Raw genomic sequence first — 72,089 nt, forward strand, 5'->3', positions numbered from 1 at the left:
ACTTCCAGTGTGAGGGCATCTGCTCACTACTGCTGTCCTCTTTGGGCCATAGAGTCCTGAGTGGGAACCTCCACAGGGCACATAGGCAGAGGTTGTGCTCCCTTTGATGGGAAAGAGGAAGATATTGTATTTTGTTGTTTGGAAGCTTCCAGATTAAAGGTTTGATACATTCATTGTTTTTTTTTATAAAATGTTTCCTGCAATTATGGTTTTCCTTCCATTTCTGTATAATATCAGTGAAATTTTGCCACCTTGTGGTATAATATGAGCATTACTGAAAATGTATTCTGTTCAGTATTTGTTGAGTATCTCCCTTTAAATACCAATAATGCTAATAACAATAATTAAAAAATAAGAAAACTTTATCTTAGTTTTGTTTTAGAGCAGGAAATGTAGTAGAAATTAACAAATTGATTGATGGATATGGTCAAATTTAAACTATTTTGAATTGGGGTGAATTAGCTATTTTACACATTGCAGAAGACTGCATAATCCACAGATAATCACTTGACCTCAGGTGGGTTTCACCGTAATGAAATGCAGCTATCACATCACATGATGTAGCATAGCCAATCAGGAGAGACTATCGTAGCCGGTATAAAAGCCGAGGCAGGCAATTCAGCAGCCGTTTTATGGCGAATCTGGATAGTGAGATGATAGATAGTGACAGCACACCAGTGAAGAAGATTTAGTGTGTGAGGAAAAGAGAATAGTGTCTTACAAGCTTTTTAACGGAAATTGGAAACTTCGGAGTGCATTCGATCAATTTGCCAAAAGTCGAATTTCCTAGGAAAATGAGACGAATCTGGCAAATTGAATTTCAAAAGATTCACTCATCTCTAAAATACTTTTGTCATGAGTTCTCATAATTGGTTGCTCATTGAGCCTGATTAACGGAGCATTAATCAATCCTACAAAGACTGGCATTGTTCTTCTTTTCTATCTAAAACTGAATGTCTTTGTAGATCTGCAGTAAGTGCCATATTAAATGGTTTGTTCCACACATATATATGGGGTAAGTGATAAACATTTGATCGCTGGGGCCCTAAAGATACGCCCTTCCTCAATCAAGAGACCAGGGGTCCCCTACCCCTCTGTTGAACGGAGCATGTGCTCTAATTAAAGTCTGCGGGACTGACGGACATAGCAAAGTGCTTATGCAACACTTACTTTTCCATTTAAAGAGTTCTCCCGACACATCTGTTCTGCAAATACTTACATCCCCCTATAATATAACAATTTTAGAAACCATTAAAACTCACCTTTGTTCTGTCCCTCTGTTCTTTCTCCTGGAAATGTATGAATAAATTGACAATGAAGTGTCACCATTCTCGCTGTCAAATGGGTTTATCCCTATACACACTGACACTATCCAGTAAGAGGACACAGTGTCTGACTATAGTACTGCGCACATTATTGTCAAGAGAATGGTCACGCCCAGTTGTCAATGTATTCAGAAATTTCCAGGAGGGATAATAGAGGTATGCCGCAACGCATAGCTGAAACACCAGCTTCACGTAGTCTTGTAGGTGTGCACCGCATAGGAGTCAGATACAGATGCTTCTTATGACATGGCTAATACTTTATTTTGTACAGTTTTCTTCATTTTTTTGTTTTTCTGTGAAGGTTTTGAAGGCCAAAGAGTCAAAATACCCCTAGACATTAGCTTAGTATCCGGGAGGAATTCCTTTTAATATAAAGTCACTATTGTAAAATGTCTCTTGAATTTCAGTTCAGATATTAATCAGCAGCGGCTGCTCTTCGTCGTCCAGGTCTCCACTTGGAGGGATGTCATAAATGACAAACAGCGAAGAGTAGAAACAGCCAACAAATGACATGAGGCTGGAAAAGTACATGACACCGTTGGCACTGCCAACCATTGACGTCAAAGGTCCCATCACAATGGACACAAGGATCTGTGCGAGGAAGTATTGGCAGCTGAGCAGAGAGATATCGACCCCCATACCACGCTTGCTTCCGTCTGAGCTCGAGGATACAAACTGGAGAAAAAAAATCAGGTTAAAAAAGGGGTTTCTATTACTTTCAGAGAGAGACTGGGCAATATGATTTTCTAGTACCCGACCCTCCTTAATGTTCAGCAATGCCATACCTATGTAAACTGTATGAGACAAATGCGTAGTGACAGCAGAACTAATGAATATATGGCTAGGAGTTGCTAATGCCCGAGGTACTGCTAATAAAGGTGAGAGTTTTGAGCTGTGACCCTTAATTTTGCATGCACTTAGTTTGTGGTCAGATGGCATTATCGGGTCAGTGCGTATCATCCAGAGAGAATAGAAGCTACCAGTAGTCACATACACAGATGGTACAGACAGGCAGAGGAGTAACAGCTATGCAGCAAAGAGAAGCGCTTGCATTAAGGCTAGCTACAAAGTGGGAGTGAGTAACACAAAGCTATGCAGCAGAGAGAAGCACTTGCATTAAGGCTAGCTACAAAGTGGGAGTAACACAAAGCTATGCAGCAGAGAGAAACGCTTGCATTACGTCTAGCTACAAAGTGGGAGTGAGTAACACCAAGCTACGCAGCAGAGAGAAGCGCTTACATTAAGGCTAGCTACAAAGTGGGAATGAGTAACACCAAGCTATGCAGCAGAGAGAAGCGCTTGCATTAAGACTAGCTACAAAGTGGGAGTGAGTAACACATGCTATTAAGTTGTGCTGTTCCTGGTCTTGGTGAATGCCACAAAGGAGCATTTAAAGTGATACAGTGTGAGCTGCAGTCAGAATTGTTTTTCCCTAAAGGAGAACATAATGGCTAATTACTAACACCTACATGAGGAGCTAGCTGCCCAGGAGGGGAGAGAAGAAACCATAGCGGAGGAGTTTGTAAGCTTATGCCTGACTGTGAAGAAGAGTGCCATAAGACAGATGATTATGAGACTGGTGTACGTGTGTAAGGGACTGCTAATGTACAATAACTATTGGGATGTACTCAGAAAGGCCAATCTGAGCCCATTAATGAGCACCGATTGATTAGTGGATTGGTGCCCATTTACTGTCCTGTTTTCCCAGGCCAAAGAGTAGTGATGGGAACAAAGTAATTTCCAATTGACAGTACATCCCCTATTTACACAGAGCCATACGCTGCAGGCCCCTTAAATGCCTTCACAGGGGACATTAAGCATTACATAATTTCTATTACAATGAGTGGGATGTCCATGAAATGTAAGGAGATGTGCATGAGTAGAAGGTTCTGTACAAAGGATATCTCGCTATCGATTCAGAATGTTCATTTTTTCTTTAAACCAGACGACAGGTTTATATATTCTCCCGAATATTCTAGTCTGTAAGGTGGGTGATCTGCTGAAGATATCTGAAGTATTGGGGGAGACTTATCATAACTAGTACTGGTTGTGTATGGTACGGCAGCTCCGCTTTTTACGCTGCCATAGATCTGGGCTGTAACACCCGGCGCCACCTATGAGACCATACGGGGCTATTTCTGGAATAGGAAGCCATGTTTTTCACTTTCCTATGACATTTTATTTAGCATTTTACTTGTCACTTGTCATTACAGAGAATGCTCCGTCTTTGTTCTCTTTCCAAAATAAGGCTCACATAATGAAATATCTACCGCTCACCTTCTTATTCTGGTAGTAATCACAAAGAAGGGAATATGGCAGGATGCAAAGTGTGGAGAAGAGGATCCCATGTGTGATACATAGAGACAGGATGATGTACAGATTACTAGACAATGTCGCCAGACCAGTGCCCAGTCCAAATGTGAGATAAGCGATAAAGTACAGGGTGCGGATACTAAAATGTTCTTCCAATTTTTCCAGTATAGCTGATTAAAAAAAGCAAAAACAATAATTATTAAAGTTTGCAAGCAACATCTAAGTATCTATCTATCTATCTATCTATCTATCTATCTATCTATCTATTACCTATCTATCTATCCATCCATCTATCCATCCATCCATCCATCTATCTATCTATCTACAGTATCTATCTATCTATCTATCTATCTATCTATCTATCTATCTATCTATCTATCTATCTATCTATCTACAGTATCTATCTATCTATCTATCTATCTATCTATCTATCTATCTATCTATCTATCTATCTATCTACAGTATCTATCTATCTATCTATCTATCTATCTATCTATCTATCTATCTATCTATCTATCTATCCATCCATCCATCCATCCATCCATCCATCCATCCATCCATCCATCCATCCATCTATCTATCTATCTATCTACAGTATCTATCTATCTATCTATCTATCTATCTATCTATCTATCTATCTATTTAACATCTATCTATAATATCTATCTATCATCTATCTATTATCTATCTATCATCTATCTATCTACATTATCCATCTATTATCTATCTATATATTATCTATCTATTATCTATCATCTATCTATCTAAAAGCAAAACTGACCAGCACCTCCTAAAAGAATAAAGCAAGTCTGAACAGGTGCCAACTATTATCTTGTTTGAGAAAGGCTCATTGTAGCCGAAACGTCGCCACGCCACCAGGGCATTAAATCCCTTTTGTATTTTTGAAAATACTGGAGTGCTGCCTCTTTTCTGAATTTCTATCTATCATCTATAATCTATCTCTCTCTCTCTAGGTTTACATATATTATATGCACATAATAAGTGTGTTATACGAATGCTTAGATACCTGAGTAAAACGCAGCACTGAAGGCATATATGCACATTCCCCAGCATCCCATTGTGACACCCGCATTATATCTTTGATATTCTTCAGAATTGTGTGCTGCCTTAGGATCTCCTTGAAAAATCACTTCTCCCATGAAGTCGGTATAAAAAAGCAGCATACCTTCAAAGGATAACCACCCTGCAAAGTAAGAGACACATGTGAGACAGTTCCTTCTGTTGATAAAATATAGATCGTGTGTTATAAAAGGTTGTAAAAAGGAGGAGAGAGTTACTTTCCATATGGGCTTGTTCACATCATACATTTTTGTTGTGGAAAAAAACATCATTCTACAGTACTAGAAAAGTGAATGAGATTTCTGAAAACGCCTGCACACGATGCTTTTTTTTCCATGCAGATTTGAACCTTCAAACCTTTTCCCCCCCCAAATCTGCAGCATGTCAATTCTTTCAGCATTTTGCAACGTTTTTCTGCTTTCTGCCACCTTCCCATTGTGGAGCACCCTTTATGGGATTTCCTAGTATATACTGTACATGCTACTCTCATATTTTGGACCTCACAACGAGACTGATGGGGACTCAGCATACCAGATACTTGGTAAGTCTCTATTCGTCGAGAAGATTGGTTGGGATTCAGGGTGGAGAGTGAGTTGGTTTTTTTTCTAGGTTTTTCCAGGTATAATCTTGGAAACTTAATAAAAAAATATCTGATTAAAAAAATGTGAACCCAGCCTTACCCTTTCTCTACCTCACTGCCCTCATCCTTCATTTAAAATGATGTGATCTGACACCTCTGACCTAATATATTCACTATGGTTTTTGTTGTAATTTATTATATAAATGTCAAGTAAAAATTATAGCTAAACATCCACAATTGCTGCAAAGTTACCAAGTGTTAGAGGAGTTCAACAATAGACAAAAATCTGGCCTTTCTCGAGCCTAAAAACACAGATTTTAGGCTTCAGAAAGGCCATTTCTGGCCAAAATATTGCCTGCTTTCTTCCTGTTTTAACTAATATGGAATAAAGATCAAGTTTTTATCAATAACCCGCAGTTTTGGTAAATTTGAATTTTCAATGTTGGTTTTGGACCTGGTTGGAGGCCCCACCGAGCTAAGCACAAGTTTGGTCAATGGTGGACTAATGGACTACTAATGGACTGAGGAGTACAACTTTAGAAAGGGAACCCCATAGCAAAGGGTCATAATAGTGGAGCCCCCCATTCAGTACCAGCCTTAGACAGTATCTACCTTGCCGAACAAAAGGGAAGGGTCTCACTGAGTAGAGGTGTCATTGGGAGCATAGTCTAAGTTGCAGTGAAAAAAAGTGAACCAAAATTTTGGTGCAAATTTCAGGCACAAAATAAGCTAATAGGTGGTGTAAACTTAGACTGGATAGTTTAAAAATATACCAGATTTAATCAGAATGAATGATAAATCTGGAGTGTGGGGGGTGTTATCAAGTTTAATATGCCTCATAAATCTGGCATATATTTGGGCACCAAAAAAGAAAATGTACACTAGCTGTGAGCAGGTGCAAATTTCAACTACAAAACTGGCACACATCATAGTAAATTTGTTAGCCAAACCAAGTCGCTAAGCTCTGCTCACTTTCTATAAAACCGATATGAGCAGTGGAAAAGGTGAAAATGCCAAAAATCATAAGGGCTGTCCCACACGTCCAGATAATTCCGGTACCGGAATAAATCGGTACCGGAGTTATCCGTGTCCGTGTGCCTGGGAACTCACGTAGGCCATACGTGCGGCACACGTGTGCCGCCCGTATGGCGAGTGGGTACCACACGGAGCGTGTGGTACCCACTCTGCATCATGCTGAAGCCGCGATTCATATCCTCTCTGCAGTAGCGTTTGCTGCAGAGAAAATATGAATAATAGTGTTTAAAATAAAGATCTATGTGTCCGCCGCCCTCCCACCCCCTGTGCGCCCCCCGCTGGTCAGAAAATACTTACCCGGGTCCCCCGTCGGCTGTCGCTCCTTCCTGGTCTGGCCGCGGCTTCTAGTGTATGCGGTCACGTGGGCCCGATCATTTACAGTCATGAATATGTGGCTCCACCTCCCATAGGGGCGGAGCCGACTATTCATGATTGTAAATGATCGGCCCCACGTGACCGCATACTGTAAGCCGCGGCCAGACCAGGAAGGAGCGACAGCCGACGGGGGACCCGGGTAAGTATTTTCTGACCAGCGGGGGGGCGCACAGGGGGTGGGAGGGCGGCGGACACATAGATCTTTATTTTAAACACTATTCTTCATATTTTCTCTACAGCAAACGCTGCTGCAGAGAGGATATGAATACCGGCTTCAGCACCATGTGGGGGGGACAGCGCTTACTGTAGCGCTGTCTCCTGCACGCACACGGACCCCAGACGGAGAATGTCCGTGTGAGGTCCGTGTTTTACGCGGACCCATTGACTCTATTGGGTCCGTGTAAAACGTGCGCTCCCACGAACACTGACATGTCTCCGTGTTTGGCACACGGAGACACGGTCCGCAAAAAATTAATGACATCTGAACAGATGCATTGATTTTTATGGGTCTACGTGTGTCAGTGTCTCCGGTATGTGAGGAAACTGTCACCTCACGTACCGGAATCACTGACGTGTGAAACCGGCCTAAGGAGAGGATATGAATCGCAGCTTCAGCACCATGCAGAGTGGGTACCACACGCTCCGTGTGGTACCCACTCGCCATACGGGCGGCACACGTGTGCCGCACGTATGGCCTCCGTGAGTTCCCAGGCACACGGACACGGATAACTCCGGTACCGATTTATTCCGGTACCGGAATTATCTGGACGTGTGGGACAGCCCTAATATAGCATGGTCTATAATTTGTGACCTTTTTTGTTCTGAAAACTGGCATGTGGCAGGTGATAAGTTCACCCCATTGTCTAAGTTTGCACTATGTAAGTAATAGATAAAATTGATAAGAATGCCCCATAGTATATGAAAAAATGCAGATCTATAACAAAGCTTTACCCAGGAAATCCTACAAACAAGTCCTTTAATCTTCCCAGTTTGCATAATTTACCTAGGAAGTGATTGATGCACAGGTTACGCAGAGCCTTAGGCATGTGGCAGATGGATGAACACAGGAGTTTCATTGAAAGAGGTCGATTGGAAAGCTCAGTTGATCCATTAAGTTCACTTTCATACTTTACTCCATTCAGCAATATGTTAGCCACCTGCACCATAAGAACTCCATATCAGCATACAATACAGTGAGAAACACCTAGAAATCAAACCATGTAACATTAAGTCATGCACAAGTGTCAACCAAAACTGAACAGAAATATTCCCTGCCAAAAAGCTAGAAAAAAAAATGTCCCGCAGGAACATTAAGAAGGATTGCAAAATGGCTTAATTTTGGATTTTTTATTCTAGATGTCCGGTCATCAAGTCATAAATGTCTAGCTCTTATTTTATTCCTATTTCTCCCCTGAATATTCAGTTTTGTTTTTTTTCTAAATCAACCATGATTCCGCAAATATGGGCCTTGTTATTTAGTGCTACTTTTTAATGGTCTTTACTAAGGGGGCGGGGCTCACAGGGTAATTATGCAGAGAAGCCTAAAGACACACCCCGGAGGATCTGTGATCTATGCCCCTTCGGTAGGGGTCATAAAAAGTAGCACTAACTAAAAAGGGCCATATATCTGGATCTGTATGGTGGATTTTAAAAAGATTAAAAAAATTGAATACTCAGGGGAGAAGCGGGAATAACATAAGAGCAAAAACTGGACACATGACCTGGTGACAGGTCTTCTTTAAATGGGTTGCCCAGTCTTAAGCTACATGTCTGCAATCACTCTATGCGACTGCAGACTTGTGAATCTTCACATTGTGCACAGTTCACACCGTCAGGATTCTCTGGTGCTGGTGTCAGTGGTTATGAGACTGCAAATATTTGATAAGCATACTCCCGGCCACATTTCAACTGGATAAGCGCTGCTTATACAAGTATGCACGATGTGCGTATTCACAAGTCTGCAGTGCATAGAGTGACTGTAGACTTGTAGCTTGAGCCTGGACAACCCCTTTAAGGAACCTTCAAAAAATTATAAAGCCTTGGAGAATAAAAGAAAATCCAGCCATAGACAGTAGATTTGTCAGTGTTCCCTCCTGACTAGGTACTATCTATGGAACCAGACATTCATCAGGGGAAACAAGGATCAGATTACTACTTGTTCGATCTTGATTGTCATGCGATAATTACAAATACATATTGGACAGATTTTGTGGGATTGTTCCCTGCAGAATTGCACATGAATAAAATTACTATGTAGTACAGTAGCAAGCAATATCATTTATACATTGCAGAAATTTTGTCTAGGGGGCATCATATGGGCGCTGCAGGCAATCAGTGGCCACAGACTGGCTGCAGTACTCACGTGAACCCACCGCCGGGAAAGGAAGTAGCTCATAGTATGGAGGAGCAACACTGGTACACTGCCAGGTGTAATCTTATTATTTTTTTCAGTTTTTTTCATGGACAGCTCTCTGACCGAAAGTGCAGTCGTGTGGTCAAAGCCAAACAGTGACTTATCTGCTGTGAGACTTGTGTATCAGCCATTTTCCCAAATATTTAGCAAGTCTTTATTTAACCATTTGCCCTCTGCATGTCAGTTTATTAAAGTGAATGTGACTTGATACTTAGCCACAACATATAAAACAAAAAATAGTCACTCCTCCAACTTATGTCAATAAATTATCTAAGATTTCAATTGGACATTGTCTAAAATAACCCATGTTTTAATTAACTAAATCCACTACGGTAATTTACATAATTTTGCCACTGGCATAAACAATTGTGCAGGATTGGATAAAACATGGCTGCTCTCTTCCAAAAATGCATTACACCTGTCTTTGGGTTCTATCTGGCATTGCACCACAGCTAAGGGAATGAGGTTAGGCTGCATTACCATATGCAACCTGTGGTCTGGTGTGGCGCTGTTTTTGACAGTAAGCAGATATGTTTTTCTAATCTGGACACATCCTCTATAAAACATTTTAGCAGAAGAATGAATAATACAGTCATGTTCTTATCCATTTTACCTGTTGACTAAATGTTACGTTTCGCCTCCGGCTGCTCTCGGGGCACGTCCCGGTTACTATGTCTGGAATAGCTAATGACTGCGGTCTTTTAAGGATTCCTGATGATCTAGCCTTTGGTGCATCAAGGGATCCAACTCTCAGACTATTTCTGTCTGCGCCAGGACTAGTCAAGCTGTCGGCAGAACCCAGACTTCTGTTTCCACCGTAGTAAAGACTTTCAGGTACTCGGGGAAGACTACTGGCTTGTCTTGGTAAACTTCCGGAGGTTGAGGAGAAGCCCTCATGTCCTCCAGTGAAGCAGTCAATGAGAACACTGTCAATGTTGGTGGTGCCAAAGGAGGAAGCAAATTCATTGATCCCCGTTAAGGAATTGTCCCGGCTGATCAGGCTGCCATACTTCGGCGTGAGAGGACTGAGGGGTGAGATTGGGCTGGTGAAGCTGGCATACAAATTGTTGGAATTTTGTGAAGGGATGGATTGATTTTCCTGTTCTTCAAAAAACACGGGTGGTGAAGGGGGAAGAGGGAGGCTCGGGCTTTTCATCACCTTCTTTTTGCTGAAGGATGGAAGAGGTCTCTCAGGAATACTGATCAACGTCAAGACGGTGGTGATCGCCAGAGTTATAGACGTGAAGGTATAGATGACTCGTAACTGTCCTCCCATTGCGTTCCCAAATTTTGTCTTGTTCCAGTTAATGCCACCAACCACATAACCAAATCCACCGCCAAGACCTACAAGAATAAAACATTAATGACAAACCAAGTAATATAATCCTCGATTTGTTCTCTTTCACCAAGTTTTTAAGAGAAAATTTAGGTTTTCATAATGAAAAATAAACTCTGCAAAAAGTCTGGATTATAAATCTTCAATACAAACCCAAGGATCTTCATAGTTACAGATTACAAAAAAGCCAATATACGGTAGTCAGATTTTGCTGTCACATCCATTCCCGAATTCTTAGAAGTTGTCATTTGGGGCATTCACCAATTTGGTGCACTTATATTTTTCATTATAAATGCTTTAGAACACTAAAACGTTTGGTTGCAAAGTTGGACATTAATGACATGTGCACACGTGTTGGGAAAAACCAACTCAAGTCCAGTGGTGGATTTAGTCTTAAATTTGCAGCAAAATCCGTTTATAAAGACTTTGCTGTGGATTTTACCGCTGTATATTGAAAGGGGTGAAGTTCAGAGTGAAAATTTCCTAAAGGAATGGAAATGCTGTATAATTAAAACGCTGCAGGACTATTTTTTTTTACTATGGGCCTGAAAAAAACTAACAGGCAGGTATTTGCTAACAGAGGCAACTACCTGCCTGTTCTAGCTGTCTCAAAGTAGTCACCGACAGCTCCTGATGTTAAATCAGCTGATCCATATTAACAGAGCAGCTCTTCTTCTTCAGGCTACACTGTTGACGGGGCGTGACTGCCGATGTCACACTGATTGACAGCCGGCTCTCCGCTGCATAACTGTGGGGAGCCAGCTGTCAATTGATAAGACATCAGCAGTGAATGGAAGATAATCCACTGTTCTGTTGAGTTGATGTCAGAGGAAGCTGCTGAATCGCTGGCAGGAGCGATCAGTGACTTCCCTATGCCGGCAGAGATTGGTGTCAGGCACAACAGGCAGGTAGTTAACAACTGCTTGCTTGTTAGTTTTTAGGCCTGTAGTAAAAAAAATATATACAGATCTGACAAAAATTAAGAGACCAAAACATTAAAACCTTGTCATGGGCAGCCCAATCTCCAGACCTGAACCCGATTGAAAACCTCTGGAATGTAATCAAGAGGATGATGGATAGTCACAAGCCATCAAACAAAGAAGAACTGCTTACATTTTTGCGTCAGGAGCAGTGTGAAAGACTGGTGGAAAGCATGCCAAGACGCATGAAAGCTGTGGTTAACAATCATAGTTATTCCACAAAATATTGATTTCTGAACTCCTCCTGAGTTAAAACATTAGTATTGTTGTTTCTAAATGATTATGAACTTGTTTTCTTTGCATTATTTGAGGTCTGAAAGCACTGTTTGTTTGTTTGTTTTTACTTTGACCATTTTTCTTTGTCAGAAAAAAAATGCAAAATATATTGCTTGGAAATTCGGAGACATGTTGTCAGAAGTTTATAGACTAAAAGAACAATTTACATTTTACTGAAAAATATACCTATACAGAGAAAAATCAGACAAACTGAACATTTTGCAGTGGTCTCTTAATTTCTGCCAGAGCTGTATAGTACTGGATAACCTTTTTAAAATTCAGCACCAAAGGCAATATCCAAGCGAAAATATGTCTCAGCGGGTCCATGAAGCTTGGTCTGAGCACGGACCGCTGTGAATGGACTGTCCACAAGTCTCCCAACCTGAACTTGACTGTCTCATATATGCCTTTGTGGCTGTCAAATGGAGGTCAAAAGACCATTAGACAGCTCGGACTGAGTTTTACAGACTTCTGCATCAATCCTTAGGCGTGGACTACAAGGGAATACTTGTTTAAAGGTCTATGTCTGGGATCACTCTTGACCCACACTCAACTGCACCATGAGGCTGTTCAGTTTAGGCTGGGAGACCTTCATCAGGGCAGCGCTCGGACTGAGTTCCTCGGATATCTGCCTGAGCACTAGTTAGGCTGACAGTCACCATTCAGTTTGCAATTCACTATTCTACATGCTTAATTACGGATTTACGAGTGGAGTGGCTCTAAAGCTATCCAATTAATTTGGTGTCTAAGCTTTTAATTTATCTCTGCTTAATCAGCAGCATCAATAACAACTGGTTAATTGTCCACTTCATGTTATTGATGAGGATGTGCAAATTCCTTGTTGTGCCCTTTTCTTGTAATGTGAAGGTCGGGAATTCGTAGAAACTCAGTGGCAGCTGCGGTAGATTTTGCAAACCGTGACATGCAGAACTGGCCGATATTGCATCCTCCTTTAGGCCGGGGCTATACGGTGACACGCGTCGTGCAATATTAATTCTCAGACAAGTGACGCTGTCAAAAACATCTGTGCAACTGGCAGAGCGGCATTGAAATATATGGAAAGTGACTCCTGTGCAAAAGAGAATCCTACACAAATAGGCGAGTTGGTTAATGCTTGGGTGCCGTGCATGTAATTGTGGGAGGAAAGATGATAAAAGTATCTCAGTGGCAAGGAGAATACATTTTTAATGATTATCATCATCATCAAGAAACATTTCCTCTATAATTCCTGGCATAATCATAGTAAGAATGTCACTGCAGCAAGTCCTGCCAGGGGCCACCGCATCCAGATCTGTTCGGCTATTATCTAATGCTTTTGGCTGACATTTTTTAAAAGATTGATGACTAATTGTGATTTCCCTGGATAAAATATAATCACAATTATAAGATCACGTTACAGTATGACAAGGATAGGGCTAACAGAATCTTGTCAACCTAGTCATCAATTTCAAGGAGCAATAGCAGCAGAACAGCAAAGTCAGTGTCTATTTAAAGGGAATCCGTTACCAGGTTTTTGCTACCCCACCTGGGAGCAGTATGATGTAAGGGCAGGGACCCTGATTCCAGTGATGTGTCACTTACTGGGCTGCTTGCTGCATTTTTTTATAAAATCATAATTTTCTCTGCTGCAGATCTAGCAGTTCTCTGAATGTTGAGCACTGATTGGTATACACTGTGCATAGGCAGAAAGCTGCCAGTCAGTGCTGGAGGTGGGGATATACAGAGATCATGAACATGGAGGACTATATGGCAGCAGGTTTAGTAGTCCTCTGGTGACAGTTTATCTCTTAAACTGCAGCAAGCAGCCCAGTAAGTGATAAATTGATGGAATCAGGGTCTCAGCCTCTACATTATGCTGCTCTCAGATGGGTTGCAAAAAACTGGTGACAGATTCCCTTTACATCAATGGGCTGTCTCCACTGCAGGACAAGACAGATCCTCCAGTCTGACAGATGTTCTTTTTAACTGTGCTCAAAATAGAGAAACCCCCTTTTATTAACTCACAGTTCCCTCGTAGAGTAGAGGTTTTCTACTGGGTGACCCTTTTAAGGGGGATCGGTCAGGTGATACATGCTGCCCAAACCATGGCAAGCCCCTGCCTATAGGGAGAGGCTTGTCAGTCACTTCCAGGGGGCGGGAAGAAGCTGCAGGGGACCCGCCTGTATGACTAGTCAATAGGGCGGCTTGGTCTCCAGCGGCTATTAAAACTATGTTTTTCTCTGAAACGTCGCAGTGTTTCAGAGTAAAACATCAATGGCAGTGATCGCACAGCCATGGGCTGATACATGCTGCCCACGGTTTGCGCAGCATGTATCACCTGACGGGTTCCCTTTAAACAGACGGGAGTACTGACCGATCCATTTTAGGCATTTGGTTAGTAATTACCTCCTAGCAGAGCATGAATGTTCAGTCCCCGATCTTGATCTTCTGGGCTGCACACATCCATCATATAGGCATGACTAGGATTATCGGCAGAGTCGGCGCTGAAATCCATGAGGACCACCCCACAGATGGTCAAAATGAGGCCCCATTTATGATCGTTGCTTGTATCGGCCACAGACAACCCTATGTCTCTACCATTGAGGAGAAGTGTTAAACCAAATAAGGCGCCTGGGAACAAAGGAAACATCATGTAATCGACCAAAACCATAGAAGGAAGAGTCTCTAAGATCTAGGACCATAGACTGAAGAATAAAACACCAGTAACTAGCCAGTGATCAGGATCGGAGGAGTTGGAGGACATCTAATATGACCACTATTGTATCTCATTTGGCTTTTTGAGATTCAAGAATAACAATGTGGTAACACATTTACTAATTCCAGTCCCCCCAAAAAACTGGTAGTCTCTACCCAAATGACCACCATTTCCCAGAAGCAGATAGGAATAGTCACTGATCTCTAGTTACTGCTCTAAGTCTTCATCTGAAGATGTTCCTCAAGACATCGAAACCACAATGGTCGTGTTGTAGGAAACAAATGCTTTACATGTATTTTTTCTAGAAGTTTCAGGATTTTTCCACCTGTGGTTCTGTCCACCTTTGGGGCCATTTTTTTTAAACTTTATATTATGTTTGAAAAAAAAAGTTTTGCATTTGAGGGTTAGTAGTTATAAATGTTGGCTTTTACAGGTCCTTTGTTTCTCTGCACATTCAATTTTGTTGTGGTTTGTGGTCATAAATCAGCTGAAAGGAGTTCAGAAAAAGTTTCAAACGCTCCCATTGGACCATGAGAATAGGTTCACTGATAGATTCTCAGTTAACTCATTCTGCAGCCAGCAATAGATGGTGCAATGCAGAAACTACAGGAGGCAAACAGTGCAACAAGTTTAACGAAACTCAATCGCAAAAAATTATCTTCAGGATCAAATACATGCAGGAAGGAAAAAAAAGAAATCAAAACAATCCCACTGAGGGGGTAAGGTCCCAGGCGCTATGCATTTTTTTGCATGTGATTGTAAACAATGCAAACATTCACTGTTTATTAGGGGACTAGAGATTTAGCTTAGTGCCATATTAGTTCTTGTGTTCTTCCACTTATCTTACCTCAGTCTCTGCCTCAGTAAGATTTGAGGCGTATCGAATGCACGAACGGCAGTCACCACGCCTCCATGCCGCCCCGGCTCTGACAAAGTCAGAACACCATAAGTCACATATTTTAGCATCCTCCAGTTGTGCCCCAATTATGTGACTTCTCAAAGCTTTTTATGATAGAATACTGGCGTAACAGAGCTTTGATGAATCGGGCCTATAGTCTTGATAAAAAAGTGAGGAATACAAAAATGGTTGCAAAGCTGGACATTTTCTTTAAGATTTTCTCTTTAATTTCTTTTTTTTTCGTAAAGGATAATGGACACATAAAAAATGATAGCAAGAAATGATTTCTGAATTATTCATTTTGTGTGACATATGTATTTGCATATGCCAAAACAAATGTGTATATCATAAACGATATCTAAACACTCATCGCATAAAGAAAGATACTGTATGTATATTGCCAGAACAAGACCCTATAAGGTGCACACAGCGTCTTTTAGATGCCAGAGTGCCCATTGAGGTTTGATGCAGAAGACAGTTCATTCAGTCTATTTCCTGAAACATCTTCTTTGTCATCTTTTTGTTGTTTTTTGCTACGTCTTCTGCTGCTGGTTTCTTCATTTTTTTTAAAAAGAGATATATATATATATACATTGTAAGGCAACTACCGATACATAGTTGATGGGAGGTGTGTATCACAGAGGTGGTTGTCATCTGTGATATAATCCTGAAATATTGCTCTACTGCACATGGCACTAAGAGGATTGTTTGGTGCTTCTGGGCCATGTTTTACAGACTGCCCGAGAGATGGGCAGGTCTGGCTGCTCACATACCTCAACACTGATTGTGGTTAACATGTTAAAATGGAGTCTGTTGTTTGGCACGTGGTTGTGTGCAGAGGGAGAACACCTCCTGTGTGGTCCAGACCGAACCGCTGTACTGGACCCAATCCAGCCTGTGTGACCAGCACTGGGTTAGAAGAGACTTTAGAAATGGAACTGTTTTCTTTGTTTTGCCTGCACTGAAGGCTGTTTATTTTTCCTTTGCTTGTGGCATGGATTATGAAGCAGTAATAAACCAGCCTGGACATTAAAATGTAAATGCTTCAGGATTTGCCTCCACGCACCCAAGTAACATCCCTACAATATACAGTATATACAGTATATGGCCACCTGAAGAATGGTCAGGTCACGTCTTTTAACTTTTTAATTGCTTGGCGGCTTTTGAAGCCTTAAGGGGTTAAAGAAAGCTGAAAAAGCCTGATCTGCTGAATAAGAGTGCACATGTTCTGTTAATACCTCTCTTCCCTAAAAATAAAAGGATGGGGCATGTGGAAAAACAGCAGTCCCATCCATCTTACCCTGACATGTGTTGCTGGGGGAAAATCAGTACATGTACAAAGTTGGGACGCCTCCATAGAAATGAGATTGTCCTCTGGTCATGAACAAAATGAACAAGTTCATTTGGCGATAATTAAATTTGTATGGCCATTCTCGACATTTAATTTAAAAGGCTAGATAGATAGATTCTGGAGTGCTGCCTACTTTATTACTCTATATTACTCAGTGTCCAGAGGCTTGTACCCAATATATCACAAAGCGGCATTTGTTCTCTATTTTGTAAACATAGATATATTTTATCCCATTATAAACCACATGTTACCCTCTGTAAACAGGTCAAAAGTAGATAGGTTTTGCCCTTATACAGTATTATTCCCGCTGATCTCGTGAGTATGCCAAAGTTTTTCTTTTTTTTTAATTCCGCCATACAGTTCCAGAAATATGGGCCTTTTTATTTAGTGCTCCTTTTTAAGATATGCACAAGGGGCGTGGCTCACAGAGCAGCCCAAAGACACTCCCCTGAGGAATCTTGTGAGCCACACCCGCTTGACCATGATTAAAAACACTAAATAAAAATGCCCATATCTCTGGTACCATATGACGGAATTTAAAAACACAAAAAAACTCTATACTTAGGCAAGAAGCGAGAATAAAATAACAGGAAAACTGCCCACTTATGACCTGGTGATAGTTCCCCTTTAAGTATCAGGTACTTTGAGCACATACCTATTGCAAGGACAAGTATAAATGGCCGCCTCCTGCCAAATCTGGAAGTGCAGGTGTCACTCCATGCTCCCAGCAATGGCTGGAGCAGAAACCCTTAAGGAGAAGAAAAAAACATTTTACTCAATACAAACTTTGGAAGTAAATATAAGCTGCCTTATAACATATGTTTCACTGAACTGTTTTATTGCTTTCCAGGACTGTGCATTTTCCTTTTCTACACCATGTTATCGTAAAAAAGATTTTTAGTTCAATCAGGAGGCTGAGACATAATATACCTAACAAAGTATAATAAGAACCATAATACACCCTTTATAATCCATATATAAACTATATGAAATGTTCAGCTTTTTTAATTTACTGTATTTGTTAAAAATCCAAATGTTTGGGGATTTTGCACTACTGCTTTTTTCAGATTTAGGACACATACAGAGATAGTGATGCCCAAGAAGAGAAACAAACCATCACTGCCCATTGAATATATATACATTAAAGTCCAATGCACACTGCAGTATTATGGCTCAGTGCAGTTTCTAAGGACTACAGTGCTGTAATAAGGCACCCATAGCAGTCAGTGGGCTTAAACTGCTCTCTGCATATGTTTCATTTCATACAGGACTTTTCCTGTTGTCTGCTAAGGTGATAGACAAAGTGTACCATGCTTCTAGAGAAGACCTCGATGTAGCATATAGGCACAATACAGAGAAACCTAGCACCAAAATAGAGCCAGGGGCTACAAATCAGGATCTGTCCCGCCTTAGGGGGCTTTCACACTGCGTTCTCCCCGAACCTCACACAAAATGGGATTCGAGCCTATGTGGTGATGGGGCCATTGACTATAATGCTGAAGACGGAGTCACCATATGGTCTGTCGTGCATCATTTTCAGGTCTAAACACCTACTGGAGGTGGACACCCAGACGTAGTCCATCTCCAGTGGGAATAGACACCCAAAAATGATGTACGACAGACCACCCTGACTCCATCTGCAACATTACAGTCAATGGCCATACGCTGAATCCGATTTTGCGGGAGTGGTTCGGACTCAGGGCCGGTGTTAGCGGCAGGCAGACCAGGCAGCTGCCTAGAGCCCCCGCTCACCCAGGGGCCCCCAGCCAGTCACATCACGCAGCCGCTGTGGAGCCCGTGGGTCAGGGGACCCGCCTGCCGCCAGCGCCGACTTCCCCCGTCGCCGCATTGAACACTTCATAGCAATGATGGAGGACAGAGTGTCAGCTGACACTCCCTCTCCCATCATTCCCCTCTGCCTCTGACACTGCAGGTGCGCGATGACGTCACTTCATCGCGCACCCGCTGTGTGCTGGGCCCAGGCAGTGCAGCATCTGCACAGGTGATGGCGGCCAGCATATTGGCGGAGCCTGTGGCGAATGCTGGAACTGTGAACAGGCGGCTTTGGAGCTGGTGGGAGGGTGCATGGACCCAGCTGCCCAGGAGGGGGATGCCACAGTGGCTCAGCCATCTGGAGGATTTGGATATGAACATGGAGGTGTACGGGACCGGCGGTAGTGAGATGTGTCTGCTGCCCATGTGTCGCCGTTCTCGGCCCCCAGCGTCCCCGGCCCCCTGTGACACAGCCCCATTTCCTCCATGCTCTGCCCTTGCTTCCTGCTCTCCTGTGCCCCATGTCCTCGTAGGTTGCCAGGTTCAAGTCATTGTGCTCCTCCGGGCCCCCGTATGCGCCTTGTCCCTTCTCCCCTTGTCCCCCAATGCTCCCCATCTCCTATGCCCTGAGTCATCCTGCACCCCCCATGCGTTCCCTACCCCTTATCCCCGTGTGACCCGTCTGCCCTGCTCTCAAGTCTCCCCTGCATCCCCTTGTTACCCTGTCTCTCTTGTCCCCTTTCTAACCGTGTCCCCATCTAACCTGTCCTCGTAATCCCTCTGCCCCCTTCTTCCCTGCTCCTATGTCTCTCCCCCCATCTTCCCCTATCCCCTTGCAACCCCTTCTCCCTGTGCGTCCCTATCTACTCTGCCCTTGGAGTCCCCTTGTGTCCTCTTGTGCCTGTCTCCCTTGCCCCCTAGTCCCAGTGTGTCCCCGTGTGCCCTTCTCCCCTTCCTCCTAGTCCCCATGAGTCCCCTTGTGCTTGTGTCCCTTGTCCCCGTGTGTTACCTTGTCAGTCTCCCTTGCCCACTAGTCCCTATGTGTTCACTTGTGTCAGTCTCCCTTGCCCACTAGTCCACATGTGTGCCCTTGTGTCAGTCTCCCTTGCCCACTAGTCCCCGTGTGTCCTCTTGTGTCCCCTTTGTGTCAGTCTCCCTTGCCCACTAGTCCCCGTTTGTCCCCTTGTGTCAGTCTCCCTTGCCCACTAGTCCCAGTGTGTCCACTTGTGTTCTCTTGTATCAGTCTCCCTTGCCCACTAGTCCCCGTGTGTCCCCTTGTGTCAGTCTCCCTTGTCCCCTTGTATTACCTGTACACAGACACTGCATACTAAGTACAGATCTCCTGTGTATAATGGCACTGATGGTGATAGGATTGTGGGTTTTTTTTAATTACTGATCAGTATTGTAGTATTGAGTCACTATGTGGTGGTAATATGTGGTCTGGACATGGTGTTGTGGTATTTGTCCCTTGTATGTGCTATTTGGTCACTATGTGGTGGTAATATAGTGTCTGGTCATGGTGCGGTGGTATTTGTTCCTTGTATGTGATATTATTCGGTCATTGGTGGTAATATGTGGTCTGGTCATGGTGTTGTGGTATTTGTTCCTTGTATTTTATATTATTTGATCACTGTGGTGGTAATATGTGGTCTGGACATGGTGTAGCCGTATTTGTTCTTTGAATGTGATATTATTGGTCATTTTAAAAATTGAAAAATAAATAAAAAAATTGTATTGCATATTTTAACAAATATTTAATAGGTTACAGTAGAGTAGGGCCTGGCCAAAAGTGTCTACCGTGTTATGGTGGCAGCTTAAAAAATCACTTGGCTAAAACAAAAGCTGCCAGCTATATGTGTGATCTGGTGATGGGAATTATTAATGTGTGATAGGTGAGAAGTGGAGTTTTTCCAAGAGAGAGAACAGTGGGACTGTGGACAGTTCGAGGGGTGTAGCGTGGAGGCGGGGCTGGGGTGGAGCCTGGGCGGAGTCTCAAGGGGGCCCTGAAAATTTCTAGTGGCAGCCCTGCGGTACATTATACTATTTGTAGGACTATGAGGAGTGTATTATGCAATATGGAGCACTATGAAGAGTGTATTATACTACTGTATATGGAGGACTGAGCAGTGTATTTTAATATATGGAGGACTATGAGCAGTGTATTATACTTTATGGAGGACTGAGGAGTGTATTATACTATTATTATTATTATTATTTATTTATATAGCACCATTAATTCCATGGTGCTGTACATGAGAAAGGGGTTACATAAAGAGTTATAAATATCGTTTTCAGTAAACAAGTTTACAGTGACAGACTGGTACAGAGGGGAGAGGACCCTGTCCTTGCGGACTTACATTCTATGTGGAGGACTGAGCAGTGTATTATACTATATGGAAGACTGAGGAGTGTATTATGCTATATGGAGCACTATGAGGAGTGCATTATACTATATAGAGGACTGAGCAATGTATTTTAATATATGGAGGACTATGAGGGGTGCATTATACTATATGGAGCACTGCGAGGAGTGTATTATACTATATGGAGGACTGAGCAGTGTATTTTAATATATGGAGGACTGAGGAGTGTATTATGCTATATGGAGGACTTAGCAGTGTATTATACTATATGGAGGAGTGAGGAGTGTATTATGCTGTATGGAGCACTATGAGGAGTGTATTGTACTATATGGAAGACTGAGCAGTGTATTTTAATATATGGAGGACTATGAGGAGTGTATTATACTATATGGAGGACTGAGGAGTGTATTATACTATATGGAGGACTATGAGGGGTGCATTATATTATATGGAGCACTATGAGAAGTGAATTATACTATATGGAGGACTGAGCAGTGTACTTTAATACATGGAGGACTATGAGGAGCATATTATACTATATGGAGGACTATGAGGAGTGTATTATACTATATGGAGGACTGAGGAGTGTATAATACTATATGGAGGACTATGGGGAGTGTATTATACTATATAGAGGACTATGGGGAGTGTATTATACTATATGGAGGACTATGGGGAGTGTATAATACTATATGGAGGACTGAGGAGTGTATAATACTATATGGAGGACTATGGGGAGTGTACTATACTATATAGAGAACTATGGGGAGTGTATTATACTATATGGAGGTCTATGGGGCACATTATATTATGTGGAGGACTATGGGGTGTGCATGTTACAATATGGAGGACTGTGGTGCACATTATAATATATGTAGGACTATGGGGTGTATTATACTAAACAAGCAAAATGCTGCATATTCATCGAGTGATTGGACTGTTTATGCCTGAATAAAAATCCTTGTTCTCAGCAGCACATCGCCAGGTGTAAACTGTAGATGTGCTGCTGATAACATGATACTGTGTGGGGACAGATTAATCTAATAGTGATCGTTTTCTTCCCATCATTCTTTCTCAGTTGATGTAAAGAGGCCAGGAAACAACGACTTCAATATTGTCGATCACACTCGTTTAGCGGCCTGAACTCAGCCCACGTAAATACAACAAAAATGCTTCTGTGTGATGTGCAATATGTTAGCATTAAACCTTTGCCTAGGTCCTCATTCTGCCTAAAACCGGCCCTGTTCAGACTTAAGCCCCAACGGGACCACTGATCGTGTGAAAGTGCCCTTAGTATAATAATGATGCTGGACAGATACACTATTCTTAAATTTGGTGAAGGACTCTCTTAGAGTAGCCCAACATACCAGGAAAACCTTTAACAGGTTGCAATTCACATTACAACTACTGCATGGCCACACATAGACAAATATGCAGAAATATCTGGTGACATAGTATCATGAAATCATGTTGGGTTTTTTTAAGTTGGTATTTCCGTGACACTCACCTTGGGATATAATGAGGAAAGAGCAAAGGTAAGAAAGACAAATATTTGCACAGCTGAGGAAAAAATTGTACTGTCTTGATATGTTATTCCCTAGTTAAATGGCCATATATGAGCTGTGACTACATAGATAGCACATGAACAGCTCCAAATATAAAGATTAAGTACATAAAACTGTTGCCAAAGTAACACTCAGTCGGTGATATGTAAAATTCCCATGTACTATTTGCAAATTGTTAACAGCCTATAATATCAGTTGATAGAAACACTATATGGACAATAGTATTGGGACACACATCTTATTCTTAATCAATAAATTTAGGTTTTCAATCTGTCTCATTACCATAGCTAAAATCCGTCTCCTCGCCATGAGGTCTGTTTTTCCTAACATATGAGAAAAAATGGCTCGGCAATGTTTTGTTGACTCCGTAACTGCAGAGTCCAAACTTAGTCTAGAGTAAACATTGGCACAAAAACTATGTCAGAAACTTCATGGCCAGACAGCTGCATGCAGCCTTACATCACCAAGCACAATGTGAAACATCGGATGTGGTGGTGTAAAGCAGCCACCACCGGACTCTGTGCAGTGATGGATCACACTTCACTGTCTGACATCTTATGGACCAGTCTGGGTTTGGCGAATGCCATGAGAACATTACCACCTGACTGCATCGTACAAATTGTAATATTTGGTGGAGGAGGGTTAATGCTATGGGACTGTTTTTCAGGAGGTCGGCCTTTTAGTTAAAGTGAAGGAAAATCTTAATACTTTATCATACAAGATGTTTTGGACAATTGTAGCTTTCAACTTTTTGGGAATAGTTTGGGGAAGGCCCTTTTTCTGTTCCCGATGACTGTGCCCAGTGCACAAAGCAGGGTCCATAAAGGCATGGACGGGGGAGTTTGGTGGAAGAACAGGTCCGCCGCACAGAGTCCTGATCTCAACTCCATCCAACACCTTTGAAATGAACTAGACTGGAGATTGTGAGCTCGACCGCTCCCCAACATCAGTGCCTGACCTCACAAATGTTTATCTGAACGAAAGGGCAAAACCTCCCACAGATGCCTCCAAGATCTTGTAGAAAGCTTTCCCAGAAGAGTGGAAGCTGTGATAGCTGCAAGGTGAGGACCAACTCCATATTAATGTTTATGGATTTAGAATGGGAGGTCATCAATACTCCTGTATGTCCCAATATTGTTTTCCATATAGCGTACTATAATTGACTTCTTACACTTTACCAAGAAAGAAAGGTAGACGGAATTTCATTATAAATGGAATGGGCCACAAAGTGACAGATGATAAGCACATGCCCCAAATGTTACCAAAACGTCATATAAAATGCATTATTACCCAAGATGGGGCTGATAAACCACACCATACTATAGAACTCATCTGGAAGACCCATCTGAAGTAGAACCGGTGTGACATATGCTGTTTCCATTGCATAACAGAACTCGATTCCGAATAATATGCACCCATTAAACAAGAGTTCCATAAAAGATCTCCGAGGATGAAGGTCCACAAAATCAATCAAATCAAGTGGACATGGGGTGTTGGGGGGAGGAGGAGGTGAAGGCCGGACTAGCTTTCTTCTCTTTGGATGTCTTTTGAAATTGTTGGCTCGATGGCTGATATGACCCGTTACGGACGAAGAAAAGCCACACACCTGCGACCTCCAGAATTCTTGGGCAACCAAGTTTGGAAGCATGGTTTCAGCCGGCGGTGGCGTTACGGATGAAGACATGTTGGACTGGTTTGTTATTTCTGTAAAAGAGAAATTTGGTTACAGAAAAAACACCAAAAGAGTTATTATTATTATTATTATTTATTGTTATAGCGCCATTTATTCCATGGCACTTTACATGTGAGGAGGGGTATGCATAATAAAAACAAGTACAATATTCTTAAACAATACAAGTCATAACTGGTACAGGAGGAGAGAGGACCCTGCCCGTGAAGGCTCACAATCTACAAGGGATGGGTTAGAATACAGTAGGTGAGGATAGAGCTGGTCATGCAGCGGTTTGGTTGATCGGTGGTTACTGCAGGTTGTAGGCTTGTCGGAAGAGGTGGGTCTTCAGGCTCTTTTTGAAGGTTTCGATGGTAGGCGAGAGTCTGATGTGTTGTGGTAGAGGGTTCCAGAGTAGGGGTGATACGCGAGAGAAATCTTGTATACGATTGTGGGAAGAGGAGATAAGAGGGGAGTAGAGAAGGAGATGTTGTGAGGATCGGAGGTTGCGTGTAGGTAAGTACCGGGAGACGAGGTCACAGATGTATGGAGGAGACAGGTTGTGGATGGCTTTGTATGTCATGGTTAGGGTTTTGTACTGGAGTCTCTGGGCAATGGGGAGCCAGTGAAGGGATTGACAGAGGGGAGAGGCCGGGGAATAGCAGGGGGACAGGTGGATTAGTCGGGCAGCAGAGTTTAGAATAGATTGGAGGGGTGCGAGAGTGTTAGAGGGGAGGCCACAGAGCAGGTGGTTGCAGTAGTCAAGGCGAGAGATGATGAGGGCATGGACTAGGGTTTTTTCAGATTCTTGGTTGAGGAATGTACGAATTCGTGAAATATTTTTGAGTTGAAGTCGGCAGGAAGTGGAAGTCCAAGGGCTTGGATATGTGGTTTGAAGGAGAGATCAGCGTCAAGGATTACCCCGAGGCAGCGAGCTTGTGGGACTGGGGAGAGTGGGCAGCCATGCACTGTAATGGATAGGTTCGTTGGGGGGGTCGCGTGAGATGGGGGAAAGATGATGAATTCTGTTTTGTCCATGTTAAGTTTCAGAAATAAAGCGGAGAAGAAGGATGAAATAGTGGACAGACATTGAGGGATTCTGGTTAGTAGGGAGGTGATATCTGGTCCAGAGATGTAGATCTGTGTGTCATCAGCATAGAGGTGATACTGGAAGCCATGATATTCTATGAGCTGTCCCAGGCCAAAGGTGTAAATGGAGAAGAGCAGGGGCCCAAGGACTGAACCTTGTGGGACTCCGACAGATAGGGGGCGAGGGGAGGAGGTGGGGTGTGAGTGGGAGACGCTGAATGTCCGGTCCGTTAGGTATGATGAGATCCAGGATAGGGCCAAGTCTGTGATGCCAAGTGATGAGAGGGTCTGTAATAATAGGGAATGGTCCACTGTGTCAAAGGCAGCCGACAGGTCGAGGAGGAGGAGGACAGAGTAGTGTCGCTTGCTCTTGGCGGTTAAGAGGTCATTGGTGACCTTAGTTAGGGCAGTTTCAGTGGAGTGGTGTGACCGGAAGCCAGATTGTAAGCGGTCAAAGAGGGAGCAAGAAGAGAGAGGGGAGGACAGTTCAAGGTAGATGTGTTGTTCCAGTAGTTTGGAGGCATAAGGGAGAAGTGATATAGGGCGATAGCTAGATACAGAGGATGGGTCAAGAGAAGGCTTTTTGAGGATAGGTGTGATTGAGGCATGTTTAAAGCTTGAGGGGAAAACACCAGTTGTTAGTGATAGGTTGAAGAGATGGGTTAGGGTTGGGATGAAGACTTTGGTGAGGTTTGGGATGAAGTGGGATGGGTGTGGGTCAAGTGCACAGGTGGTGAGATGCGATCTTGAGAGTAGAGTGGAGAGTTGATCTTCTGTAATGGTGGAGAAGTTGGTTTTGGAGGTGGAGGGCTGGGAAGTCGGGAGGAAGGGCTCTGGGGGTTGTTGACCAAAACTGTCTCTGATGTTATCAATCTTCTGCTTGAAAAATGAGGCAAAGTCTTCAGCTGAGATAAGTGGGGAGGGAGGAGGTGCTGGGGGACGGAGGAGAGCATTGAAAGTGTTGAATAACTGTTTAGGGTTGTGAGACAGGGAGGATATGAGAGATGAGAAGTAGGTTTGTTTAGCTGTGGCAAGTGTGGTCTTGAAAGTAGTGAGGGACTGTTTGAATGCAATGAAGTGCTCGTTGGAGTGGGATCTTTTCCATCTGCGCTCAGCAGCCCTGGAGGCTCGCCTCAGTTCTTTGGTCAGGCTGGTGTGCCAGGGCTGTCTGTTGATTTTGCGAGCTTTGGTATGTGTAAGTGGGGCAGCAGATTCCAAAGCTACAGCTATTGTGGTGTTATATAGAGCGGCAGCGTCATCCGCATTGTGTAAAGAACTTATGTCTGTGAGAGGGAGGAGGGATTCAGAGAATGAATGTAGGTCAAGATGTTTAAGATTTCTGCGAGGGTGTGAAAGTTTGTGGGGTGGGGATTGTAGACATGGAGTGGAGAGGGAAGAGAATGTGAGAAGGTTGTGGTCAGAGAGAGGAAGAGGTTAGTTAGAGAGGTTAGATAGGGAGCAGAGGCGGGTGAAGATGAGGTCCAGTGTGTGACCATCTTTGTGAGTGGCTGCAGAAGACCATTGAGTGAGGCCGAAGGAGGAAGTGAGAGATAGAAGTTTAGTGGCAGCTGAGAGGGAAGTGTCAATGGGGATGTTGAAGTCGCCCATGATGATAGTGGGGATGTCCGCGGAAAGGGAATGAAGTAGCCAGGTGGTGAAGTGGTCAAAGAAGGTGGTGGCTGGCCCTGGGGGGCGGTAAATGACAGCCAGTTGGAGCTTGGAGGGGGAGTAGATGCGCACAGAGTGCACCTCAAAGAAAGGGAGGGTAACAGAGGGTGGAAGTGGGATTGGGGTGAAGGAGCAGTTATCTGACAGGAGAAAACCAACTCCTCCGCCATGTTTGCTGCTGCAGCGAGGGGTGTGAGAAAGGTGGAGGCCACCGTAAGAGAGTGCAGCAGGGGAGGCTGTGTCAGAAGGGGTGAGCCAGAGTTCATTTTCACTTGTGAAGTTGTCCTGTATATATACAGTACATGCTTAATATTCATTGTTAAATCAATCATTATAGACATCGTTGCTATATTGTAAGGGATGAACATTTAGTCATGTTAATTTCTTTAACTCAACAAAATATGTCCTTAACCCCTTAATCCCGTATGACGTACTATCCCGTCAAGGTGACCTGGGACTTAATTCCCGGTGACGGGATAGTACGTCATACGCGATCGGCCGCGCTCACGGGGGGAGCGCGGCCGATCGCGGCCGGGTGTCAGCTGCCTATCGCAGCTGACATCCGGCACTATGTGCCAAGATCGGTCACGGACCGCCCCCGGCACATTAACCCCCGGCACACCGCGATCAAACATGATCGCGATGTGCCGGCGGTATAGGGAAGCATCGCGCAGGGAGGGGGCTCCCTGCGGGCTTCCCTGAGACCCCCGGAGCAACGCGATGTGATCGCGTTGCTCCGAGGGTCTCCTACCTCCTTCCTCCCTGCAGGTCCCGGATCCAAGATGGCCGCGGCATCCGGGTCCTGCAGGGAGAAAGGTGGCTTACCGAGCGCCTGCTCAGAGCAGGCGCTGGTAAGCCTGCACCGATGTAAGTGAGATCGGTGATCTGACAGAGTGCTGTGCACACTATCAGATCATCGATCTGTGATGTCCCCCCCTGGGACAAAGTAAAAAAGTAAAAAAAAAAACTTTCCACATGTGTAAAAAAAAAAAAAAAAAATTCCTAAATAAATAATAATAAAAAAAAATATATTATTCCCATAAATACATTTCTTTATCTAAATAATAAAAAAAAAACAATAAAAGTACACATATTTAGTATCGCCGCGTCCGTAACGACCCAACCTATAAAACTGGCCCACTAGTTAACCCCTTCAGTAAACACCGTAAGAAAAAAAAAAAAAAAAACGAGGCAAAAAACAATGCTTTATTACCATACCGCCGAACAAAAAGTGGAATAACACGCGATCAAAAAGACTGATATAAATAATCATGGTACCGCTGAAAACGTCATCTTGTCCTGCAAAAAACAAGTCGCCATACAGCATCATCAGCAAAAAAATAAAAAAGTTATAGTCCTGAGAATAAAGCGATACCAAAATAATTATTTTTTCTATAAAATAGTTTTTATCGTATAAAAGCGCCAAAACATAAAAAAATGATATAAATGAGGTATCACTGTAATCGTACTGACCCAAAGAATAAAACTGCTTTATCAATTTTACCAAACGTGGAACGGTATAAACGCCTCTCCCAAAAGAAATTCATGAATAGCAGGTTTTTGGTCATTCTGCCTCACAAAAATCGGAATAAAAAGTGATCAAAAATGGTCACGTGTCCGAAAATGTTACCAATAAAAACGTCAACTCGTCCCGCAAAAAACAAGACCTCACATGACTCTGTGGAGCAAAATGTGGAAAAATTATAGGTCTCAAAATGTGGAGATGCAAAAACTTTTTTGCTATAAAAAGCGTCTTTTAGTGTGTGACAGCTGCCAAACATAAAAATCCGATATAAAAAACGCTATAAAAGTAAATCAAACCCTCCTTCATCACCCCCTTAGTTAGGGAAAAAAAATAAAATTAAAAAAAGTATTTATTTCCATTTTCCCATTAGGGCTAGGGTTAGGGTTAGGGTTAGGGCTAGAGTTAGGGTTAGGGCTAGGGTTCGGGTTGGGGCTAAAGTTAGGGTTAGGGCTAGGGTTAGGGTTAGGGATAGGGTTGGAGGTAAAGTTAGGGTTAGGGCTAAAGTTAGGGTTAGGGTTGGGGCTAAAGTTAGAGTTAGGGTTTGAATTACATTTACGGTTTGGATTAGGGTTGGGATTAGAATTATGGGTGTGTCAGGGCTAGGGGTGTGGTTAGGGTTACCGTTGAGATTAGGGTTAGGGGTGTGTTTGGGTTAGGGTTTCAGGTAGAATTGGGGAGTTTCCACTGTCCAGGCACATCAGGGGCTCTCCAAACGCGACATGGCGTCCAATCTCAATTCCAGCCAATTCTGCGTTGAAAAAGTAAAACAGTGCTCCTTCCCTTCCGAGCTCTCCCGTGCGCCCAAAAAGGGGTTTACCCCAACATATGGGTTATCAGCGTACTCGGGACAAATTGAACAACAACTTCTGGGGTCCAAGTTCTCTTGTTATCCTTGGGAAAATTAAAAATTTGGGGGGCTAAAAATCATTTTTGTGAGAAAAAAAAAGATGTTTTATTTTCACGGCTCTGCGTTATAAACTGTAGTGAAACACTTGGGGGTTCAAAGTTCTCACAACACATCTAGATAAGTTCCTTGGGAGGTCTAGTTTCCAATATGGGGTCACTTGTGGGGGTTTGTACTGTTTGGGTACATCAGGGGCTCTGCAAATGCAACGTGACACCTGCAGACCAATCCATTTAAGTCTGCATTCCAAATGGCGCTCCTTCCCTTCCGAGCTCTGTCATGCGCCCAAACAGTGGTTCCCCCCCACATATGGGGTATCAGCGTACTCAGGACAAATTGGACAACAACTTTTGGGGTCTAATTTATCCTGTTACCCTTGTGAAAATACAAAACTGGGGGCTAAAAAATCATTTTTGTGAAAAAAAAAAGAATTTTTATTTTCACGGCTTTGCGTTATAAAGTGTAGTGAAACACTTGGGGGTTCAAAGTTCTCACAACACATCTAGATAAGTTCCTTGGGAGGACTAGTTTCCAATATGGGGTCACTTGTGGGGGGTTTGTACTGTTTGGGTACATCAGGGGCTCTGCAAATGCAACGTGACGGCTGCAGACCAATCCATTTAAGTCTGCATTCCAAATGGCGCTCCTTCCCTTCCGAGCCCTGTCATGCGACCAAACAGTGGTTCCCACCCACATATGGGGTATCAGCGTACTCAGGACAAATTGGACAACAAATTTTGGGGTCCAATTTATTCTGTTACCCTTGTAAAAATACAAAGCTGGGGGCTAAAAAATCATTTTTGTGAAAAAAAAAAATATATATATTTTCATGGCTCTGCGTTATAATCTGTAGTGAAACACTTGGGGGTTCAAAGCTCTCAAAACACATCTAGATAAGTTCCTTAGGGGGTCTACTTTCCAAAATGGTGTCACTTGTGGGGGGTTTCAATGTTTAGGCACATCAGGGGCTCTCCAAATGCAACATGGCGTCCCATCTCAATTCCAGTCAATTTTGCATTGAAAAGTCAAATGGCGCTCCTTCCCTTCCAAGCTCTGCCATGCGCCCAAACAATGGTTTACACCCACATATGGGGTATCAGCGTAATCAGGACAAATTGCACAACATTTTTTGGTGTCCAATTTCTTCTCTTACCCTTGGGAAAATAAAAAATTGGGGGCGAAAAGATAATTTTTGTGAAAAAATATGATTTTTTATTTTTACGGCTCTGCATTATAAACTTCTGTGAAGCACTTGGTGGGTCAAAGTGCTCACCACACATCTAGATAAGTTCCTTAGGGGGTCTACTTTCCAAAATGGTGTCACTTGTAGGGGGTTTCAGTGTTTAGGCACATCAGGGGCTCTCCAAACGCAACATGGTGTCTCATCTCAATTCCAGTCAATTTTGCATTGAAAAGTCAAATGGCGCTCCTTCCCTTCCAAGCTCTGCTATGCGCCCAAACAATGGTTTATACCCACATATGGGGTATCAGCGTACTCAGGACAAATTGCACAACATTTTTTGGGGTCCAATTTCTTCTCTTACCCTTGGGAAAATAAAAAATTGGGGGCGAAAAAATAATTTTTGTGAAAAAATATGATTTTTTTATTTTTACGGCTCTGCATTATAAACTTCTGTGAAGCACTTGGTGGGTCAAAGTGCTCACCACACATCTAGATAAGTTCCTTAGGGGGTCTACTTTCCAAAATGGTGTCACTTGTAGGGGGTTTCAATGTTTAGGCACATCAGGGGCTCTCCAAACGCAACATGGCGTCCCATCTCAATTCCAGTCAATTTTGCATTGAAAAGTCAAATGGCGCTCCTTTCCTTCCGAGCTCTGCCATGCGCCCAAACAGTGGTTTACCCCCACATATGGGGTATCAGCGTACTCAGGACAAATTGTACAACAACTTTGGGAGTCCATTTTCTCCTGTTACCCTTGGTAAAATAAAACAAATTGGAGCTGAAATAAATTTTGTGTGAAAAAAAGTTAAATGTTCATTTTTATTTAAACATTCCAAAATTTCCTGTGAAACACCTGAAGGGTTAATAAACTTCTTGAATGTGGTTTTGAGCACCTTGAGAGGTGCAGTTTTTAGAATGGTGTCACACTTGGGTATTTTCTATCATATAGACCCCTCAAAATGACTTCAAATGAGATGTGGTCCCTAAAAAAAAATGGTGTTGTAAAAATGAGAAATTGCTGGTCAACTTTTAACCCTTATAACTCCGTCACAAAAAAAATTTTTGGTTCCAAAATTGTGCTGATGTAAAGTAGACATGTGGGAAATGTTACTTATTAAGTATTTTGCGTGACATATGTCTGTGATTTAAGGGCATAAAAATTAAAAGTTGGAAAATTGCGAAATTTTCAAAATTTTCGCCAAATTTCCATTTTTTTCACAAATAAACGCAAGTTATATCGAATAAATTTTACCACTAACATGAAGTACAATATGTCACGAGAAAACAATGTCAGAATCGCCAAGATCCGTCAAAGCGTTCCAGAGTTATAGCCTCATAAAGGGACAGTGGTCAGAATTGGAAAAATTGGCCCGGTCATTAACGTGCAAACCACCCTCGGGGCTTAAGGGGTTAAATCCTTTTCCGCCAAGCGATTTTCCGTTTTTCGCTTTTTCCTGCCCTTCTTTCAAGAGCCATAATTTTTTTTATTTTTCCGTCAATATAGCTGCATAAGGGCTTGTTTTTTTGTAGGACGCTTTGGACTTTTGAATGGCACCATAGATTTTATCTTAAAACATACTGGAAAATGAAAAAAAATCCAACAGCGGTGAAATTGTAAAAAAAAGTGCTATTCCACAATTTGTTTTATGTTTTATTTAATTTACCATGTACACTATATGGTAAAACTGACCTGGAAATATGATTTTTCAGGTCAGTCTGAGTATGCAGATACCAAACATGTATAATTTTTTATTTAGGTGGTGAAAAAATTCTGAAACTTGTAGGAAAAAATGTTTTTGTATTTGTCACCATTTTCTGACATCTGTAATGATCTGGGGCCGGGTGACGACTTATTTTTTTTGTGCCCTGAGATGTTTTTATTGATACCATTTTGATACGATGTTTTGATCGCCTTTTATTGCAGTGTTGTGTCGACCCAAAAAACGTAATTCTGGCGTTTTGATATTTTTTCTCGTTACGCCGTTTACCAATCAGATCAATTTATTTTAGATCTTGATAGATTGGACATTTCTGAAAGCAGTGATACCAAATATATGCATTTTCTTTTTAATGTTTTATTTTTAATGGGGCAAAAGAGGGATGATTTGAACTTTTGTGTTTTAATTTTTTAAACTTTGTTGTTCTACTTTTTACTGGCTTCAGTAGTTCCCTTAGTAGACTTGAAGCTGCGATCATCCGATCGCCTGTGCTGCACATAGCAGGGCTTCAGATTCAGCACTGCTATGTATAGCAAAATTCACAGTTTCCTATGAATGCCGACCATGAGCCGGCGTTCATAGGAGGATCGTGAAAACAAGCACGGAGGTCTTGAGCAGACCCCTGGCAGTCATGACAACTCATCGCCACTCCAAGTAACAAGGGCGCCGATGGGCAGGATCAATGATGCGCTTCCTGTCAATGACTGACAGTGGCATTTAACTGGTTAACAGCTATGGGTGGATCATGGACCTAACCGTGGCTGTTAGAGGCACTTGATGGCTGATTAAATCAGCCATCAAGTGGGGGGAAAGATGCAGGCTCAGTGTCGGAGCCCACTTCAAAGGCAGGGACACGGCCGATGATGTAAATATGCGTCATTGATCGTGAAGGGGTTAAGAATATAATATTCCATATAATGCACTGGATTGCACTTAAATAGCACTAATGAAAACAAATGCCTAAGTCAAGAAATGTACACACAGCCTAGAACAGTGTTTCCCAAACTCCAGTCCTCACTGCCCCAAACACGTCATGATTTCAGGATTTCCTTAGCATTGCACAATTTGTGGAATTATTTTCAAGGCATTAGAAATTACAACAGGTTCTCCCACCGATACAATACTAAGGAAATCCTGAAAACCTGGTCTGTTGGGACTGTGAGGACTGGAGTTTGGGAAACATTGGCCTAGAACATAAGGAAATGAAACCTAGGAATCCCTTAAAAAGTTATTTTTATTAAGAATAAAAATATAAAAGATGTTTAAAAGCACAATGTGCCTTACAAATAGGGACATTACATAGACCTGTTCATAAGATATACACCGAATATCTTACAAAGGAGGGGCAAATGAAACCATCCAAATATGTTCTAAATAATCAATACAACAAATGTGTAGGATAGCACTTCACTTAAGCACTAGATCTCAAGGCCCCAGTAATTATTAGATAGAAGTGCTTCTCACTAAATTAGAATATCATCAAAAAGATTCCCATGCCCCTTTTGGAAGAAGCTCATATTCAAAGCGACGCTGTCGGGTAGGAGGAAGGAAAAAAAAACAAATAGCAGAGGATAAGGATAAACAAGCAAACCAATACCACGCAGCAATCTCCTGAAAAACTCTCCAATCGCCTACTCCAAACACTGAACTCTCTCCTTTAACCCCAAACCAGGTAGTGGTAACTATCACGGGCAAGATCAGAAGCAAGGAGAAGAGTTCTTATACCTGCTAGGAGTAACAAACTCAGAACAGCTGAGACAACCCAAGATGAAGAACTCCTGGTGTCCAATTAAGGTATTTAACCCTTGCAGCACCAGAGCATAGAAAGCCAGAACTGCTAGTAGGATGGTGAAGCCATAAGTGTATGTGTCACTAGACGCTGCAATTGTCTGACCCCACTCTGTCACGGTTTCCCTGTGTGAGTACTGTCCCTCCTAGGAGGGGATTCTGGTACCGCAAACCCAGTTTATCAGGATGAGAGTTGGGAAAGGCCAGAACCAACCTGGTCGCATGAACATCGAACGCTGGTACCCATATTCTTTCCTCTGGACCATAACCCTTCCAATGCACTATTGAAGAGACAGGCGAACCAAGAAAGAATCAACAATTTTAGCTATCTGGAATTCCAGACTTCCATTAAACAAGATAGGGGAAGGTGGTGGTAGGGATGGTACCGAGGAGGCCACATATTTTTGGAGAACAGTGAAATACATTATGGATCTTTAAAGCAGATGGTAGAACTAGGCGAATCGCCACTGGATTGACGACGTCAACAATCATATGAAGCTGGGTTCTAGAATTCAAGAAGGAACTTTTAGTTTAATATTCTTTGAGGAAAACCACATCCAATCACCCACACACAGGTCCGGACCCAGCAGGCATTACCGATCAGCCATACTCTTGTATCTGGACCCCATCATCCTTAAGTTATTAAGAACACCTTGCCATACTGATGTAATAGACGAGGAAAACCATTCCTCCTGAGCTACCCCAGAAGAATATTTACTATTGAAAGCTCAAAACTGAAGATGAAGCCAATAAAAATCGGGGACTTGTGAGTTGATTTGTGACAATGATTATTTACAGTGATTTCTGCAAGGGGTAAATACAAAACCCACTCCTTATTTTGAGACGCAAAGCACCTATGTCTCAAGATTTTGGTTCACTCGTTAAGTTTTCCCATTAAACTGTGAATGAAAGGCAGATTAAAATGAAAGATGAATCACTAAACAAGCACAAAATGCTTTTCGAAATTAAGATATAAATTGAACCCCCCTGGCTGGAAACAATATCAGTGGGAACTCCATGCAATTTCACGATCTCCTTAATCAAAATTTGTGCCAAAGTCTTGGCATTCGGTAATGCAGGTAGCACAATGAAAGAGCCATCTTGCTGAACAGGGCCGTATTTAGAGTTTCTGCTGCCCTAGGCACTTTTAGTGCTGCCTCCCCCTTTGGTGAGTATGACACTATTGGCAGTGACTTTGGCAAGAATCGCTGATGTGAAAGTCGCCTTTTGCAGCAGATCCGGCAGTTTTTCTACATCTGCCGCGTAACTGATCACTTACGGCAACAATGCGTTCGGCCTCATTCATTCCCTATAGGATTTGCTGCACTTGCCATGATCTGGCAAATGCGGTACCATACCTCCCAACTTTTGAAGAAGGGAAGGAGGCATAAAGTTTGCGGCGCGCGTAGTGCGCCGCGGCAAATTTTAGGCCACGCCTCTGACCACACCCATTTCACAACTAGTCACACCCATATCCATGTCCCAACCACAGCCATTTAGCACTGCTGACCACACTGTTTTATATACAATAATTATAAACAAAAAAAATATGGCCACACAGTGCTCCATACTGTATAATGGCCACACATGATGCTCCATACTGTATAATGGCCACACATGATGCTCAATACTGTATAACGGCCACCACACATGATGGTCCATACTGTATAATGGCCACACACAGTTCTCCATACTGTATAATGGCCACACAGTGCTCCATACTGTATAATGGCCACACATGATGCTCAATACTGTATAATGGCCACACATGATGCTCTATAGTGTATAATGGCCACACATGATGCTCCATAGTGTATCATGGCCACACATGATGCTCCATAATGTATAATGGCCACACAGTGCTCCATACTGTATAATGGCCACACAGTGCTCCATACTGTATAATGGCCACACATAGTGCTCCATACTGTATAATGGCCACACACAGTTCTCCATACTGTATAATGATCCCACATGATGCTCAATACTGTATAATGGCCACACATGATGCTCCATACTGTATATTAACCACACATGATGCTCCATACTGTACAATGGCCATTGGCCACACATGATGCTCCATACTGTATAACGGCCACACATGATGCTCCATACTGTATAACGGCCACACATGATGCTCAATACTGTATAATGGCCACACACAGTTCTCCAGACTGTATAATGATCCCACATGATGCTCAATACTGTATAATGACCCCCCCTCCTGTATGCATGGCTCATCTCCCTCCCATCCCATATACATGGCTCATATCCCCCTTCTGTATGCATGGCTCATATTCCCCCTCCTGTATGCATGGCTCATATTCCCCCTCCTGTATGCATGGCTCATATTCCCCCCCCCTGTATGCATGGCTCATATTCCGCCTCCTGTATGCATGGCTCATATTCCCCCTCCTGTATGCATGGCTCATATTCCCCCTAATGTATGCATGGCTCATATTCCCCCCTGTATGCATGGCTCATATTCCATCCCCCCGAATGCATGGCTCATATTCCCCCTCCTGTATGCATGGCTCATATTCCCCCCCCCCGAATGCATGGCTCATATTCCCCCCTGAATGCCAGTCCAGGCATTGCTGGAGCAAGGTGAGTATCGTCTTCAAGGAGGGTGGGTGGGAGGCGGGTGAGCGGCCGGGGGGGGGGGGGGGGGGGGGGTTGGTCGGTCGGGAGGTGACCCAGGACTTATAAAAAAAAAAAAAACCTTGCTCAGGTGCCGCCCCCTGCATTGTCCCCGCCCTAGGCACGTGCCCTCAAGTGCCTAGTGGTAAATACGGCCCTGTTGCTGAATCTATCCACCACCACTAATATTACTGTGTTACCTGTCGACACTGGTGGATCAGTAATGAAATCTACAGACAAATGAGTCCATGGTCTGGTCTACAGGGAATCGCCAAAAGTTGAAGAGCCCCGGACAGACAAGTATGCTTGGTGTTAGAATGCGCACAAGTACTGCAGGCAGCTACATTATCCCGAACATCCTGGTGAATCCTAGCCACCAAAAACAACAAGTAAGATCTGTGGTGATGTTCACTCAAAATTTGAAGATGGAGGTTCACAGGGACAAAAAGTTTACCTGTAGGACAGGCAGAAAGGGCAACCACCTGAACATCGTCTGACCCCACTCTGTTGTGGTATCCCCGTGTCAGATACTATTACTATTTTAAGAGCAACCCTCTATACGGGGCATTCATACATTTCTGGGCAGCATTGTTGAACGTAGAAGGGTTCCGCAATGTCTTGTGTACTATCTTTCTTTCAAAAGATACTCAATAGGAAGTAAGCTACATATTTATTTATTTATTTTATTCGCTTATATAGAACATATTCCACATTGATTTACATACATTATCATCACAATCTAAATTCCCTATCAGTATGTCTTTGGAGTATCAGTGGAAACCCACGCAAACATGGGGAGAACATGCAAACTCTTTGCAGATGTTGTCCTTGGTGGGATTTGAAACCAGGACACCAGTGCTGCAAAGAACAGTGTTAGCCACTGAGCCACCATGCTGACATTAAATGCAACATAGACAGCTGACAATATCTACCAAATAGGTCTCACAGGGTCACAGTCTAGTGGATTCTCTCTCAGTTCTTCACTGGTGAGTAAATGCTCATACCCCAGGCTCCTTAAGTACATGGACATGGTGGTTATCATATTTTAGCTTCGCAGGCTTACCAGTCAATCAAAACCTTAAAACACAGTCTCATAAAAACTAACGACTGCCCTTATATGCCCATCTAAATCCAACATAAACTTTATGGCACTATGCAATTTTTGTATCTGGTATCTTACTGCATTTTATACCTAATACCAAATTATATTTATTTGTATTTCACTGATGACAACACATTGGCAAGAGGCTAAGTGATAAAACTGCAAATGGAAGCTGAATTCGATATATAGCTTCTGATGTGGGATCACAAAATGAAGACAGAATCGCAATTAGCCACAAGCTGAGTCAGCAGAAAGCTAGAAGAGGTTGGCCAAGCTCTTAGCTGTAATACGGGAAAGTAGGCCTCACTGGTCTATGAGGGATAAGTATTAGGAATCCTAACTGGCCTGTTACCAGATATGCATATTTCATGTCAATAATTGTCAGAAGCACTTGGAATATTTAGCATTTCAAGTGATGTTTAATTTGGTGGAGGATGCGGGCATCTTTTACCACTGTAATAAAAGGTGACGCTTTGGTGTAACATTACATCTGTCCCTTCCCAAAATAAAATAATCTTGATTTTGTAAACAGTACCATTAATATGCCATAATGACTGTGCTAATGCAAAGAATATACATGTAAAATAAATAATAATAAAAATAATCATATCATGTATTTTAGTCTTATTATCAAATGCTTACTATAAAAAGTCAATAAGAGCGATGTAAATAGCAAGCAAGACTGTGAGTAGACAGCAAACACAAAGACATATGGGATTTCATTGAGCTTGGTTAGACCAAAGCAATTAAAAAATTAACTTAAAATGGCTGCAGGTAAAATTACATCAACAATAGCAACATAAGTATAATAAAAATGTTGATAAATGTCACGTGATGAACAACAGACACATTGGAGTAGTAGCAGGACTAGCTGGACTGACAAGACTATGCTGCTCTACTGCTATAAATCATATGTATCACTGGCTATGCATACATAGTATTAGCCGGAATTTCCTGCTAGATAGATATCCGAGAAAAGACATGTATGTTCACATGGTAATGCAGCAAAAGGAAATGTACTCAAAATAAGGACAATAAAGCATGCAGCACATACCAAAAAACACTTATGATCTAAATTAACCTATGGCTATTACTATATGCACTGGGATAGGTTTGCAGAAATGTAGGATATTTCCAATGATTGTTACCTGTAGTATTAAGGACATTCTTCTCTGAGGCTGGTTTGCAGCATAGATAATAGACAGGGCTACCCAGGCTGAGTCTGCAGCATCCTCCCTCCCTGCACCCAAGGATTCTTCCTCCTGGAGGTGGGGGAGGTGTGTGTGTTCTGACATCACTACCCTGGTCCTCTCTCCCCTGTCTGATGCCTGCTGTCTCCTGGTGGCTTCAATTGTTCTGCACAGATGCTGGAGATGGCAGTACTGGACACACAACACTGCATACTCCATAATGGGGGCACCACAGGCAAGATAGGCAGGAAGGCTGGGAATGTGCTGCTGGTACACTGCAGGTGGCATGCATTGTAAGCAGGCAAGTAAGGAAAACGCTGCACTCATTACAGTGCTACATAGATAGATAGATAGATAGATAGATAGATAGATAGATAGATAGATAGATAGATAGATAGATAGATTGATTGATTGATAGATAATACACTGCTCAAAAAAATAAAGGGAACATTAAAATTCCACATCCTAGATATCACTGAATTAAATATTCCAGTTGTTAATCTTTATTCATTACATAGTGGAATGTGTTGAGAACAATAAAACCTAAAAATGATCAACGTAAATCACAACTAATATCCCACGGAGGTCTGGAGTTGGAATGATGCTCAAAATCAAAGTGGAAAATGAAGTTACAGGCTGATCCAACTTCAGTGGAAATGCCTCAAGACAGGGAAATGATGCTTAGTAATGTGTGTGGCCTCCACATGCCTGTTTGACCTCCCTACACGTGATGTTGGTGGATGGTGCGAGACATGATGTCCCAGATGTGTTCAATCGGATTCAGGTCTGGGGAACGGGCAGGCCAGTCCATAGCTTCAATTTCTTCATCTTGCAGGAACTGCTGACACACTCCAGCCACATGAGGTCTGGTATTGTCCTGCATTAGGAGGAACCAAGGGCCAAACGCACCAGCATATGGTCTCACAAGAAGTCTGAGGATCTCATCTCGGTACCTAATGGCAGTCAGGCTACCTCTGGCGAGCACATGGAGGGCTGTACGGCCCTCCAAAGAAATGCCACCCCACACCATTACTGACCCACTGCCAAAGTGGTCATGCTGAAAGATGTTGCAGGCAGCAGATCGCTCTCCACGGTGTCTCCAAACTCTGTCACGTCTGTCACGTGTGCTCAGTGTCAACCTGCTTTCATCTGTGAAGAGCACAGGGTGCCAGTGGCAAGTTTGCCAATCCTGGTGTTCTGTGGCAAATGCTAAGTGTCCTGCACAGTGCTGGGTGTAGCGAGCTAAAGGAGACAAGAGTGGACCCTCTGGACCGTGGGGAGACCTACCCCTGGGCGAGCGGCCTAGGAGAGAACGACCCCTATACAGGGACCGCAAGGAGCAAGCCCAGAGGTCACTTACCCACAGTGAGATACCAGCAGGGACGGCTCCAGGAAGAGAGACAAAAGAGGCTGGGTATGGAAGGAGACTCCGGGAAGTAGCGGAAGGACCTGAGGACAGGAAGGCAGGAGAGGAGCGGACCTGAGGGAAGAAAACAGAAAACAAAACCAAGGAACACAACAGGAACGGTAGAACAGGGACAAAGGTAAATAACAAGGAGGGAGAGGAGTAAAAGGGAAGGTAGCACGGAAGGGCACAGAGTACGGGCCAAGAGGCAGGAAAACAACGGTGGGCCAAACGTAATAGCAAAGGTGCTAAAACAATCAGGCACCAGGAAGCAGGAAGAGCTACCTTTAATAGTAGACGCTGGAACAGGATTGGTTGAGGGAACCCCATGACCTCAGGAAGCGGTAGCAGGGAGGCTAGACCTGCGTCCAGGAGGGAAGCTAGAACGCCTTCGCAGAGACAGGAGACCTGCTACGGACCTGGCCACCGGAAGTGCAGGGAAGGCGGAAGAGCGTGCAGACTCGGACGCAGCAGCGGCGGACCGAGAGCGGAGGAGTGCAGCGCTGGAGCGGTGAGAACCGCGACGCAGAGGCGCAGCAGTGGGACGAGGATGCAGGAGCGCAGCGCTAGAGTGGTGAGAACAGCGCCGCGGGAGAGCGGTGTGTGTAACACTGGGCTGTGAGTGTGCAGCGCCCCAGAGTCCTGGTTGCTGCAGTAATATTATTCTTCCACCAGGGGGAGTGATATTACGTCTGAAGGTGATAAAGGAGTTCATCTTTCCAGGTATCACAGCATCACAACACACTTCACACTCCAGACCGCCAGGGGGAGCCATGCTCCTATCTAGTAGGGCACTCCTCACAGAAGGGTAAAACTGGTGGGTTGGATAGGAAGTTAGTCAGAAGCTGACTGGGCTCGGCCCAGGCAACACCTGTCAGGCAGACAGGGGGAAAGGAGGAACATCTGAGCTGCAGACAGAGGGTCCCTGTCAGGGGTGGGATCCTGGCAGAGGCCTAGCACGAGACAAAAAGACACGGAGCTGCGCCTGCCCCACGTGCGGCAGCATCCTAAGGAAGGAGATGAAGAGAACTGTATAGTAGAGAGTGAGAAACGAAGTCGCAGCACAAGGAGAAAACACCGGGAGGAGTTCTGCCCTGTAAAGGCTGCCTCCTTACGAGGCGCATAGCCGGTGGCCGGAACACCAAGGGAGTAATTAACTCTACGCTTTACTTCAGAGACCGGCAGGACAGTCAATTCCAAGTTGGCTGCCCGACCTTATTACCTATGAAGACACAGTGGCAAATTGTGGGGGTCGGGGCGTCTATAGGGTTCCTATAAACAAGCCTCAGGCCATCAGTCAAATGGGTTTGTCCTATCCATATCATCTGGGGGACAGAGAGAGAAAGACATCTAGAACATCCACGAAAGTTGTGAGGACTATCCCGTGGTGCTCAGCAGGGAAGCACTACAACACACAGGCGCTAGTAGGAAGGCTACTGATTTCCACCTGGATAAGGGAACTCTGGATTTGCCTTCGGACCGGCTGGACTCTGCCTACCCTGTGGTCTGCACCCTGGACTGTGGATGCTGAAGCTTTCAGTAAAAGGTAAAGAGACTGCAACCTTGTGTCCTCAATATTTACTGCGCCCTGCATCATTTACCATCACTACCTACACTAAAGGGAAGCCCTGGTGAAACACTTCAACTGTGGGAAGGTATACCATCTTGCTGCCATAACATCACCCCAGCGCACCCCTAAGCAGAGTCGGTCACCCTGACCGAGTACCACAGGTGGTGTCACGAACCTTATACAAACTACCCCTTTAATTGGACGCCCCTCAAAGGGCCACGGACCGGGTCGGTGTTGTGAATTCCGTTCTGGAGCTCCCTCCTGTGGTTGCTAATGGTATTTTTGTGAGTTCTGCCCTTGGGCTCCCTCTGGTGGTTTCGAGTGGAACTGCTGCTCCTTTAGGTAGCTGTGGCAGCTGCTTTCACTAATCGCCTTGCCTGGGTTTGTTATTTAAACCTGCTCTGGGCTTTAGTTCATGCCAGCTGTCAATGTTCTTGGTTGGGTTTGGTTCTCTCCTTGGATTTCTCATATGGCCTGTCCTTGTCTGCAAAAGATAAGTTTTTGCTAAGTTTTTGTTTGTCCATTTGCCTGGACTCTATTGCTCTGCAAATATGTCTCTTTTTGTCCAGCTTGTCACTATGTCATATTCAGGCTAGCTGGAAGTTCTGGGAAAGCAGATTTGCCCCTCCACACCGTGAGTCGGTGTGGAGTTCATTTTTGTAAACTCTGCGTGGATTTTGTAGTTTTAATACTGACCGCACAGTATCCTTTTCTCTCTGTCTATCAAGTTTAGTATTGGCCTCCTTTGCTGAAATCTGATTTCATTTCTGTGTACGTCATTTCCCTCTTCACTCACAGTCAATATTTGTGGGGGGCTGTCTTTCCTTTTGGGGTTTTCTCTGAGGCAAGATAGCTTTCTATTTCCTTCTTTAGGGGTAGTTAGTTCTTAGGCTGTGAAGAGGTGTCTAGGGAGAGTCAGGAACATCCCACGGCTATTACTAGTGTTGTTGTTAGGATTAGGGACTGCGGTCAGTAGAGATACCACCTTCTCAGAGCTCGTCCCATGTTGCGTTTTAGCCACCAGGTCATATCAGTGTGGCCTCTTAACCACCAGGTCATAACAGGTCGGGCCACCGTGACATCCCCCGAACCGTAGGACCCGGTACCGAGTACCCCATTGCCCTTACGTGGGGGCGATCCAAGTGTGTGTGTCGGGCACTCAGACCATCCTCATGGAGTCGGTTTTTAACCGTTTGTGCAGACACATACACATTTGTGGCCTGCTGGAGGTCATTTTGCAGGGCTCTGGCAGTGCTCCTCCTGTTCCTCCTTGCATAAAGGCTGAGGTAGCAGTACTGCTGCTGGGTTGTTGCCCTCCTACGGCCTCCTCCACCTCTCCTGGAGTACTGGCCTGTCTCCTGGTAGTGCCTCCAGCCTCTGGACACTACGCTGACAGACACAGCAAACCTTCTTGCCACAGCTCGCATTGATGTGCCATCCTGGATGAGCTGCACTACCTGAGCCACTTGTGTGGGTTGTAGAGTCCGTCTCATGCTACCACGAGTGTGAAAGCACAACCAACATTCAAAAGTGACCAAAACATCAGCCAGAAAGCATTGGTACTGAGATGTGGTCTGTGGTCCCCACCTGCAGAACCACTCCTTTATTGAGGCAAGATAGCTTTCTATTTTCTTCTTTAGGGGTAGTTAGTTCTTAGGCTGTGAAGAGGTGTCTAGGGAGAGTCAGGAACATCCCACGGCTATTACTAGTGTTGTTGTTAGGATTAGGGACTGCGGTCAGTAGAGATACCACCTTCTCAGAGCTCGTCCCATGTTGCGTTTTAGCCACCAGGTCATATCAGTGTGGCCTCTTAACCACCAGGTCATAATAGTACAGCTGGCCCACAATGTGCTAAATGCATCTCAAAAGAGGGAAAAGAAAGTTCTGAGTCATTTTTTTTTCCTTTGTAGCTTGTTTTGTCTTTTTTTCCCCCTTAATCTCTGGGTGGTTCAGGATTTTGGTGCTGATATGGAGGTTCAGGGTCTGTCCTTGCGCGTGGATCAACTCGCTGCAAGGGTACAGAGTATCCAAGATTATGTTGTCCAGACTCCGGTATTAGAGCCTAGAATTACTATTCCTGATTTATTTTCTGGGGATAGATCTAAATTTTTGAACTTTAAAAATAATTGCAGATTGTTTTTTGCTCTGAGACCCCGTTCCTCTGGTGACCCCATTCAGCAGGTGAAGATTGTTATTTCTTTGCTGCGTGGCGACCCGCAGGACTGGGCATTCTCCCTTGAGCCAGGAAATCCTGCATTGCTCAATATTGACGCATTTTTTCAAGCGCTCGGATTGCTGTATGACGAGCCTAATTCTGTGGATCAGGCAGAAAAAACTTTGCTGGCTCTGTGTCAGGGTCAGGAAGCAGCAGAAGTATACTGCCAGAAATTTAGAAAGTGGTCTGTGCTCACAAAATGGAATGAGTATGCCCTGGCAGCTATTTTCAGAAAGGGTCTTTCTGAAGCCCTGAAAGATGTTATGGTGGGGTTTCCTACGCCTGCTGGTCTGAATGAGTCAATGTCTTTGGCCATTCAGATTGATCGGCGCTTGCGCGAGCGCAAGGTGGTGCACCATACGGCAGTGTCCTCTGAGCAGAGTCCTAAGCCTATGCAATGTGATAGGATTTTGACTAGAGCAGAAAGGCAGAAATTCAGACGTCAGAATGGCCTGTGTTTTTACTGTGGTGATTCTGCTCATGCTATTTCTGATTGCCCTAAGCATACTAAGAGGGTCCCTAGGTCTGTTACCATTAGTACTGTACAACCTAAATTTCTCTTGTCTGTTACCCTGATTTGCTCATTGTCGTCCTTTTCTGTTATGGCATTTGTGGATTCTGGCGCTGCCCTGAACTTAATGGACTTAGAATTTACCAAGCGCTGTGGTTTTTTCTTGGAGCCTTTGCAAAGCCCTATCCCCTTAAGGGGGATTGATGCTACGCCATTGGCCAAGAATAAACCTCAGTACTGGACACAGTTAACCATGTACATGGCTCCAGCACATCAAGAAAATATTCGCTTTTTGGTGTTGCATAATTTGTATGATGTTGTTGTGCTGGGTTTTCCATGGTTACAGGTACATAATCCAGTGCTGGATTGGAGATCTATGTCTGTGACTGGTTGGGGTTGTCAGGGGATACATAGTGATATTCCTTTGATGTCCATTTCCTCGTCCCCTTCTTCTGAAGTTCCTGAGTTTTTGTCGGATTTCCAGGATATATTTGATGAGCCCAAGTCCAGTTCCCTGCCTCCTCATAGGGACTGTGATTGTGCCATTAATTTGATTCCTGGCTGTAAGTTCCCTAAGGGCCGACTTTTCAATCTGTCTGTGCCAGAGCATGCCGCTATGCGGAGTTATGTAAAGGAGTCCGTGGAGAAGGGGCATATTCGCCCGTCTTCATCACCGTTGGGAGCGGGATTCTTTTTTGTTGCCAAGAAGGATGGCTCTTTGAGACCCTGTATAGATTATCGCCTTCTCAATAAGATCACTGTCAAATTCCAGTACCCTTTACCTTTACTTTATGATTTGTTTGCTCGGATTAAGGGTGCCAGTTGGTTTACTAAAATCGACCTTCGAGGGGCGTATAATCTTGTGCGTATTAAACAAGGTGATGAATGGAAAACAGCATTTAATACGCCCGAAGGCCATTTTGAATATCTTGTGATGCCATTCGGGCTCTCTAATGCTCCATCGGTATTTCAGTCCTTTATGCATGATATCTTCCGGAATTATCTGGATAAATTCATGATTGTGTATTTGGATGATATTTTGGTTTTCTCAGATGATTGGGAGTCTCGTGAAGCAGGTTAGGATGGTATTTCAGGTCCTTTGTGCTAATGCGTTGTTTGTGAAGGGGTCTAAGTGCCTCTTTGGAGTTCAGAAGGTTTTTTTTTGGGTTTAATTTTTTCTCCCTCGGCTATTGAAATGGACCCTGTTAAAGTCCAGGCCATTCATGATTGGACTCAACCTACATCTGTAAAGAGCCTTCAGAACTTTTTGGGCTTTGCCAATTTTTATCGCCGCTTTATTGCTAATTTTTCTAGTGTGGTGAAGCCTCTGACCAATTTGACGAGGAAGGGTGCTGATGTGATGAATTGGTCCTCTGCGGCTGTTGAGGCCTTTCAGGAGCTTAAACGTCGTTTTACTTCTGCCCCTGTGTTGCGTCAGCCAGATGTTTCTCTCCCTTTTCAGATTGAGGTTGATGCTTTTGAGATTGGGACAGGGGCCGTTTTGTCTCAGAGAAATTCTGATGGCTCTTTGATGAAACCATGTGCTTTCTTCTCCAGAAAGTTTTCGCCTGCTGAGCGTAATTATGATGTCGGCAATCGGGAGTTGTTGGCTATGAAGTGGGCATTTGAGGAGTGGCGACATTGGCTTGAGGGAGCCAAGCATCGCGTGGTGGTCTTGACTGATCATAAGAATCTGATTTACCTCGAGTCTGCTAAGCGGTTGAATCCTAGACAAGCTCGGTGGTCTCTGTTTTTCTCACGTTTTGATTTTGTGGTCTCGTATATTCCGGGATCTAAGAATGTGAAGGCTGATGCCCTTTCTAGGAGTTTTTTGCCTGATTCTCCGGGAGTTCTTGAGCCGGCTGGGATCCTCAAGGAGGGGCTGATTCTTTCTGCCATCTCCCCTGATTTGCGGCGGGTACTTCAGGAGTTTCAGGCTGATAAACCTGACCACTGTCCTGTGGGGAAACTGTTTGTTCCTGATAGATGGACTAGCAGGGTAATTTCTGAGGTTCATTGTTCGGTGTTGGCTGGTCACCCTGGGATTTTCGGTACCAGAGATTTGGTGGCTAGGTCCTTTTGGTGGCCTTCCTTGTCGCGGGATGTGCGTTCGTTTGTGCAGTCCTGTGGGACCTGTGCTCGGGCTAAGCCTTGCTGTTCCCGTGCCAGTGGGTTGCTTTTGCCTTTGCCTATTCCTGAGAGGCCCTGGACGCATATTTCCATGGATTTTATTTCTGATCTTCCTGTTTCTCAGAAGATGTCTGTCATCTGGGTGGTTTGTGACCGGTTTTCTAAGATGGTCCATTTGGTACCGTTGCCTAAGTTGCCTTCCTCCTCTGATTTAGTTCCATTATTTTTTCAGCATGTGGTTCGTTTGCATGGTATTCCGGAGAATATTGTGTCTGACAGAGGTTCCCAGTTCGTTTCTAGGTTTTGGCGGTCCTTTTGTGCTAGAATGGGCATTGATTTGTCTTTTTCTTCAGCATTCCATCCTCAGACAAATGGCCAAACGGAGCGAACCAATCAGACCTTGGAAACCTATTTGAGATGCTTCGTGTCTGCTGATCAGGATGATTGGGTGACCTTTTTGCCGTTGGCCGAGTTTGCCCTTAATAATCGGGCTAGTTCGGCTACCTTGGTTTCGCCTTTCTTTTGTAATTTTGGTTTTCATCCTCGTTTTTCTTCGGGGCAGCTTGAGCCTTCTGACTGTCCTGGTGTGGATTCTGTGGTGGACAGGTTGCAGCAAATTTGGACTCATGTGGTGGACAATTTGACGTTGTCTCAGGAAAAGGCTCAACGTTTTGCTAACCGTCGTCGGTGTGTTGGTCCCCGGCTTCGTGTTGGGGATTTGGTCTGGTTGTCTTCTCGTCATGTTCCTATGAAGGTTTCTTCCCCTAAGTTCAAGCCTCGCTTTATTGGGCCTTATAAGATTTCTGAAATTATCAATCCGGTGTCTTTTCGTTTGGCCCTTCCAGCTTCCTTTTCCATTCATAATGTGTTCCATAGATCTTTGTTGCGGAGATATGTGGTACCTATGGTTCCCTCCGTTGATCCTCCTGCTCCGGTGTTGGTTGAGGGGGAATTGGAATATGTGGTGGAGAAGATTTTGGATTCTCGTTTTTCGAGGCGGACGCTTCAATATCTGGTCAAGTGGAAGGGTTATGGCCAGGAGGATAATTCTTGGGTTGTTGCCTCCGATGTTCATGCGGCCGATTTGGTTCGTGCTTTCCATTTGGCTCGTCCTGATCGGCCTGGGAGCTATGGTGAGGGTTCGGTGACCCCTCCTCAAGGGGGGGGGGTACTGTTGTGAATTCCGTTCTGGAGCTCCCTCCTGTGGTTGCTAATGGTATTTTTGTGAGTTCTGCCCTTGGGCTCCCTCTGGTGGTTTCGAGTGGAACTGCTGCTCCTTTAGGTAGCTGTGGCAGCTGCCTTCACTAATCGCCTTGCCTGGGTTTGTTATTTAAACCTGCTCTGGGCTTTAGTTCATGCCAGCTGTCAATGTTCTTGGTTGGATTTGGTTCTCTCCTTGGATTTCTCATATGGCCTGTTCTTGTCTGCAAAAGATAAGTTTTTGCTAAGTTTTTGTTTGTCCATTTGCCTGGACTCTATTGCTCTGCAAATATGTCTCTTTTTGTCCAGCTTGTCACTATGTCATATTCAGGCTAGCTGGAGGCTCTGGGAAAGCAGATTTGCCCCTCCACACCGTGAGTTGGTGTGGAGTTCATTTTTGTAAACTGCGTGGATTTTGTAGTTTTAATACTGACCGCACAGTATCCTTTTCTCTCTGTCTATCAAGTTTAGTATTGGCCTCCTTTGCTGAAATCTGATTTCATTTCTGTGTACGTCATTTCCCTCTTCACTCACAGTCAATATTTGTGGGGGGCTGTCTTTCCTTTTGGGGTTTTCTCTGAGGCAAGATAGCTTTCTATTTCCTTCTTTAGGGGTAGTTAGTTCTTAGGCTGTGAAGAGGTGTCTAGGGAGAGTCAGGAACATCCCACGGCTATTACTAGTGTTGTTGTTAGGATTAGGGACTGCGGTCAGTAGAGATACCACCTTCTCAGAGCTCGTCCCATGTTGCGTTTTAGCCACCAGGTCATATCAGTGTGGCCTCTTAACCACCAGGTCATAACAGGTCGGGCCACCGTGACATCCCCCGAACCGTAGGACCCGGTACCGAGTACCCCATTGCCCTTACGTGGGGGCGATCCAAGTGTGTGTGTCGGGCACTCAGACCATCCTCATGGAGTCGGTTTTTAACCGTTTGTGCAGACACATACACATTTGTGGCCTGCTGGAGGTCATTTTGCAGGGCTCTGGCAGTGCTCCTCCTGTTCCTCCTTGCATAAAGGCTGAGGTAGCAGTACTGCTGCTGGGTTGTTGCCCTCCTACGGCCTCCTCCACCTCTCCTGGAGTACTGGCCTGTCTCCTGGTAGTGCCTCCAGCCTCTGGACACTACGCTGACAGACACAGCAAACCTTCTTGCCACAGCTCGCATTGATGTGCCATCCTGGATGAGCTGCACTACCTGAGCCACTTGTGTGGGTTGTAGAGTCCGTCTCATGCTACCACGAGTGTGAAAGCACAACCAACATTCAAAAGTGACCAAAACATCAGCCAGAAAGCATTGGTACTGAGATGTGGTCTGTGGTCCCCACCTGCAGAACCACTCCTTTATTGAGGGTGTCTTGATAATTGCCAATAATTTCCATCTGTTGTCTATTCCATTTGCACAACAGCATGTGAAATTGATTGTCAAACAGTGTTGCTTCCTAAGTGGACAGCTTTGATTTCACAGAAGTTTGATTTACTTGGAGTTATATTCTGTTGTTTAAGTGTTCACTTTATTTTTTTTGAGCAGTGTAGAAAGATAGATAGATGATTGATAGATAGATAGATAGATAGATAATAGATAGATAGATGATAGATAGATAGATAATAGATAGATACTATAAGAAGGTAGAGCAGAGCAGCACAAAAAGCAAGAAAAGAGTTCGGGTGCAAAAAAGCTCCCAAAGGCAAAGACCAAACCTTAAATGCAGGAATCCAAAAAACAGGAGCAGCACACCCATGGGCGTACCCAGGATCAAAACTAGGGGGGGCCAGGCCATGGTCATGCGTTTTACTCACCTTGCTCTCTGGGTTCCCACAGTGATCGCTCCTCATCCCGGCACCGTAGGACCTGGCACAGGACCTTAAACAGCACCATGTGTCCGGGCGACGTCACCGGTCACATGGTGCTTCTTGGTCTCAGAGGGTCAGAAGACATCGGTGGTCACCGGGGGAGCGCTGCGAGATAAGTATAAAGCACAGGAAGAATAATAATAACATTATTTTTTTTTGCTTATAGCCACACTGCTGCATGAGGCGAACTTCAAAACGGCACCCCCCCACAAACACATATACAGCCCCCCATAGGGCTTCCATCTCATATACAGTCCCCCCCATACATTACATGAGTGATAACTATTGTACATTCTACAATAGGTCATAGGTCAGACAGTATAGTCCTCCATACAGTATTGTGGGCACCGCATAGCGCTCCATACAGAAGAACATGCCCTATATATTGCTCGATACAGTATAATGAGCCCCATATATTACTCCATACAGAATAATGAGTCCCATACAGTATATTGCTCCATACATAATAATAAGCCACATATATTGCTCCATACAGAATAATGATTTCCATATATTGCTCCATGCAGTATAATGTGCCCCATATAATACTCCATACAGTATAATGAGCCCCATACCTGTATATAGATCATCACCAGCCCCAGCCCACTGAACCCAGCACCTGTATATACATCATCACCAGCCCCAGCCCATTGAGCCCAGCACCACCTATATATATACATCAGCCCAGCCACAGCCAGCTCCCAACCCCTGTATATACATTAGCCCAAGCCCCCAGCCCCTGTATACACATACATCAGCCCAGCCACAGCCAGCCCCCAGCACCTGAATATACATCAGCCCAGGCACCAGCTCAGCACCTGTAAGTATTACAGGATCAGGTGCTGGGGGCTGATGTATTTTAATTTAAATGTGTTTCTTCTGGGAGTGACTCCAGTCTGGGACTGGAGTATTACACTCTCACTCACTCACCCAGACTCAGCATGACGTCACTGACTGAATAGATTCGAATAACACCGATTGCCTCAGGAACGCGCAGGTACTAGGAGCTCCTCCGGATGCCTGACCTGATCCTGATACGTTCAACGGCGCGCTGCAGCCTGGGGCGCGAGACGGGGGGAGCAGAGTGCTCTCTCTCCACCCACAAAGAAGTCCTGACGTTCAACGTCAGGTGTTCTTTACCACTATGTGCAGGGCACCTGGCCAGTGACTCACTGAACACGTGCACCTGTAAAGCCGCCGTGCCTGAAGATTTAAAGGGCCGGCGGCAAGAAAGGTGGCCTCATCATGATAGGTGCGCGCCCCTGCTTCTAGGGGGATGGGGGGCAGCTGCGCCCCTGCCCCACGATGGGTTTGTGAAAAGAGCTATTTTATTTAGCCCATGACAGCGATGTTTCTGTCCAAAGAAGTGAACCTTTTTACAAGCTTGAAAAGGTTCACTTCTTTGGACCGAAACGTCGCTCTCATGGGCTAAATAAAACAGCTCTTTTTCACAAACAAAGGTGTGCTGCTCCTGTTTTTTGGATTCCTAGATAGATGATAGATAGATAGATAGATAGATAGATAGATAGATAGATAGATAGATAGATAGATAGATAGATAGATAGATAATAGATAAATAATAGATACATATGTGTGAGAGATGATAGATAGATAGATAGATAGATAGATAGATAGATAGATAGATAGATAGATAGATAGATAATAGATAAATAATAGATATATGTATGAGATAGATGATAGATAGATATATAGACAGATAGATAGAGGTGAAACCAGAAGTTTCCATCCACTATATAAAAAGACACATCTGCAGGTTTTTCTCAATATCTGACATGAAATCAGAATAAACCTTTCCCGTTTTAGGTCAATTAGGATTACCATAATTATTAATATTTGCCAAATGTCAGAATAATGAGAGAGAGAATGTTTTAAGGCATTTTTATTACTTACTGCAAAGTCAAAAGTTTCCATACATGTCATTAGTATTTGGTACCATTGCCCTTGAACTGAATGACTTGGGTTACACGTTTGGGATTTCCTTCCACAAGCTTCTCACAATAGTTGGTCAGAATTTGGGCCCATTCCTCCTGACCAAACTGGTGTAACTGATCCAGGTTTGTAGGTCGCCTTGCTCACATCGGCCTTTTCAGCTTTGCCCATAAATTTTCACTAGGACTGAGATCAGGGCTTTGTGATGGCCATTCCAAAACATTTACTTTGTTATCCTTAAGCCACTTTGTTAACACTTTGGCAGTATGCTTCGGGTCATTGTCCATTTGGAAGACCCATTTCAGCCCAAGCTTTAACTTCCTGGCTGATGTCCTAAGATGTTGCTTCAGTGTTGCCACATAATCTTCTTTTCTCATGATACAATCTATTTTGTGAAATGCACCAGTCCCACCTGCAGCAAAACAATCCCACAACATGATGCTTCTGTGGCACCCCAGGAGTCCGGTTGCCACAGTGGCATTGCCTTCCTAACAGGGGGTGATGTCATGCCTGGAAGCAAGGAGGGATTCCCTTAGCAGGTAATACATCAGCATGCAACGCCTTTCCTACTCCAGACCAGAAGGGGGATCTCTAACACCTGATTTCAGGGGAGCTTCCTGTTATAAGTTCTGGCCTGGAAGTGGAGTTAGTTAGTGAGAAAGCTGACAGAGAGGAAGTCAAGGAGGAACCTGAGGATTGGAGCTGTAGATAAGCTCACCTCAGGGCCAAGTGCTAGAGACTAGACACCGGAGTCCGTGGTTGTGGGGGTACTGAAGTCCCAGCAGCTAAATCCATAGGGCAGGGTACTGCAGGTCTCCCGGCCCATTACAACATCTGAAGGCACAGCAACAAATGAGAGCCCGAAGCCACCATGAAGGAGTGACACCTGTAATAGACCCAAGCTGCCTGCCATACAGACAAGGACTAAAGAAGAAGAAGGAGCAGAGGACTGAGCACAGCTTTAGGCAGCAAGGACCTCAAAATATGGTGCAATAGGGAGGCCTACTCTGAACTCACCTGGTTAGGTGGATCCCATATTGCTTCCAGGCTGCCCAGATCTCCATAACCATCTGCAATCAGTGCCATGGACTTCACCAAAACTGTGAGTAGAAGTGTGGAAACTGCACCCTGCTGTGTCCTCAGAGTTATTTACTGCACCATCCACTCTGCACTACAATCATCACTATTATCTTTTGCATCATAAGTGCCCTGGGACTTAGCTGTACCTGTGGAGAGCTGTACCAACTCTGCTGCATCACCATCAGCCCCGGCGGTCTCTTTAAGCAGCGTTGGCTATCTCTTGCCAAATACCACAGGTGGCGTCACGACCATTTCCCCTATAAATTGTTCCCCTTTAATTACATTGACTCTTTCTTTGGATGCCCAGGGCTATGGACCGGGTCACTGCTGCCATGACACATCCCTTTAAGAACCGGCCCAGTACCGAGTATCCCCACGGCCCTGGCGGGCGCTCCACTGCCACCCTCGTGTTTCACGGTTGTGATGGTGTTCTTAGGCTTCCAAGATTCTCCCTTTTTCCAAATGTAACGATGGTCATTATGCCCAAAAATACAATTTTAGTTTCATCAAACCACAGGACATGTCTCCAAAAATTAAGGTCTTTGTTCCTGTGTGCATTTGCAAACACTAATCTGGCTTTTTTATGTTTCCTTTGGAGTAATGGATTCTTCCTGGCAGAGAGGCCTTTCAGCCCATGTTGAGACAGTACTTGTTTTAGGGTATGTGCACACGTTGCGGATTTCTTGCAGAAATTTCCTGAAGAAAACCGGAAATTTTCTGCAAGAAATCCGCATTTTTTTTTTGCGTTTTTTTTCCGTTTTTTCCGCGTTTTTTTAGCATTCTACAAGCGTAATTAGCTTGCAGAATGCTAAAGTTTTCCAAGCGATCTGTAGCATCGCTTGGAAAACTGACTGACAGGTTGGTCACACTTGTCAAACATAGCGTTTGACAAGTGTGACCAACTTTTTACTATAGATGCAGCTTATGCAGCATCAATAGTAAAAGATAGAATGTTAAAAATAATAAAAAAAATAAAAAAAAAGGTTATACTCACCCAGACATCTCCTCAGCGGCGTCCGTTCCTCTTCCTATAGCTGGTCTGTGCGCGCAGGACCTTCCGTGACGTCACGGTCACATGACCGCTCACGACCAATCACAGGACAGTGACGTCATCGGCAAGGTCCTTCACCGCACATCAGCTACAGGAACCGAAGCGGCAGCATGTAGCGGAGAGGCGGGAAGACATCGAGGGTGAGTATAGGACTATTTTTTATTTTAATTCTTATTTTTTTACCAATTATATGGTGCCCAGTGCGTGGAGGAGAGTCTCCTCTCCTCCACCCTGGGTACCAACCGCACATAATCTGCTTACTTCCGGCATTGTGGGCACAGCCCCGTGCGGGAAGTAAGCAGATCAATGGACCCCTAGGTGTGCGGAATCCCCTGCAATTCCGCATTTTAATGAACATGTTGCTTTTTTTTCCGCGATGCGATTTTTTCGCGGAAAAAAAGGCTACATTTGCACAAAAAATGCTGAATACACTTAAAATAATGGGAGGCATATGTAAGCGTTTTTTTCGCGCTTTTATCACGTTTTTATAGCGAAAAAACGCGAAAAATACTTAACGTGTGCACATGGCCTAACTGTGGATATTGACACAATCTTATCAGCTTCCGCCATCATCTTCACAAGGTCTTTTGCTTTTGTTCTTGGGTTGATATGTACATGTCTGACCAAAGCACGTTCATCTCTAGAACACAGAACCCGCCTCCTTCCTGAGCGGTATGATGGCTGGACATTCCCATCTTGTTTGTATTTGTGTATAATTGTTTGGACAGATGTACCCAGTTGTGACTTGTATTGTTCAAGATTATTGTACTTGTTTTTATTATGTATACCCCTCCTCACATGTAAAGCGCTATGGAATAAATGGCGCTATAATAATAAATAATAATAATAATAATGAATGAGGCACCTTCAGGTATCTTGAAATTGCACCCAAGGATGAGCCAGACTTGTGCAAATCCACAATTCTCTTCTTGATATCTTGGCTGATTATTTAGACTTTCCCATGATGCTACACAAAGAAGCAGTATGTTTCAGGTGTGCATTAAAATACATCCACAGGTGTGTCTCTAATTAACTCAGATGTTGCAAAAAAAAACAGAAGCTTCCAAACATGCAACATCATCATATGGGCAGTCCCGAATTGTTTAAAGGCATAGAAATCTTAGTGTATGTAAACTTTTGACTTTGCAATAAGTAATAAAAATGCCTTAAAACATTCTCTCTCTCATTATTCTGGCATTTGGCAAATATTAATAATTATGGTAATCCTAATTGACCTAAAACGGGAAAGGTTTATTCTGATTTTATGTCAGATATTGAGAAAAACCTGCAGATGTGTCTTTTTATATAGTGTATGGAAACTTATCGTTTCAACTGCAGGCATTGCTTGAGAAAGGTTGTTCACAGCCGAAATGTTGCCACACTGTATAGGCTAACAAAGTCCACTTTTTCACCTTGATTTTATGGAGTGCTTATTTTCTTATTTTTATTTACCGGTATATTACAACTGGACAATTGTTTGGGAGGCCCTACACCCACAGCTCTTCCTTGACGGTGCTGTTCCAATTTTCTTCTCATAGATAATAGATAGATAAATGGACTTGTAAATACATTGTTTTCATTTTTTTTGTTACAGAGCCACATCCTGCATTATATTCCAGAGCTGCATTCAAAATTCTGCAAGCTGTTGTAGAATTTTACAGACTACATTGTATGAACCTTGTGTATTTTGAAAACACACACATGCACACAAACTACAGATACACAAACACACAAGCACCCTACACACACAAACTAGAGAAACACACGTAGAGTGCACAATACTAAATGGAGGCAGTATGTGCCGCAGAATGTGTCCCTCTTTTCTTTCGAATTGGGAGGTTTGGGATTAAATCACCAACCTAGTCCCCAGCTGTCATTGTATAGAATGCAACATGCAGATAAGGATGAGGCAACATTAACCAACTAAAGCTGTTTAGTTTCCTAACACAGAAAATGAAAGTGTTAATTATGGAAACAGTCAGTTGTTCAGATACAGGGTGTTAAGTTAATAATATTGGTAGTCATGGCGATAACAGCAATGTAAAAGTTTCAATATCTTTTTTCTTTTTTCTATCTATCTCTCAGTGTGAATGGTGCTTCAATGTCTTACTGCTTTAATTTCTATGGGCGGCACACACAACGGTAGGCCACCTCTTCAAAATGTCCTTCAATGGTTTTCACTTATTATACTAGCACTAATGGGGGTCACAAGTACTTCCAGCTAGGCTACAAGATCTTAGTAGGAAGTGACCAAATACTCTGTGTGCTCATCATGCTGACCGGCCCAGGTTCTTTCTGCTGCGTGACCCCGGCCAACACCATACACCGTATGTCTACGCTGGAAGTAATGGCCCTATTCACTCTTGTTTCCTGGTCACCATAGCAGGCGTCTGACCCTTTACGAAAATCCGGGCTTGGTCTTTGGTCCTTGACTGGTGGCGTCCGGTTATCAAGTCTTGACTGATGATGACTGAGCTTCGGTCTTGACCAACAGTCTGGATCTCGGACCTTGACTGGTGCAGTCTAGGCATTGGTGCTTGACCCACGAGGTTGCATCTGCTCTGTCCTCCGACCATACTTCAGTAGCTCTGCCTCACACGTCCTCCTTGTTCCTTCTTTTGGTGCCAACTGACTTCCCACCTTGTTACTCTGGCCTTTTATATTTGATAACTGTGCCACAGCTACCACCTGACCTAGTGCATTCTTCAAATTCCTCCCTCTAGAAACGTTTCCTCCATCTTCTGGTTCCACTTTACTTGGTTTACTCAGTAGATGGCCCCTTACATCATCACAGCCTATTTTTATGTATCTGTCCAGGTATATGCAAGTGCTGCTAAGAAATATACATGACAAAATTATTTGCTGGTGAAGCACTCCTGGAATACCAGAAACACTGTGTAATGCCTTGTGCAAGGCATGGAAGAGGCAGAGCATGGCACAGGGTGTCGGAAATCACTGTGGAAAGAAGTTGGGCACTGCCCCTCTCAAGCCTTGCACTAGACGTGACAAGGTGTATCAGTTTTTTTCTGGAATACCTCCACTAAGATCAAAACGGATCTATATGAAAGCACAGGGACCCTATCGTAAGACACATATTGCAAGGGTTAATAATTTCCATACCTTTAATATAGAAATTAAGTTCTGCAGTCTGTCTATATTATTTTTTGTGCTTTATCTATGTTCATTTGATCTCCTGCAGAGCTGTCTGACTCGTCATAAAAAGCCTCAGGAGTACGGTAATTACACGTGAAGTGAGAGGTTCCCCGGTGAGACTTTATTTGTAGTCAGACCTAGTCAGAGACTTTTCTCCAAAGAATAACACCTAACACTGAGATCATATTGCTGTCCCAGTGGTACCCTCAGGGGGGGGGGAGGTTACCATTGGGACCCAAATAAAATAAATAAAATACCAAATAATAGTAATTTATTTAAAATTTATAGGGCTGCACCCTAGTTCAGTCAAGGTGAGCCCACACCTGTGGTGGCAAGCATTGTAGCAATTGCATTTATCTGTACTAAGTTCACTGTTATGATGCGATACGATACACTTTATTGATCCCGAGGGAAATTATGGAATTACAAACATTACAACATTACAAACAGCATTACATAAAATAATTCCTAAACACAGATCTTGCACATGACTAACCACATTATGCAGCAAACAAATTTGTGTAAATGCAGGTACTATAAATCTTAAATCTCTGATCATTGTCTTTAGTGCACCAGCCATAGGTCATTGTCGTCGTTCACCCTTAGGAAATTATTATACATCCCCATAGCAGTAGGTACAAACGATTTCCTGAATTTCTCCTTGCACCTTAGTAGGATTAGACGGCTGCTGAATGTGCTCTTCTGCTTCAAGAACAGCTCGTATAGTGGGTGTGTATTAGGCCATGTTCACACGTTGTGGTTTTTACCGCGGATCCGCAGCGTTTTTGACGCTGCGAATCCGCAGCAGTTTTCCATGTGGTCTACTGTACCATGTAAACCTATGGAAACTCAAAACCACTGTGCACATGCTGCGGAAAAAAACACGCGGAAACGCAGCGTTGTTTATTCCGCAGCATGTCAATTCTTTTTGCGGAACTGCAGCGTTTCTGCACCCATAGACATCCATTGTGTGGGTCGAATCCGCAGCAAAACCAGCAGAGGTAAGAATATCTGCGGGTTTGCTGCGGATTAGGGTGTCAGAAACCGCTTCCCAAGGAAGTGATGTCAGGCGGGAGGAAGTGAGTGGGCGGAGTGAGTGACTGTCCTGAAAGTCGGAAGTGACCGATGTATGTGTGTGTCTGTCAATGTGTGTGAAGTCTGTCTGTGTGCGTCTGTCTGTGTGTATGTGTCCCCATGCGATGATAGTGCCACCCAATTGTGCTAAGTCGCCGTATGGGACTACTGCTCCCATCCGGTATTAGGATGGGAGAGTAGTCCCTGTGTTCGGCGACTTAGCACAATTGTCAGTAAAACACTAAACACCTAACACATACAATACACATATACAATACATGTAACATACATGACAGACAGTACATACAACAAATAACATAGAATACATACTCACCATACAGCACACAGGTACGCGAAGCCCTCGTTCCCCTAGATAAAAAGTCCCAAAATAATAAAACAAATCCATACTCCCTGTTCGCAGATATCCCAATGAGTGTCCCACGCCGATCGGTTGCTCTCCGGCGATACACTACCAGGAGCGATGCTCCTGGCAGTGTATCGCGTTGTTTACCGGAGTTTTTGCTGCTCCGGTGTCATTTTACGGCACTTTCCCACACGACAGTGCCGTAAAGCGAGACAACCGGGGTCAATGAACGCCGGTAAACTCGCGCATGCGCAGTTACACACTGACAGGAACCGGAGCTCCTGCAGTGTGTTGATGCAGCCGTGGAGAGCAGACACATCTCGGGATGTGTCTGTCCTCCATGGCAGATCGTCGTGGGACACTCGTTGGATTTCTGTGGACAGGGACAGGGAGTATGAATTTGGTTTGTTTTTTTATTTTTTTTGCAGGACGAGGGTCTACTGGTGGAATGAGCGTACAATAAAGGACTTTTCAGAAAAGTTCCCATGGTCGAATTCATATGAGTTCATCCAGCAGGGGGCGCATCACCGTGATCGAGGTAACTACAGGACATTCCCCTGCATTCCATTCATTCACCAAATTTTACAGACAGGAGCACAGCTGCATTAGCAGAGCTCCTGGGTGTAAAATGTTTTAACCCCTTCAGATGGATTTACAGCGTGGGACAAGACTGAACGACGGAAGGTATGGAATATTGTTGTTTGTTTTGTTTACATTTATTTCAGGTGACAAGAGTCTTCAGGTGGATTGAGAGTATAATAAAATATTAAAACGCCCTGTGTCTTTATTTCATTAAAATACTTTTGAATAATGTGTGTGTGTGTTTTATTAACCATTTCATACTATTGGATTAATAATGGATAGGTTTCACAATTGACGCCTCTCCATTACTAACCTGGCTTAATGTCATCTTACAATAGCAAGGTGACATTAACCCTTCATTACCCCATATCCCACCACTACATGGGAGTGGGAAGAGAGAGGCTAAGTGCCAGAATGGGCGCATCTTCCAGATGTGACTTTTCTGGGGTGGCTGGGGGCAGATGTTTTTAGCCAGGGGGGGTCCTACAACCATGGTATCTCCCTAGGCTATTAATATCTGCCCTCTGTCACTGGCTTTCCCACTCTGGCGGAGAAAATTGCGCGGGAGCATACGCCAATTTTTTCCGGGATTTAACCCTTTAATTTAATAGCTAGAGCTTCAAAATTTTACACACAGACACTTGTTACATTAGTAAAGAGGAATTTGTAATAAAAAAGGAATATGAGATGGTTTACTGTATGTAAACCATGTCTCATATCATGTCGGGTTTGGGAAGGAGATAGCAAAAGCCGGCAATTGAATTACCGGCTTTTATGCTATCTTGCGCTGAATTAAATATACATCTAATATATAAAGCTGAATGTGTGTGTGTGTGTATGTATGTATGTATGTATGTATGTCCGGGATTGGCATCTGAACCGTAGCAGCTACAGCCACAAAATTTTGCACAGTCACACGTCTGGACCCCGAGAGCGTCATAGGCTATGTTGTGAGGTGAAATTTTAACCCCGCGCTTTCCAATTCACCAAACAATTTTGCCCCTATCTACATAATGGGGAAAAAGTGAAAGGAAAAGTGTTGGAGGCGTCGCAGCTACAGGCACAAAATTTTGCACAGTCACACGTCTGGACCCTGAGAGCGTCAAAGCTATATTGTGAGGTGAAATTTTAACCCCGCGCTTTCCAAGTCACCAAACAATTTTGCCCCTATCTACATAATGGGGAAAAAATGAAAGGAAAAGTGTTGGAGGCAAATTAACAGCTGCCAGATGTGAACAAGGGGGACTTAAAGAATGACAGCGATGGCACCAAAGAGTATATACTGTACAGTTGCTAAGGTGGGGCCCCAACATGGGATAATCACACCACCACGGGGATATGAACACACACACAAAATGCGCCACACACTACCACGTGCTCGAACACATATACCACCCTCAGTGCACATTTCACCACACATACACCAACCTCGCCACATAAAAGTAGAAACACAAAAGTCGCCGCTCAAAACTCGCCACGCGCAAAACTCTCCACATGCAAAACTCGCCACACGTGCAAAACTCGCCACACGCAAAACTTGCACACGCAGAAAAATTGCCACACGCAGAAAAATTGCCACATGCACAAAAGTTGCAACACATGCAAAAGTTGCCTCACACAAAACTTGCACATACTCAAAAGGCACCACACATAAAACTCGCCACGCGCAAAACTCGCCATGCGCAAAACTTGCTGCACACAACTTGCTACACTAACCTGTCACATGCAACTCAACACACAAAATGTTGCTACACGCATGTCGCCACACAAAACTCATCTCACAAAAGTCCCTACATGCATGTCGCCACACGCAACTCAACACACACAACTTGACACACGAAACTCGCCCTAAAACACACACAAGTCTGGTATCCTTCAAAAATAAAAATCTGATTAATAAGCAGACAAACTACAAGAGCAACAAATGTACCATATAGGAATCCGGCAGCTGTCAGTCACATGACCAGTCTATTATGTGTATGTGTGAGCTAATATATACTGCCAGGGGGTGGGCTTACTGTTGGCTGGGGATTTATCAGGCTGCCATTTTAGCTTACAAATACTGAGGTAAAAATACTGACCAAATAACGTGTGAACGAGGGCTAATACAGGAGGAGATGGCATACAGCTATATACTATATACAGGAGATGACACACAGGTATATACTATTTACAGGGGAGATGACACACAGGTATATACTATATACAGGAGGAGATGACACACAGATATATACTATATACAGGAGAGATGACACACAGGTATATACTATATAGAGGAGGAGATGACATACAGGTACATACTACATACAGGAGGAGATGACATACAGGTATATACTATATACAGGAGGAGATGACACACAGGTATATACTATATACAGGAGCAGATTACCTACAGGTATATAGTATATACAGGAGGAGATGACACAGGTATATGCTATGTATAGGAGGAGATGACATACAGGTATATACTATATACAGGAGATGACACACAAATATATACTATATATAGGTGAGATGACACACAGGTATATACTATATACAGGAGATTACATACAGGTATATCTAATATATAAAGCTGAATGTGTGTATGTATGTATGTGTGTATGTCCGGGATTGGCATCTGTACCGTCGCAGCTACAGCCACAAAATTTTGCACAGTCACACGTCTGGACCCCGAGAGCGTCATAGGCTATGTTGTGAGGTGAAATTTTAACCCCGCGCGTTCCAATTCACCAAACAATTTTGCTCCTATCTACATAATGGGGAAAAAGTGAAGGGAAAAGTGTTGGAGGAAAATTGACAGCTGCCAGATGTGAACAATGAGGACTTAAAGAATGAGAGCGATGGCGACAAAGAGTATATACCGTACAGTTGCTAAGGTGGGGCCCCGACATGGGATACTCACCACACACGGGGATATGAACACAAACACAAAATGCGCCACACACTACCACGTGCTTGAACACATATACCACCCTCAGCACACATTTCACCACACACACACACCAACCTCGCCACATAAAAGTCGAAACACAAAAGTCACCACTCAAAACTCGCTACATGCAAAACTCGCCATATGCAAAACTAGGCTCACGCAAAACTCGCCACACGTGCAAAACTCACCTCATGGAAAACTCACCTCATGCAAAACTTGCACACACAGAAAAATTGCCACATGTACAAAAGTTGCACCACATGCAAAAGTTGCCTCACACAAAACTTGCACATACTCAAAATGCACCACACATAAAACTCGCCACGCGCAAAACTCGCCATGCACAAATCTTGCTGCACACAACTTGCTACACTAACCTGTCACATGCAACTCAACACACAAAATGTTGCTACACGCATGTCGCCACACAAAACTCATCTCACAAAAGTCGCTACATGCATGTCGCCACACGCAACTCAACACACACAACTTGACACATAAAACTCGCCCTAAAACACACACAAGTCTGGTATTGTCCTTCAAAAATAAAAATCTGATTAATAAGCAAACTACAAGAGCAACAAATGTACCATATAGGAAATACGGCAGCTGTCAGTCACATGACCTGTCTATTATGTGTATGTGTGAGCTAATATATACTGCCAGGGGGGAGGGCTTCCTGTTGGCTGGGGATTTATCAGGCTGCCAATAGCAACCAATCACAGCTCAGCTTCTATTTTGCTACAGTTAATTAACCTGAGCTCTGATTGGTTAATATAGGCAACAAAGACATTCTCAGTATAACAAAGCTAATATATGTTGTGAAATGCTTCTATTTGCTTAGTTTTTGCCTTTTAATAATTACATTTCTATCTATTTGTTTTGTGGTTTTTGTGTGCAGAATAAATTTTTGTTAACACATTCTATTTTGCTAACAGCAGTCATTAACCCGGGCGAAGCCGGGTAGTACAGCTAGTATATATATATATATATATATATATATATATATATATATATATATATATATATATATATATATATATATACAGTATATGTGTCTCACTGACATACCGGTATATATATATATATATATGTATATATATATATATATATATATATATATATATATATATATATATAGATATATAGACTGTACATATGTTTTTATGAATATTTTAGCCGATGGATCCATGATTTGTCCATTTTGCAAGCCTGCGCAAAAAAATCGCCGTACGGAAGCCTTACGGATGACACACGGATACATTTGTCCGTAAAAATCACATCCTCGCATTGAATACGGAACAGTGTTTTGGGAAAATTTCTGCGTATTACGGCCGTTAAATACGGACCATATTTCCCTACGCTGAGTGGGACGCTGGCCTTACTGAGGATGAAAGAAGGGGTTGGACAAGGAAATCACATCATTTTTTTTTTTTTTTCTTACTGAAGTTTGTCAAGTTTCAAAAAGCTTTATTTGGTGTCCAAAACGCAGACAATCTGCAGAGAAAACCGCAATGAAAACCACAATGAAAACCGCACCAAAAACGCACCTGCGTTTTCTGCAAAGAGCTGCGGATTTAGTGCAGAAAAATCCGCAGGAAAATCTGCAACGTGTGCACATAACCTTATTGTTCATCATAGCCCTACACTTCATCTGAATCCTATCTTCCACTACCTCCTCAAAAGAGTCCAGATGGAGGCCAACAGCCGCGCTTGCCTTCTTGATAAGTTTGTTGAGCTTATTAGCATCAGATACTCGTGTAAGGAGTTAAAAGCACCAGAAGAGTCTGGGGGCGGTTACCTTCTCGGCTCTGTGCCCGGAACCTTTGAGCTGTGCCGCAGGTTCCCTAGGAGAGAGACTTGTAGACTGGGACAGGAGGGAAGCAGCCAGAGAGCGGGAAAGGGACGCATGCAGGAGAGAGAGCAGCTTGCAGAGCAGCGTGCAGAGCCGGGTGCAGCTGCGCTCCAGAAGAGAGAGAGAAAGAGACTGCCCAGAAAGACTGCATCTTGTAGAGACTGCCCAGAAAGACTGCATCTTGTAGAGACTGCCCAGAAAGACTGCATCCAGTGAGTACTTAAAGCGGACTCTGCTGTGACTTTAGGGGGGCGCTTTGAGACCCGTTGAGAGACTACTACACCCTGGCCCCTGACTCCTGGTACAGAGACTTAACAGTGCAGAGCCCCTGTTTTCCTGGTACAGAGACTTAACAGTGCAGAGCCCCTTGTTTTCCTGGTACAGAGACAACCGTGCGGAGCCCTAATTTTCTCGCTGTGCTATAAAAGTTAAAGACTCAGAGCCTGTGCATACCACATTAACTCCCGAAACCCCAGGCAGCAGGCTCTCAGAGACTACTCTGCTCACGGACCACAGAGGGACGACAAGTGCCACTGATTCTCGGCGCCTACGTTGGAGAAGACGACCCTCCAAGCAAGTCCTCATGAGACTGATAAGTGTTCTTTTCTCAAGAAATCCTGCTTAATTCTGTTTTATTGTTTAACTCCCGTATTCTTGCATTGTTTTATTGCTAGTTATTTTCCATTGCTTCCTCCCTGCGAGGAGAACCTAATTCCTGTTATTAAACCCCTCAACTGTTGGTCGGCCTGTTCCGTGGTGACATACTCAGTACCTGCACGTTATTACATTTGGCGTAGTCGGCAGGATGTCACACGGTAGTGCGGATAGGGCAGACCAAGCAGTGGGGGAAGTTCCCAGGTCTAGCATTTCCCTGGGAGCCATGTTGAATAATTTGCCAAGGTTCACTGGGAACAATGTAATGTTGTGGAGTTGGACAGAGCGTATCCGGGGAATGATGCGGATGCACCCCATGACACCAGCCCTGGAGGCAGAAATTGCATTGATGGCTCTGTAGGGGGAGGCGCGGGATTCTATCATGCATAGGTCCCCCCGGGAGAGAGATACCCTGGACAAAGTGCTGCGCATACTTGAGGAAACGCATGGGGACCCCACTGACGTAGGGGAACTTCGCATGCGACTGTTTCACCGGGTACAACGGGAGGGGGAGACCGTGACCCAATTCATGAACGCCCTACAAGAGCTTCACACTGCTATCAGACGAAAGGACGGTGTAGGGGTAGGGTCAGTTGATGTGGTGCTCAGAGATCAGCTAGTGACAGGACTGCGTGACGCAATGATGAAACAGGCACTGCGAGAGCGCATGCGAGTAAAGCCAGACATGACTTTCTCTGAGGTTGGCAGTGAGGCGCGTGTGCGAGAACAAGAACAGGGAGTGACGGGGCTGGTAGGAAGGGTGCAGAGCGGGGAGGTAACCACCACCGCAGGCAATATTCCCCAGTGGGTGGAGGACCTGAGAATGGAGATTAGACAGGTCCGTGAAGAAATGGCGGCCTCCAGAAGAACTCTGGCAGAGGGGCCCGGCCCTCTGGTGCGAGACAGAGAAGCTGCCCCCCGAAGGGAGGGTGAAACTACCAGGAGGAGAAGCCCTCTTACATGCTACACTTGTGGAGAGTCCGGCCACATTGCTCGATGGTGTCCCCGGCGGAGCCGACCATCCCCGCATCCTCCTTTAAACTAGGTGGCTCTGGGCTTGAGGGGCGCCGCTCAGAGCGTGAAGAACAGAGGAGGAGGAGTAAAAGTCCCCACAGCCTTGTTTCCACGTGCCCTCTGGTCTGGGCAGAAATCAATGGAAGAGCAGTGCGATGCTTGATAGACACCAGCTCACAAGTGACCACCATGCCTGAGAGATATTTCCGCCATCACTTCACAGAGGCGCTACGGCCCGAATGGGGTCCTGTGATCAAACTTATGGCGGCCAATCACTTGCCCATCCCGGTCGCCGGGGTGGTATGGATGAACATAGAGGTCTGCGGAAAAGACCTCGGGAGGAGAGGAGTGGTATTGGTGGATGGAGAGGTAGCTAAAGACCATACCGTGACCCTGGGCATGAATGTGTTAAAAGACCTCGGAAGCCTCGTTTTCAACGAGTCCCCGGAACAGTTCCTACAACAATGGAGCGACCAAACTCCCCAGAGAAGGGTCTTCCAACAACTGATACGGACCGCCCAGGTCCGGGAAGCATACAGCGACGGAAAAGAACTCGGCAAAGTCGTCGTCCCCGCCTCAGTCAATCGAGTGTTGCCCCCTGGGCAGACAGTGCTTCCCCTGCCTGTACGAGCTGGCATCCCGCTGGAGGGAGTCGAAGTCCAAATTGAGCCCAGCAGAGCCGACCAGCTGCCGTCAGGAATATTGGTCGCACGGTCCCTGGCTACCGTGCGGGATGGAACTGTCCTTGTGCGCTGCATCAATTTGGGGGAGACAGATATAACTTTGCCCCCTAGAAGCAAATTCGCTCAAGTCCTGGGCCTTCCAGACGAATTGGTCCCCACTGAGGCGGTACAGCTGACAGCAAGGCCAGAAGATCCGTGGCTGGTGACCGTCAAGGCGGAGGCAGCTCCGGACCCCAGGTTAATGCAAGAAGGGCGCCAGATACTGGAACGCATGAGGGCGGAGCTCTCGGAACTTACTCCGCAGCAGGTACCTCAGGTAGAAGCTGTATTGGGGAAATTTCAGGATGCGTTCGCCAAAGATGAAGATGACTTTGGACGTACCACGGCCATTACCCACGAGATACCCACCGGGGATGCGGCGCCAATCCGGGAACGGTACCGCCAAATACCTCCACAGATGTACCAGGAGGTGAAGGGAATGCTGTCACACATGCTGAAGAAGGGAGTTATACGTGAGAGTCAGAGCCCGTGGGCTGCCCCTATCGTCTTGGTGAGAAAGAAAGACGGGTCCCTGCGGTTCTGTGTGGACTATCGGCGGCTCAATGCTTGCACAGTGCGGGACTCGTACCCACTGCCCAGGATAGAGGAGTCCCTGACGGCACTAGGGAATGCCAGATATTTCTCCACGTTAGACTTGGCCAGCGGCTACTGGCAGGTGCCCATGTCTGAGCAAGACCGAGCCAAGACGGCCTTCATCCTTCCGATGGGACTGTATGAGTTTGACCGGATGCCCTTCGGCCTAGCAAACGCCCCAGGAACATTTCAACGACTCATGGAGAGATGTCTGGGAGACCTGAACTTTGAAGCCACTTTGATCTACTTGGATGATATCATCGTCTTTGCCCCCACCTTTGAGGAGCATCTGCAGAGATTAGAGCAAGTTCTGAGTCGGCTACAGAAGTATGGCTTGAAAGTGAAACCCCAGAAATGTCGCCTCTTCCGTACCGAGATTGAATACTTGGGACATGTTGTCTCCGCTGAAGGGGTGAGGCCTTCCCAGGAGAAGATCGCTGCGGTACAAGAGTGGCCAACTCCAAAAACGGTGAAAGATGTGCGTGCATTCCTGGGACTCACGGGATACTTCAGACGCTTTGTAAAAGACTTTACCCGCCTTGCTAATCCACTCCAGGAGTTGTTGAGGGGAGTGCCCTCTTGCGCCAAAAACAGGAACATACAGTGGGGGAAGCATCAGGAGGAGGCATTCTTGGCTTTGAAGAAGGCATTGACGGAGGCCCCCGTGCTGGCCTACGCTGACTTCACACAACCGTTCATCTTGCACACTGACGGGAGCCTGCAGGGCCTCGGGGCTGTACTGTCGCAGATGCAGGACGGGAAAGAGCGCGTCATCGCATACGCCAGTCGGTCTCTGCATGACTCAGAAAGGAATCCAGAAAATTACAGTTCATTCAAGCTGGAGTTGTTGGCGCTGGTGTGGGCAATGACTGAGAAGTTCGCGGAATATCTGGCTGGCTCAGAAGTTCATGTACGCACCGATAACAATCCGTTGGCCCATCTCGAGAATGCCAAGTTAGGCACCCTAGAACAACGTTGGGTAGCCCGAATGGCCAAGTTCCGATACAGAATTTCGTATAAAAGAGGAGCTGAGAATGTACATGCGGATGCCCTCTCTCGAGTAAACTATCGCAAACCAGCACCCAGCCAGGATGAAGAACTGGAAGATGTAGAGGTTCCAGGTTTTGGAAAGACTGCCAGGACGGTGGCAGCGGCACGGGAAATTGAACAGGAAGAGGCCTGTGTGAATTTTCTGGAGCAGCCCCGCGATGAGTGGGTCCGAGTACAACAGGAGGATCCGGAGCTAGCTCAGTTGAGAAGGTGGGTCGTGTCTGAACAAATGCCCAATCGACGTGAGAGGAGGTCCATGTCACCTGAAGTACTGAAGATGCTACGCCAGTGGGAGAGGCTCGAGTTGCGGGATGGTATCCTGTACCGGAAGGTATTCCTGCAAACAGAACTCAGTCTTGTATGGCAGACAGTGATTCCCTCGTCCATGATAGACCAGGTGGCTAAGGAAGCACATGAGAAAGGAGCACACTTTGGGCCAGAAAAGACTTTCCAGTGGTTACAGTGCCTATTTTATCACCCCCACTTAAGGAACACTGTGGATGAAGTATGTCGGCAATGCAGAAGTTGTGAGCTGGTCAAACCACCAGAACAAAGAGCTCCCACAGAGACGGTGAGGTCTTCTGGCCCCATGGACCTACTGGCAATAGATTACTTGACAATTGGACCAGCACATCAAGGTTATGAGCATTGTTTAGTGATGATAGACCACTTTACTAAATTTGCCGTAGTGACGCCCACGCGGGACCAAACTGCCGAGTCTGCGGCTCACGCAATCTGCAAACACTTCATTCAGGTGTACGGGTGTCCCAAGCGCATCCATTCTGATCAAGGGGCCTGCTTCCTCAGAAGAGTGATGGAGGAGCTGCACCAGCTGTACAAAATAGATAAGTCCCGGACCACCCCTTATCATCCACAGGGGAATGGGGCTTGTGAAAGATTTAACCGCACTCTGATTCAAATGCTGAGGACTCTGGAGGAGGACCAGAAGGCAAAGTGGACTGAGTCCGTCCCTGAATTGGTGTGGGCATATAACAATCGTAAACACAGCACTACCGGATTCACCCCCTACTCTCTGTTCTTTGGCCAACCCGGGAAGGGACTGGCAGAGCTTGCGCTGGAACCCAAGGAGGACTACCCACGGACGGGGGTGTACTCCTGGGTTCAAGAACATCGTCGTCGGCGCATGCGCGGGCTTTGATGGGGCTGGACGTGCTCTGCTAAGCTCCGTAACCCGTCGTCCAAACACACCCTTATCGAGCACCGGAGCCGAGGAAATTTCCATAGCGATCAGATTCCCCTTACACCTGGGAGTCCCGCGACTTATCATGCCCAAGAAAGGAGGTACTGGGCAGCCGGTGAGTCGACCGATCTCTGAGCTCCTGGCGGGCAGTGGTGCAGGCAAGATGGCCGCCGCGTCTTTCTCCTCTCCCGCCTCGTCCTCACAGAGCAATGCAGGAGCAGGCGATGAGGACCTAACTAATGGAGAGGACGCAGTTATATCTACAGCGGCGCTAATAAAAACTCTCCAGAACACCTTCCGCACCGAACTCACCACCGCTATGCAAGCTATATCCACCCAGCTGCAGGACATAACCCAGCGCACAACAAGCCTTGAGGAGAAGATGGAGGTCACGGCTGAGGCATTAGAGGAGGATGAGGAGACCCTAAAGCTCCATGCGGAGCGCATCATGGATCTCGAGTTGAGAAATGAGGACCTGGAAAACAGGTCTCGCCGGGGAAATATAAGGGTACGTGGACTGCCTGAAACTTACATAGCACTTAAGGAAACAATTGCCACGCTTTTTGCAGCACTACTGCCGGCTACAGACCCTTCATTACTACATGTAACCAGGGTCCATAGATCTCTGGGTAAGCCACGGTCTCCAGATATCCCCAGAGACGTGATCCTTAAAATGCAATACGAGGAATCCAGAGACCTCATTCTGAATGCCGCAAGACCGCTTTCCTCTCTCCCTGGCCTTCCGGACGCCGTACGCCTATTTTCAGACATTGCACCTGCCACGCTTTTCCGCGGGAGAGCCCTAAGACCGGTCACTATGACCCTGCAAACGGCTCAAGTTAAATACCGGTGGGGCTTTCCATTCTCTCTATCCTTCTCCCATGGAAATGAACTGCATATTTGTCGCTCGTTGGAGGAAGGTAAAAAGGCCCTTGAGCAAGCTGGAGTACCTTTCTCTGACACCCTTCCTCCACAACCTCAAAGAAAGCCTCGTCCGAACAGGGAATGGCAGTCTGCTCCTAGAACTAGGAGCCAACGCTCCCGAATTACCTGACTGTCTCCTAGAGGCTATCCAGTGATGTATTACAGTCTTGCTGCCATCTTGTAACCTCGTGCTGACTTCACCACGTTATGCTGTTTTTTTTTGATCCATGCTTTTTGAACTTCCTCTTGGTTCCATGTTTATTAAGAAGGGCCCGAACGTTTTATTTACCCTCCCACTTTTATCCCTATACCCCTTACTCCTTCCACCCCCCCCTCATCTCTCCCATCCCTCCCCTCCCCCCCATTTCTCCTACCCTTCCCTCACCCCCCTCCTCTTTCCCCTTCCTCCCTTCCCTCCTCTCCCACCCCCTCCTAGCCCCACTACTATCCCCTTATCCATTCCCCCTACCTTTCCCTTCTATTCCCCCCCCCCCCCCCTTTTTTTTTTTTTTTTTATCTTATAAGGGCCCTGAGTTGTTACGGGTTGGACCTCGGGTCCTTTACATGCTGCCTACTTTTGGCGATCTCTGGATTGCTTTTTATTATGGCACTCCAGATCACCATGTGTTTTGGGCTTAGATCCCAGATTCACTTTTTTTCAATGTTATATGTGTTTGCTTTCCCCTGTATTGTACTCTTCCCATTGTTTTCCCACAGAATCACTCATTGCTGCCAATTTCGTCGCCTTCAGTGGAGAGGATTTCTCTGGCCGAGCTGGTTGAGCGCCTGGGTCCTCCGGTCTATTGCGGTAATATCTGACCTACCATGTGCAGGGTAATTTCTCACAATGTGAGAGGGCTGAACTCACCTATTAAACGGAAAAAGGCCTTTTTAGATTACCATAAACACAAACCTGATATTTTGTGTTTACAAGAAACTCACTTTTCCACCACCTCTTCTCCTAAATATTTTGATCCTGGCTACTCCCGTTTCTATTTGGCATCCTGGGACCGTAAAACCAGGGGTGTGGCTATATTTCTCAAAAATACTTTCCCTTTCCATTTAACTGACACACATTTAGACCCGGAGGGTAGGTTCATAGTACTACAAGGGACACTACAAGGTAAAAACTTCTGCATTGTAAATAGTTATATTCCCGCTAATACCCAACTATTGGTATTTAAAAAGATACTCTCAAAACTTTCCTCAATCTCATACCACTGTTTAGTATGGTGTGGAGATTTCAACTTCACTTTAAATCCGAGCCTGGATAGCAGTGCAATACGAAGATCTGATATCACCAAGACTGACAGGAAAAAAATCCTACACTTGATGAGTGAGAATAGATTGGTAGACATCTGGAGAGAGGTAAATGGACCAGCGAGGGGTTACACGTTCTTCTCAACTGTCCATAAATCATATTCGCGTATTGATCTTCAAATTACGACCGCAAGTTCGCTTGCAACAGTTTTGTATTCGCGCCACATCCCATCGATATGGTCAGATCATGACCTCGTCCTGTCGGTTTTTAAATTTGACATTACGACGTCTAGACTGTTCAAATGGAGACTTAACGAGTCCCTAATAATAGACCCCTCAATAAAATCTCAAATAGCTGAGGAATTAAAACTTTATTTTCAAACTAACGAGATCGGAGAATCTACCCCTGGAAATATCTGGATGGCCCATAAAAAGTTCATCACGGGCTCTTTAATCAAAATAGCTTCTTTTCGAAAAAAAAGCAGATCCGATCTCCAAAATAGATTAGAGACCAAGCTATTTAAGCTAGAGCAGGCGAGTCAACTGTCTACATCCCGTTATCTTATAAAACAAATTCATGATGTTAAAAGGCAACTGGACGCCATCCTCACTAATAGAACGGAGAGGGCCTTGGCTTGGACCAGAGCCACCTTTTATAAGCAGGCAAACAAACCCTCCAGAATGCTAGCTCGCCAATTACGAGCGAGAGAATTTATAAATACCATCCCCTCCATTAAGGACAATTTGGGTCATGTATCCGCCCATCCTGAGACCATTTATAGAGTCTTTCAAGAATACTATCAGAAATTATATTCTTCCCCTCAAGCACCCCCTACCAATCTCTTGAATTCTTTCCTTCGGGACATAAACCTCCCTAGAATTACTGATTCTGTAGCACAACAGCTCCAA

General features: G+C 44.6%; 1 protein-coding gene across 5 annotated transcripts; it reads right to left on the minus strand.

Annotated features, from left to right (window-relative positions):
* Positions 1 to 1,561: 1,561 nt before the first annotated feature.
* Positions 1,562 to 39,109, minus strand: SLC45A1 (solute carrier family 45 member 1). Of its 5 annotated transcripts, none has more exons than XM_077250287.1 (9): positions 38,794 to 39,109; positions 23,649 to 24,062; positions 17,313 to 17,405; positions 14,099 to 14,323; positions 9,735 to 10,465; positions 7,712 to 7,865; positions 4,666 to 4,842; positions 3,603 to 3,808; positions 1,562 to 2,000 (listed from the first exon to the last, which is right to left on the minus strand). In XM_077250287.1, the coding sequence occupies exons 2-9, from the start codon at positions 24,040 to 24,042 to the stop codon at positions 1,734 to 1,736; spliced, it is 2,247 nt and encodes a 748-aa protein (XP_077106402.1). In that variant the 5' UTR covers positions 24,043 to 24,062; positions 38,794 to 39,109; the 3' UTR covers positions 1,562 to 1,733. The 5 variants fall into 5 exon arrangements, with proteins under 5 accessions (XP_077106402.1, XP_077106404.1, XP_077106403.1 ...); XM_077250289.1 differs by having other exon boundaries at positions 23,965 to 24,062; positions 38,794 to 39,063; XM_077250288.1 differs by having other exon boundaries at positions 10,281 to 10,465; positions 38,794 to 38,917.
* Positions 39,110 to 72,089: the final 32,980 nt, after the last annotated feature.

The sequence above is a fragment of the Ranitomeya variabilis genome, chromosome 4 (assembly GCF_051348905.1).
Source record: "Ranitomeya variabilis isolate aRanVar5 chromosome 4, aRanVar5.hap1, whole genome shotgun sequence".
Classification (NCBI taxonomy): Eukaryota; Metazoa; Chordata; class Amphibia; order Anura; family Dendrobatidae; genus Ranitomeya; species Ranitomeya variabilis.

Coding starts and splice junctions, on each gene's coding strand:
- SLC45A1 (XM_077250287.1), bottom strand. CDS start 24,042: ATGTCTTCATCCGTAACGCCACCGCCGGCTGAAACCATGCTTCCAAAC. Junction 7,866..9,734: donor ACGTAACATTTAGTCAACAG/GTAAAATGGATA, acceptor CTTATGGTGCAG/GTGGCTAACATATTGCTGAA. Junction 3,809..4,665: donor CAGTGCTGCGTTTTACTCAG/GTATCTAAGCAT, acceptor TTTTTTAATCAG/CTATACTGGAAAAATTGGAA.